At 39.0% G+C, this 72,089-nt stretch overlaps 4 long non-coding RNA genes and 1 pseudogene across 4 annotated transcripts; 4 read left to right on the top strand and 1 right to left on the bottom strand.

Annotated features, from left to right (window-relative positions):
- The first annotated feature begins 8,982 nt into the window (after positions 1-8,982).
- On the top strand, positions 8,983-10,566 carry LOC122677247. The gene is made up of 2 exons (XR_006335739.1): positions 8,983-9,112; positions 10,065-10,566. It is a non-coding gene; the product is annotated as an uncharacterized LOC122677247 (long non-coding RNA).
- An 18,021-nt stretch (positions 10,567-28,587) lies between these two features.
- On the top strand, positions 28,588-59,006 carry LOC122677944. Its single transcript, XR_006335959.1, has 3 exons — positions 28,588-28,680; positions 42,337-42,490; positions 58,939-59,006. It is a non-coding gene; the product is annotated as an uncharacterized LOC122677944 (long non-coding RNA).
- Positions 43,560-44,929, top strand: LOC122677942. The gene is made up of 2 exons (XR_006335958.1): positions 43,560-43,604; positions 44,334-44,929. It is a non-coding gene; the product is annotated as an uncharacterized LOC122677942 (long non-coding RNA).
- On the top strand, positions 48,988-50,416 carry LOC122677941. Its single transcript, XR_006335957.1, has 2 exons — positions 48,988-49,068; positions 49,792-50,416. It is a non-coding gene; the product is annotated as an uncharacterized LOC122677941 (long non-coding RNA).
- Positions 59,007-61,603: 2,597 nt separating the features above from the next.
- On the bottom strand, positions 61,604-61,873 carry LOC122676704 (annotated as a pseudogene).
- Between the last annotated feature and the right edge of the window lie 10,216 nt (positions 61,874-72,089).

A 72,089-nucleotide genomic window follows, 5' to 3' on the forward strand; every position in this document is an offset into this window, starting at 1 on the left:
AATGCATATATAGCGTGTCTAGAAAAATGGCACTGATGAACCTATCTGCATGGCAAAAATTGAGATGCAGACATAGACGACAGATTTGTGGACAGTGCAAGAAGGAGACAGCAGGACAAGTTGAGAAAGTAGCATAGAAACATATACATTGCCATATGTAAAACAGAAAGCCAGTTGGACTTCACTGTTTGATGGCAGGGAGCTCAATCCAATGCTCTGTGACCATCTAGGGTGTGAGATGGGGTGGGGATTGGGAGAGAGGCTCAAGAGGGAGGGAACGTATGTATACCTACATCTGATTCATGTTGATATATGGCAGAAAACAACACAACAATGTTAAGCAATTATCCTTCAATTAAAAATAAGTAAAATATTTAAAAGTGAAAGTGAAAGTCACTCAGTTGTGTCTGACTCTTTGTGACTCCCAAGGACTACATAGTCCATGGAATTCTCTAGGCCAGAATACTGGAGTAGGTAGCTGTCTCTTCTCCAGGGGATCTTCCCAACCCAGGAATCTAACCCAGGTCTCCCACATTGCAGGTGGATTCTTTACCAGTTGACCCACAAGGGAAGCCTAAGAATACTGGAGTGGGTAGCCTATCCCTTCTCCAGTGGATCTTCCTGACTCAGGAACTGAACCAGGGTCTTCTGCTTTGCAGGCAGATTCTTTACCAACTGAACTATCAGGGAAGTCCAAACAGGGCTAGGGTTCTCATTCTCTTATTTACTCTCAATTATTTCTTTAATCTTTTGCCATTTGGGTCTTTCTCATTTTGGGTTTTTACCTTTGTTTTGTGGTAGCAAAACCTTGAGAAGCTACATCAGAAAGATAAACTTAGAATTTTGTATTTGTGGGAACTATTCATATTTGATGTATAGTTTGTCTCCATGTAAAATTGTAGATTCAAAAAAATTATTTTCCCTTGGAATTTTAAAGGCATTGTTCTTTACTCTTCAAGCATGTATATTTGCTGATGATTTCTTCTTTGCCTCATGGCTTACTTAGTCTTTCTTCTACTCATCCCCCAGACAGTCAGTTTCTCTCCTAGTTAACCACTATTTCCAGTTTCTAATAAAATATAGCAAATTCTCAAGTAGATACTACATGATTATCATAGATTCAATTTGCTACAATGCTTCAGTTATCCATTATTTGAAAAATGTGAGGACCACCTATCCTTTAATCATTTTCTCTGTTTATCAGGAAGTAATTATCCCTCTTTCTACATCAGCAACCTCATTATAACTCTTAAGAAAGCCTGATGCTCCTTTAATTTATCAAATGTAAGTGACAACCCACAGCTGTCCTCATTTTGGTTCTCTGAGATACTGAGAAATAGATCAGGAACAGGGCTCGATCTACAGAATTTCCAACCGCTTTAAACCCCCAGGTTATGCCTCTGATTTTTTTCTGTACCACAACAAACCAATGAAGATAAAAAGACTATAGATGCCACACAGCACTCTTCCAAGAAAGAGCACAAGTCATGAATTCCTCCCTCAGGAAATGGGGAGGACTTTTCTTACTAGTAAAAAGGTGTGAACTCTGATGGTGCCTTCAGATGACACATTCTAATTAACAGTGATGTCAGCTAGAAGAAAGTGGAGCAGGACAAGGATCTTAGTGAAGGAGTCCTTACTCTATAGTTCTTACTCTAAGAATAATGATATTCTTTATCACATTTTAGGGGCACGTTTAACATTATTGGTTAGCTATTGTGAGTACATATTCATAATTCTTATTTCTTCACCTTTTAGAGCTCACATTTCTTTACTTTTTAAAAAATTTATTTATAATTGGAGGATAATTGCTTTACAACATTCTGTTGGTTTCTGCCCTAAGTGCACATTTGAGCCTTCTTCCTAGAGCCCCACCCTCGCCCCCATCTTCCATTGCACCACTCTAGGTCATCACAGAGCACCAGCCTGAGCTCCCTGTGCTATACAGGAACTCCTAATAGCCATATATTCTAGAAAAGGCATAGATGTTAATATGCCACTCTCAGTACAACCCAGCTTCTCCTTCCCTTTCTGGCTCACATATTTTTTTCTATGTCTGAATTTCTATTCTTGCCATGCAAATACTGTTCATTGGTACTATTTTTTTCTAGATTCCATTAATACTTGATACTTGTTTTCTTCTGTCTCACTTTACTCTGTGTAATAGGCTGTAGGGTTGTCCATTTCAGTTCAAGTGACTCAGATTTGCTTCTTTTTATGGCTGAGTAATATTCCACTTATAAGTTCCAGAAAAACATCTATTTCTGCTTTATTCACTATGCCAAAGCCTTTGACTGTGTGGATCACAATAAACTGTGGAAAATTCTGAAAGAGATGGGAATACCAGACCACCTGATCCACCTCTTGAGAAACCTGTATGCAGGTCAGAAAGCAACAGTTAGACCTGGACATGGAACAAGAGACTGGTTCCAAATAGGAAAAGGAGTACATCAAGGCTGTATATTGTCACCCTGCTTATTTAACTTCTATGCAGAGTACATCATGAGAAACGCTGGGCTGGAGGAAGCACAAGCTGGAATCAAGATTGCCAGGAGAAATATCAATAACCTCAGATATGCAGATGACATCACCCTTACGGCAGAGAGTGAAGAGGAACTGAAAAGCCTCTTGATGAAAGTGAAAGAGGAAAGTGAAAAAGTTGGCTTAAAGCTCAACATTCAGAAAGCTAAGATCATGGCATCTGGTCCCATCACTTCATGGGAAATAGATGGGGAAACAGTGGAAACAGTGTCAGACTTTACTTTTTTGGGCTCCAAAATCACTGCAGATGGTGATTGCAGCCATGAAATTAAAAGACACTTACTCCTTGGAAGGAAAGTTATGACCAACCTGGATAGCATATTAAAAAGCAGAGACATACTTTGCCAACAAAAGCCCATCTAGTCAAGGCTATGGTTTTCCCAGTGGTCATGTATGGATGTGAGAGTTGGACTGTGAAGAAAGCTGAGCGCCGAAAAGTTGATGATTTTGAACTGTGGTGTTGGAGAAGACTCTTGAGAGTCCCTTGGACTGCAAGGAGATCCAACCAGTCCATCCTAAAGGAGATCAGTCCTGGGTGTTCATTGGAAAGACTGATGTTGAAGCTGAAACTCCAATACTTTGGCCACCTGATGCGAACAACTGACTCACTGGAAAAGACCCTGATGCTGGGAAAGATTGAAGGCAGGAGGAGAAGAGGACGACAGAGGATGAGATGGTTGGATAGGATCATCAACTCGATGGACATTAGTTTGAGTAAACTCCGGGAGTTGGTGATGGACAGGGAGGCTTGGCATGCTGCGGTTCATGGGGTTGCAAAGAGTTGGACATGACTGAGCAACTGAACTGAACTGAAGCTGAGCCACGGTCAGCTCCGGTCTTGTTTTTTCTGACTGTATAGATTTCTCTATCTTTGACTGCATAGAATATAATCAATCTGATTTCAGTATTGACCGTCTGGTGATGTTCATGTGTAGAGTCATCTCTTGTGTTGTTTGAAGAGGGTATTTAGTATGACCAATGTGTTCTCTTGGCAAAACTCTGTTAGCCTTTGCCCTCCTCCATTTTGTATTCCAAGGCCAAGCTTGTCTCTTATTCCAGGTATCTCTTGACTTCCTACTTTTGCATTCCAATCCCCTATGATGAAAAGGACTTTTTTTTTTTTTTTTGGTGTTAGTTCTAGGAGATCTTGTAGGTCTTCATAGAATCTTCATTCTATCTTCATAGAATCAGCTTCATCTTCTTCAGCATTAGTAGTTGGGGCATAGATTTGGACTACTGTGATGTTGAATGATTTGCTAGAAAAGAGACAAGAGAAAACATGTGAATATGTTCACTAGCAGGCACGAAGAAAATGTCATATGTTCGTATATCTCCAAATAGGAAGTGACTTAAATGTCAACCAAGAGTACAACAAAGAGAAATAAAGTGTTATATAGCATAACAAAAAGATGGTATGCAGTATAATTCCCTTTATATGAAGAAATATCTAAAAATATTATAGCTAAATTACTAGTTTTTAGGCTTCATATAAAAGGAATTATACTGCATACCATCTTCTTGTCTCTCTTCTTTCAGTTGACACTATATAGTTTTAATTTATTCACTGGTGTATTTTGTATATCATTGCATGCTATGTAATACTTAATTTCTCTCTTTATTGTACTCTTGGTTGACCTTTAAGTTGTTTCCTATTGGAGATATAGGAACAGTATGACATTTTCTTCATGCCTGCTAGGGTATGTTCCCAGAAGCACATGCCTCTTCACATGCCACCCTAGGGTTTTCATTCTGTTGATTACCTTCAATTATTTCAAAAGTTTTTGCCTTTGGATCTTTCTCATCTTGGGTCATTACTTTTGTTGGAGCGAAACCTCAAGAAGCTACCTCAGGAAACATAAGCCTAGACTTTTGTATTTGTGGAAAATATATTATTTTATTCATATTTGATGAATAGTTTGGCTAGATGTAAAATTTTAGGTTCAAAAAGTATTCCCCCCTTGATATTTTAAAGGCTTTGCTTTTTAATCTTTGACCATGCATATTTGCTGATGATTTCTTCTTTCCCTCATGGCTTACTTAGTCTCTTTTCTACTCAATCCCAAGATAGTTAACTTCTCTCCTAGATAAACACTATTACTAGTTTCTAAGTAACATCCAGCAAATGATCATGCAGATATATAAGATTTTCCGAGATTCAATTTGCTACAAATGCTTCAATTATTCATCACTGAAAAAAGTTAGGATCACCAGTCCTTTAGTCATTTTTCCTGTGTATCAAGAAGTAATTATTCTTCTTTCTAAGTCAGTAACCTCATTAAGCACTCTTTCCTTAAGGAAACCCAGTTCTTCAATTTATCAAATGTAAGTGACAACCCATAAAATTTATTGGTAAAAAAATAACTTTGGAATCCATTAGTAATTCACCAGGCAAGAAAAGCAAGTTTAAAATTATGTTGGTAGAACTGTTCTAAGTCACATGTCCCTTAGATAATTCTCTTGCTGCAACAGGCACCACCTACTTCTTGGACTTCAACATGAAAAGAATGTCACGAAAGCACTTGTCCCATCCCAAAACATGCCTTTTCCTTCTGGAATCAGTGAAGAATGTCTGTTTCCTGATAGTCATCCTGGTTACTCCATTGTGGAATCTCAGAGGACTAGGCAGGAAGAGCTGTCTTCATTTTGGTTCTCTGAGATACTGAGAAAGAGATCAGGAACAAGGCTCAATCTACAGAATTTCCTACCTCTTTAAACACCCAGGTTATATCACTGATTTTTTTTCTGTACGACAGCAACCCAGTCAAGAGAGAAACATGCCACACAGATGCCACACAGTATTCTTCCAAGAAAGGGCACAAGGTGTGAACTCTTCCCTCAGGCAGTGGGAAGGACCTTTCTTACTAGTAAGAAGATGTGGACTCTGAAAATGCCTTCAGACTGATGCCTTCTAATTAACAGTGATGTCAGCTAGAAGCAGGGAGCAGGGCAAGGGTCTTAGCAAGGGAGCCCTTACTCTAATGCTATTCTTTACCACATTTTGGGACATGTTCGATGTTATGAGTAGCAATTCATAATGATTAGTTTTTCATTACATTTTTCTACCTTTTAGAGTTCACATATCTTTTTAAAAAATTAATTTTAATTGAAAGACAGTTGCTTTACCATATCCTGTTGAGTTCTACCATAGAATAATGTGGATCAACTTTAAGTACACATATATTTCCTCTCCCTTGTGTCTCCCTTTCACCCTACTCCTCCAACTCACCTCTCTAGGCCATCACAGAGCACCAAGCTGAGCTCCTTGTACTATATAGCAACTTTTCATCAGCCATCTATTCTACACATGGCAATGTAAATATTTCAGTGGAACTTTCTCAGTTCATCCCACCCTCTCCTTCCTCTGCTGTGTTCACAGATATGTTCTGTATGTTTTCATTTCTATTCTTACCTTGCAAATAGGTTCATCATTGTCATTTTTATAGATTCCATTTATATGTGTTAATATATGATCTTTATTTTACACTTGCTGACATACTTCATTATGTATAGCAGCTCTAAGTTTACCCAACTCAGTTCAACTGACTTAGATTCTTTTCTTTAAATGGGTGAGTGATATTCCATTGTATATATGTACCACAACTCCTTTATCCATTCATCTGTCAATGGATATCTAGGTTGCTTCCATGTCCTGCTATTGTAAATAGTGCTGCAATGAACATTGGGGTACATGTATCTTTTTGAATTATGGTTTTCTCAGGGCATATGCAGGCTTCCCCGGTAGCTCGGACAGTAAAGTGTCTGTCTGTAATGGAGGAGACCCAAGTACAATCTCTGGGTTCCGAAGATCCCCTGGAGAAGGAAATGACCGCCCACTCCAGTACTCTTGCCAGGAAAATCCCGTGGATGGAGGAGCCTGATAGGTTACAGTCCATGGGGTTGCAAAGAGTTGGACACGACTGAGCGACTTCACTTTTACTTTCAGGGCATATATATGCTCAGTAGTGAAATTACTGGGTCATATGGTAGCTTTATTCTTAGTTTTTAAAGGAATCTCCATATGGCTCTCCATAGTGGCAATTCACCTTTTTAAAAAAGTTTTATTGTGTTAAAAACACTTACCATGAGGTGTATTCTCTTAACAATATTTTAAGTATATAATACAGTGTTTTTATATACAGGCTTGAAAGTGAAAGTGAAGTCACTCAGTTGTGTCCCACTCTTTTGCGATCCCATGGACTGTAGCCCACCAGGTTCCCCCATCCATGGAATTTTCTAGGTAAGAGTACTGGAGTGGGTTGCCATTTCCTTCTCCAGGGGATCTTAACAACCCAGGGGTCAAATCTGGGTCTCCTGCATTGCAGGCAAACGCTTTACCTTCTGAGCCATCAGCGAATCCCTATATAGGCTTGATGTGGTAAGCAGATCTCTTGAACTGATTGACCTTGCAGGACTGAAATTTTGTGCCTATTGATTAGCAACACCTTGTTTTCTTTCCCTTCAGTTACTGGCAACTACTATTCTATTCTTCACTTCCACGAGTTTCCAATCTCCTTAATATAAGGAGATTCATGCAGTGTTTGTCCTTCTGTGTCTGGTTTATTTCCCTTGGCACAATGTCTTCCAGGTTGATCTATGTTGTCTCACATGGCAGGATTTCCTTCTTTTTAAGGAGGAATAATAATACATTGAGTGTATATGGTAGAGGATATTTATCCATTCATCTATTGATGGACGTTTAAGTTGTAACCACATTTTGGCTACAGTGAGTACTGATGCAGTGAACTTGGAAGTGCTAATATGTCTTTGAGATCCTTATTTAAATTATCCTATATAAATACACAGATTTGAAATGGGTGAATCATATGGCAGCAGTTTTTTCTCTTTTTAAATTTTTGATTAACCTTCATATTTTTCATAGTGGTCACACCAGTTTGCCATCCCACTAACAGGTTCAAGGATTATTTTTTCTCCACAATCACACCAATATTTATTATTTTTTTGTGTGTGTTTTTGATTATAGTCACTCTAACAGGTGTGAAGTGACATGTCATTGTGGTTTTGATTTCCATTTCCCTGTTGATCAGTAATGATATTAAGCTCCTTTTCATGTACCTATGGTTATTTATATGTCATCTTTAAAGAGAATTCAAGTCCATTGCCTATTTAAAATTAAAGTTGTTAAATTTTCTTTGTTATTATGTTGTAGAAGTTTCTTATGTAGCTTGGAAATTAACCCCTTATTAGATATATGGTAGCTCATATTTACTTAAGATTGACCATGCAATGTGCCTTATATTAGGCATTTTGTTGCATTCATAGGAAAATTTTGAGGCAGTTATAGTTTATCTCTAATTAACAGCTGTATAATATACTGATCTTCAAGCAGATTGGGAAATATTTAGTGTCACAAAGTACTGGTGTTTATGGATGTCTGCATAGCCAAGGCAATCAAGCTTTCCCCTGGAAGGCACAGTGAATAATATTAGCTGAAATGCTACTGTAGTTCTACAAATTATACTAATAAATTATCAATGGGTTCTATGTCACCCATATTTTACTTATTTAAGAAAAAATACCTATGGATTGAATGGCTGAATTGGTGATTCATTGAGGTTCATTCCCTGAGTGTACTAAGAATGTCTGAAAACACACTAAATGTTATTTAAAATAAAGGACCTGATAGAGTCAATTGAATTACTGTTGTAGGGGAAAGAAGCACAAGATATTTAGGAATCAATAATGGAAAAACTTCTAAAATGGATATAGCCCAGACACTGAGTCCATTTTGAAGGTAATGAGAGGAAAGGAATTTGGGTTCCTAGTAGACCATAAGTGACACGTATCATGGGCTGCAGAGGTCAGATCAGTGTATAAATCTGTAAAAGTAGAGCTTCACAAAGCGGCCAGAGCCTTATTTATGATTTATGGCCTAGAAAACTGAGGGATCATGTTGTCCTCTTCAACTTACATATGGAGCCATGTGAAAACACACCTGGCATGAGACTGTTTGCACTGGATAATCAAGATAGACTTTGTGGTTGGGTTTAAGTCACTTAATTGTCAAGTAAAGCCCAGAGACCACTAGGATATGGTACAAGGGGAAATTAGAAAAAAATGTGTGTATGGGTTAAGGTATGTCCTGTTAGCAAACCTTGGTTTCTACCATCAAAGGAAATGAAGGTGAGTGCTGGCAGGTGAAATGGAGTGGAGTGATGAATTTTACATACCAGATGCTTGGAGAGCTGGGGAGAGGGGGAAGTACCAATTCTGACAATGGATGAGGAGCACCATTGTCAAAGAATTCCTCATATTTCCTGACTGGTACACGACATTGGCCAAGGAAGTATGTGACAAAGTATTGAGTGAATCATTCTATACTTCCTCAGTGAAGGGTAAGGAAGTCCATGAACAAGGGAGCTTTGTGATATCAGCATGAGTGTGGCAAGTTACTTTTGAGATTGGAAGCATGTGGTATTTGGGGTGGGAAACAAGTGCATCATGAGAGTGCTAGGCTGTTCCCCTGGGTGGAGCTGTCTGATCCTGATAAAGGGAGTTTCCACACAGTATTAGCTTCGTGATACTCAGTCATAGGTCTTCTTTGGAGCCTCTGGTGAGTACAACTCTTAGAGGTCTTTTTGGCACTTGGCTGGCAGAGTTTCATCTGAGGGTAGAAGTGACTTTACTTTAACCATTTAGTTTAGTTTATCTCTAATTAACAGCTGTATAATATACTGATCTTCATAGTGCTCTCTATGGGGTGGCTCAGATGGTAAAGCATCTGTCTACAATGCGGGAGACCCAGGTTCGATCCCTGGGTGGGGAAGATCTCCTGGAGAAGGAAATGGCAACCCACTCCAGTATTCTTGCCTGGAAAATCCCATGGATGGAAGAGCCTGATAGGCTACTGTCCATGGGGGTTGAAAAGAGTCGGACACAGCTGAGCGACTCCACTCACTTCACTTATGGGAGAAAGAAGATAATGTGTTTTAGGAGCATATTTTGTTATTTGGTCTTGAATGTCATCTTGAATGTGATGAGAGAATTGGAATCAGAGGCACAATCTTCACCTGAGGGAGAATAAGTGAGATGAGATGCTATGCTATAGCATATCCTACATTAGTTCCAAGTGCATTATTCTCAGCATTCAATCCCACTGAATGCTAGATTTGGGCCTTTGCATTTCTCCTCAGAAACCAACAGTCAAGTCAGTCAGACCAGCAATCAAGACCTCATGGGAGATATAAGTAGAGATTTATTTTGGGATTGGCTGCAATTTTAACATCCAAATTCTTCTTCTTCAGACTGTATTTGTACTGACATAAGACCTGTGTAGGTAATTTTGTCTTTAGAAAGTGGTAGGATGAGAGATTAACCATAAAAGACTGAAGGTCTGAGGGCAAGAGGTGCTAAAAATGAAGGGTAAAGAAGCTACAAAAAACCACAAGGACTATATTGGGGATCACAAAGGGTTCTTGGAAATGGGAGGGTTGTTGGCTCAGCTAATTGTTCTACTTACTATTAGGACACTCTGTTATGAACGATGTTGTCTGTTTGTATTTCAGATTCCTTGAGACCCAGGAAGGATGTCTCACCACCATCACCCACATCCGCATCAGCATCAGCAGCATCACCATCAGGTCAAGGAGCCCTGCCATCCTCCTCCAAAAGTGTGCCCACAGAAGTCCCATGAGCCTTGCCCACCGCATCCATGCCCACCTCCAGTGAACCAGCAGAAATGCCCTCCTGGGCCACCATGCCCACCATGGGAGCAGAAGTGTCCACCCAAGTGGAAGTAACAGCACCAAGATCCAGGCTCTTCCCTTCCATGTCCTCCCTTTGGCCATGGTGATGATTGCATCTTCCTTAATCTCCCTCCTGCACTGACAGGCAACAGAGAAAAGGCTTGGTTCCTGAAGCTGACACCACGTGCTTGGAAGAAGAGCAGCAGGATCATTGCCTGATATCTCTTTGCTATGTGCTTGTCTGCCAGGTGTGATCTCTACCCTGTGAGCACCTGGTGTGTCTATTCCTTTGCTTCTCCAATAAAGCACATTCATACTTGAACCCATATTTCTTCTTTCTTGTGTGTGTATAATGTTTTTAATCTCTTCTGTCAACTACAAGTATTCTTCTGAGTGTTCCTTTCCATTCCCATTGTATTATCAGAATTAGACTTTTCCATCACTGAGGTCAGCTTTGCCTGCAATATTTGTCTTTTGGACTGGATACATCAAAGAATTTCTTTTATTGGTTTCAAGTCCATTTCTATCTCTTCCCACCTTGTAAGACCTTGAAAAGAATTGAATTTCTTCAGCCTCGGTTTCCTTATCTGTAAAAAATTAGGGAAGAATATATTCAACTTAGTGTATTCATAGAAATTAATTTATTTGCAAATGTTTCCCAATTATTAACACATGTCAGGCAGTCTCTCATGTGCTAGGAACATGAGGATGGTGACCAAAGTCCTTGTCTAAATTCTTGAGTGGATTTTACAAGCACACACACACACACCTAAGACAAAGAATAGTGATGCATGGCTATATGTTAGAGACAGTTGTTCAGAAAAGCTCTTCCAAAGTGGTTTTATGTGCAAAACATTGAGTGAAGAGAAGAGTGAGCTGTGAGTGTATCTGGGGTACATTGTACCGTGAGAGGAGATGGCAAGTGCTAAGGCAGAGGAAAGGAACCACAGACAGAACAGTGATCAAGGAGATACTGTCCCCAATGGGGTCAGACACATTGGATCTCAAAGATGTGGTAAAGGTTTTGAAAATTTGTTTACAGTTTGACAGCCATATTATGCTGATGGCCAAAGGAATCAAATTTTGTATTTATATGTGTGCATACTAAGTTGCTCCAGTCATATCTGACACTTTGCAATCCTACGGACTGTAGCCCACCAGGCTTTTCTGTCCATGGGATTCTCCAGGCAAGAATACAATCTGTAGTGGGTTGCCGTGCCCTGCTCCAGGGGATCAACCTGACTTAGGGATCGAACCTGCATCTCTCGTGTCTCCAGCACTAGCAGATGGGTTCTTTACAACCAGTGCCACCTGGGAAGCCCTTTTTATCTATAGACTCCTCAACTATCCCACATAATTTCTTTTAACTGAAAGTATATATGCTCTTAAAGACATTTTCAAAAAAGTCAGAAGTACTAAAGAATAAATTTAAAGGGCTTCCCATACATTGATATGAATCAGCCATAGATTTACACGTATGACAAAACCCACTGAAATGTTGTGAAGTAATTAGCCTCCAACTAATAAAAAAAAATTAAAAAAAAAAATAAATAAAGGGCTTCCCAGGTCGCGCTAGAGGTAAAGAACCTGCCAACCAATGCAGGAGACAGAAGAGATGTGGGTTTGATCCCTGGGGTTGGGGAGATCCCCTGGAGGAGAGCATTGTAACCCACTCCAGTATTCTTGCCTGGAGAACTCCTTGGACAGAGGAGCCTGGTGGGCTACAGTCCAGAGAGTTGAAAAGAGTCGGATGCTAAGTCACTTCAGTCATATCTGACTCTTTGTAACCCTATGGACTGTAGCCCACCAGGCTTTTCTGTCCATGGGATTCTCCAGGCAAGAATACAACTGGTAGTGGGTTGCCATGCCCTGCTCCAGGGGATCATCCTGACCTAGGGATTGAACCTGAATCTCTTACGGCTCTAGCACTAGCAGATGGGTTCCTTACCACTAGTGCCACCTGGGAAGCCTTTTTTATCTATATAATTATCAACTATCCCATATAATTTCTTTTAACTAAAAGTATATACGGTCTTAAAGACGTTTTCCAAAAGATCAAAACTATTGAATTTAAAACTCCTTTGCCAAATGAAATTTTATTTTGTGGGCATGACTATATGAGAAGTAAATCTATTATTAATAGTTTTCCCATCCTATAGGGAAATTGACTCCATTAATTTCTATTACCTTATAGGTAAAAGCAAAAATGTGTAGAGAATTTTACTCTTGTTGTGTCTCCAACACTAAAAAGAATTGATTCTCTATTTAAGAGGGTTGACTTTGCACTCTTGGAAAGGGCTCTGGACTAATATTATTGTTGACAGGTTCTCTCTCCACTTTTGTCTTAAAGTAAAACAAAAATATAAGCCCTTTGATTTTAGGAGAACGAGATCAACACACTCAGAAAGTTCATAAACTTTTGCTGTATAAAGTGGATAATTATAAATTGATCACTCTCTTACAGTCAAGAAACTCAAAATCAAGAAAAATAACATTATCAGCCCTTCAAAAGACCCAGGTTTCCTTATTAGATTACATCCCATATGTTCTCCACTAGAAATAACCACAATCCTAACTTCTAATTATCACTTTCTTGTTTTTCTTTGTGTTTTTTATCCATCAGTATAGAAGTATCTCTAAAAATTATAGTTAATTTACTAGCTTTTTAGTTTTATATAAGTGGGATTATACTGCATTCCATCTTTTTTTCTCTCTTCTTTCAACTGACAATATATAGTTTTAGTTCGTTCACTAGTTTGTTTTAGTATATTGTTGTATGGCTATATAACACTTCATTTCTCTCTTTGTTCTACTCCTATTGACCTTTAAGTTCCCTATTTGGAGCTGTTAGGAAACTGTGATGTCTTCTTCATGCCTGCTGCACATGCTCACACATTTCTCTAGGGTATGTTCCCCAAAGTACATGAATCTTCTGCTTTGATAGACAATTAATGCTCAACTATTTTCCAACATTGTTGCACCAATTCAAACTCTCTGACAGGAGTGTAATGTAATTCCTGATTATCCTATCTCTTTAAATTAGTTGATCATTTCCATACTTCTGAAAGTTTTGCCCATCTGTTGAACAGTAGTTGCAGTGATCTTTTTTTTTGCATTTTGTGTAAAGTCTTTACTAAATATTAATAACTTTCAGAAGCTCTAAAATACTTTTATTAGCTGTTTGGAAGCCTCCTTTTTTACGAAGTGACTGTTGCCCATTTTTCTATTGAGCTGTCTTTTTATGATTGAGTTTATGAGTTATTTATGTATTTTGGATGCTGATTTTTAATAACACTTTTCCTGACCCATGGTAACTAATTTTGTCCTATGTTTTCTCCCAGAAATTGTAGAGTCTTAATTCTTACATTTTAATTTGTGATATATCTGAGTTAATTTTTATATGATGTGAGTTGAAGGCCAAGCTTTGTTTATTTCTGTATCAATATCCACCATTTGTTGACAAGATTATTTTTGGTTTTCGTCCATTGAATTACTTTGACACCTTTATTGAGAATCAGTTGGCTATATGTTTTGGAGCCAAGTTTTCAGCTTCTCATAGCAAAATTTAGGCTTAAACTAAAGAAAGCAGGGAAAACTACTAGGCCAATCAGGTACGACTTAAATCAAATCCCCTGTGAATATTCAATGGAGGTGATGAATAGATTCAAGAGATTCGATCTAGTAAACAGTGTGCCTAAAGAACTGTTGACTGAAGCCCATAATATTGTACAGGAGGCAGAGAACAAAACCATCCCAAAGGAGAAAGAAAAAGCAAGAAGACAAAGTGGTTATCTGAGGAGGCTTTACAAATAGCTGAATAATGAAGAGAAGATAAAAACAAAGGAGAAAGGGAAAGGTATATCCAACTAAATGCAGAGTTCTAAAGAATAGCAAGGAGAGACAAGAAGACCTTCTTAATTGAACAGTGCATAAAAATAGAGGCAAACAGCAGAAAGGGAAAGACTATCTCTTTCCCCTTCTTCAAGATAATTGGAAATACAAGGGAATATTTCACCCAAATATGGGCACAATAAAAGACAAAAATGGTAGAGACCTAGTAGACACAGAAGAGATCAAGAAGAGATGGAAAGATTACACAGAACAACTATATAAAAATGATCTTAATGAACCGGATAACTACAACGGTGTGGTCAGTCACCCAGAGCCAGACATTCTGGAGTGTGAAGTCAAGTGGGCCTTAAGAAGCATTGCTGTCAATGCTAGTGGGTGTCATGGAATTCTAGTAGAGCTATTCAAAACCCTAAAAGATGATGCTATCAAAGTGTTTCACTCAATATTTCAGGAAAGCTGGAAGACCCAGCAGTGGCCACAGGACTGGAAAAGGTCAATCTTTATCCCAATTCCCAAGAAGGGTAGTACTAAAGAATGTTCAAAAACATCAGACAATTACACTCATTTCCCAAGCTAGAAAGGTAATGCTTAAAACCTTGCATGCTAGGCTTCATATTATGTGAACCAAGACCTTCCAGACATCCAAGTTGGGTTTAGAAAAGGCAGAGGAACCAGAGATTAAATTGTCAACATTCCCTGGATCATAAAGAAAGCAAGGGAATTCCAGAAAAACATTTACCTCCGACTCATCAACTATGCTAAAGCCTTTGACTGTGTATAATATAACTGTGGAAAGCTGTTAAAGAGAAGGGAATACTAGACAATTGGTCTTACCTATCTCCTGAGAAACCTGTATATGGGTCAAGAAGCAACAGTTAGAACCACGTATGGAACAACTGATTGGTTCAGGGTTGAGAAAGGAGTAGGACAATGCTGTCTGCACTCACCCTGTTTTTTTGGCCTATATGCTGAACACATCATGAGAAATGCTGGGCTGGATGAGTTACAAGCTGGAACCAAGACAGGTGCAAGAAACATCAACAACCTCAGATATGCAGATGATACCACTCTAATGGCAGAAATCAAAGAAGAACTAAAGAGCCTCTTGACGAGCATGAAGGAGGAGAGTGAAATAGCTGGCTTAAAACTAAATATTAAATATGCCCTATATTTTTTTTAGTTGGAATTTCATAAAGGTGTTTTTTAAAATAATTTTAAATGCCCCAAATTAGAGTGTTAACATTTTTATACAACAAATATGAAATACTCAGAAAACCTATAGACATACTAGGCCACAAAGCAAGTGTCAACAAATTTCAAGGAATAAAATCATACAAAGCATATTCACTAATCAAAACAGAGCTAATTTAGAAGTAAAATTAAAAAGTTAAACACAAAGTCATTTACTTAAAAGTTTAAATAATTTTTTATATGGAAAAGCACCTTAGAATTGAGTAATACTTAAAACATGGCATTATCAATTAGGAAAATACAGAGAAACCTGTGTTTCTAGGCAAATTTACAGAAATAAATGCTTTTATTATATTTATTTAATATATTTATTATAAAATAAAAAAATTAGAAAAAGTTATAAATGTGCAGAGTACATCATGTGAAATGTTGGACTGGATGAATCAAAAGCTAGAATCTAGACTGCTGGGAGAAAGATCAACAACTTCAGATATGCAGATAAAACCACTCTAATCGCAGAAAGTAAAGAGGAACTAAAGTGCCTCTTGATGAGGGTGAAAGAGTGAAAAGGCTGGATTGAAATTCAATATGAAAAAAAAACTAGGATCATGGCACTGGGTTCCATTACTTCATAGCAAATAGAAGGGGAAATAGTGGAAGCAATGGCAGATTTTGTTTCCTTGGGCTCAAAAATCACTGCAGATGGTGACTGCAGCCATGAAATTAAAAGATGCTTGCTCTTTAGAAGAAAAGCTATGACAAACCTAGACAGCATATTAAAGAGCAGAGCCATCAATTTGCTGACAAACTTCTGTATAGTTAAAGCTATGGTTTTTCTAGTAGTCATGTACATATATAACAGTTGGACCATAAAGAAGGCTAGCACCAAAGAACTGATGCTTATGAGTTATGGTGCAGAAGACTCACGAGAGTCCCTTCAATTGCAAGGAGATCAGACTAGACAATCCTAAAGGAAATTAACCCTGAATATTCACTGAAAAGACTGTTGCTGAAACTGAAGTTCCAATACTTTTGGCACCTAACGTGTAGAGTCAGTTACATTGGGAGAGACCTTGGTGCTGGGAAATATTGAAGGTAAAAGGAGAAAGGTAGCAGCTGAAGATGAAATGGCTAGATAGTATTGTGAGACTGTCACGACTAACGCCATGACAGGCAGCCTAGATTAGGAGTAGGCCTGGTTTCCCCGGGTAACATAATTATCAGGCCTCCTGGAGCCAGCCAATCAACATATGCCTAGCAAGAAAAAGGGAACCTATCAGGGGAAAGCTGAAAGCCCCATGTTGGGCCAACAAAAATTACCTTGCAACTGTGTAACCAATCCGCTTGCGCCAACTACCTACTGTGTAACCAATCCGTTTGCGCCAACTACCTGCTGCTTTTTTTGACCTAATAAATACCGGAGAGAACTGGGGCTCCCTCCGTCCTCACACCCTTGGTGAGGGCAGAAGGCCCTGGCTCGAGTCAGTAATAAATTCCCCTATTGCAAGTTGCATTGTTTCGGGGAGTCTTCTTTCCCTACCGGGGACTCGGACTATGGGCAGAACAGTATCACTGATTCAATGGACAATGAATTTGAGCAAACTCCCAGAGATGGGGGCTTCCCTTGTGGCTCAGCTGGTAAAGAATCCACATGCTATGTGGGAGACCTGGGTTCCATCCCTGGATTGGGAAGATCCCCTGGAGAAGGCAAAGGGTAGCCACTCCAGTAATCTGGCCTGGAGAATTACATGGACATATAGTCCCCGGAGTCACAAAGAGTTGGCCATGACTGAGTGACTTTCACTTTCACTTTTCACTTTCCAGAGACAGTGGAGAACAGAGGAGCCTGGTGTGCTACAGTCCATGGGGTTGCAAAAAGTTAGACATGACTTAGCAACTCAACAACAATAAATTAAGTATCTATCAAAGCATTTTTTTGAAAAGTACAACATAAAAAAGGAAGAAATGAAATAATTAAAATATGATCAGGAATTGATAATATGGAAAAGATACAATTTTGAGAAAAATCAAGACAATCAAAAACTAGATTTTTGAAAAAGTGATAAAAATGATGGAAATCTGTTAAGATAAAAAACAGAAAATAAATTGCATATATCATATATATGTGTGTGTGATATATATATACACAGGCATGTGTGTGTCTGTGCGAGACTCTTCAGTTGTGCCCAACTCTGTGTGATCCTATGGACTGTAGCTCACCAGGCTCCTCTGTCCTTGGGATTCTCCAGGCAAGAATACTGGACTGGGTTGCATGCCCTCCTCCAGGGGATCTCCCTGATCCAAGGATCCAACTTGCATCTATTATGTCTCTTGCTAGCAACACCTGGGAAGCCCCAGAGAGAATTTTATTCTAGCCAACCTGAGGATTGTAACCAGGGAGACAGTCTTTCAGAATACTCCGAGGACTCTTCTGCTTGTTAGAAACTGAAGACATAGTCATACGCGTTTTTCAGAAAAAGATTGTACATCAAAATGACACATTGAAATTTTATGTAAAGTTCACTAGTATACATAGCCCAGATCTACAAGAGGAAGACGTGCAGTATGTCACGATGACCACATGCAGAATTAGGAAAGAAAAATTAATCTTCTCAGGAGTTACAATGCTAGCATTAGAATAAGGAGAAACAACATTGATCTTTATGGTCAAGCAGGCTTTCCCACCTTTGAGGAGATCTGGTTAATATATAATGCTGATGCATACTGCACATTAGAGAGGGCTCAATAGGGGCAGGAAGTATGTTATGCTTAACTTTGCTTGTCTTGCCTTCAAACATAAATTTTATTCCATTAGATAATATTCTTTATAACAGAGTTAAACTTTCTGCAAAGAACTGGCTAGTAAATACTGTATGTTTTGAGTGCAATGTAATCTCTGTTGCAACTATTTAGGAAGACAGCAGCCACAGAGAATAGATAAATGAGTGGATGCAGCTGTGTCTCATTGGAACTTTGTTTACAAAAATGTTTTTTAGAAGTTTTGAAAAACAGGGTGGCAGGCTGGATTCAGCACAAGCTGTACAGTATCTTCTTTATATTACGAATACCTGTTTTAATTTCATTCCTACTATTGACAATGTGTGCTTTCTCCTGTTTTTACTCTTTAGCTTCCATAGAAGTCTATCAATTACGTTGGCCTTTTCAAAAAACCGATTTGTGTCTTTGTTAATTTTCTGTGTTCTTCTTCCTTGAGATTTAACTTGCTGTTCATTTACCAGCTTCAGGAGGTGCTAGGTTATTGCTTAGTTTGTCCAAGCTTAGGTTATTGATTTTGATGTCTGTCTGAAGTATGCACGTATTGCTATGCTGCTGCTGCTGCTGCTAAGTCACTTCAGTCATGTCCGACTCTGTGCGATCCCATAGACGGCTGCTCACCAGGCTCCCCGTCCCTGGGATTCTTCAGGAAAGAACACTGGAGTGGTTTGCCATTTCCTTCTCCAGTGCATAAAAGTGAAAAGTGAAAGTCAAGTCGCTCAGTCGTATCCTCCTCTTAGTGACCCCATGGACTGCAGCCCACCAGGCTGCTCCATCCATGGGATTTTCCAGGCAAGAGTACTGGAGTGGGTTGCCATTGCATTCTCCGACTTATTGCTATACATTCCCTCTAATCAGTTCTTAGCCATATTTAATAAATTGTGATAATTTAAATTTTATTATGATTCAACTAAAATTAAAACAAGCAATTCCATTGTTATTCCCTCTTTGACTCAAATGTTATTTAGAAGTGTAATGTTGCACTTTCAAGCACTTGAGGATTTTCTTGTTACATTTTATTTTTTAATTTATAGCTTTATTTTACATGATTTGTAATATTCTGAATGATTCAACTTTAACAGTTTTGAAAGTTGGTTTATGCCAGTTGTGGCCATTAAAAAATGACACATGCATTTTATAAGAATGTGCATTCTTCAGAGACTGTGTGTGATGTTTTTGACCTGTCAATTAGGTCAAGTGTACTAATCATGTTTTTCAAATCTTTTCTGTCCTTACTGATTTGTATCTATTTATCATATCACTCTTGCCTGGAAAATCCCATGGACGGAGGAGCCTGGTAGGCTGCAGTCCATGGGGTCGCGAAGAGTCGGACACGACTGAGCAACTTCATTTTCACTTTTCACTTTCATGCATTGGAGAGGGAAATGGCAACTCACACGACTTAGCAGCAGTAGCAGCATCATATCAATTATTGCAAAAGGTGTGTGAAACTTTCTCACTGTGATTATGGATTTATCTATTTCTTCATTTATTTCTGTCAGTTATTATTTACATATTTTAAGTTATATTATATGGGTCCGGAAAATTTAGAATTGCTATACTTACTGATTGATTGGCCTTTTCTTATTTTTGAAATGCCCTTTTTCATGCCTGAGGTGAATGATTTTGTCTAGATAATGGCAGGCCTCTCTTTCAAGGCTGTTAGTATGGGAATTGGGTCAACCTGCTAAAGAGTGGAGGTGAATCTGGGATTCTTCTGTTGCTATGGTTACGTCTGGGCAACTCAGATTTCAAATTCTTCTAGTAATAGCTCATGCTTAGGGTGGAGGCTGGGGTGATGGAGGGTTTTTCTCAGTTTTCCTACTTCACCCTCAGCTCTGAGTTTTCCTGGTACACTTATTCTACAGAACTGGTCTCTTTCTACACTCTTTCCTCGCTCCACTGGTAGACGGCTACTGCTTGCTTTGTTGTTGTTCAGTCCCTAAGTTGTGTCCAACTCTTTGCGACCCCATGGACCGCAGCACACCAGGCTCCTCTGTCCTCCACTATCTCCCAGGGTTTGCTCAAACTTATGTCCACTGAGTTGGTGATGCCATCCAACCATCTCATCTTCTGTTGCCCCCTTCTCCTTCTACCCTCAACCTTTCATTACTTGATGCTTATGAGCCTGGTAAGGGGACTAGGACATTATTTATCATCCTGGTCCATCATCAGTCTTAGGCAGGACCCCAGTGCTTGTGTCTTGAGTATGAGGCTTTCTCAGTGGTCTTGTGTCTGCTTCCTCTAGCAATCAAACTTCTTTGTCTTGTTGGAAGATCTATATGAGAGAGAGTTTCTGCCGTCTCCTAGTATAAAAAAAAAATCTCTAATGATATTTGTACACGAATTTGGGCCCAAGACGTTCCCTTCTATCACCCCTAGGAATATAAGAAGTTTCTTTGCTTCTACTTTTCCCCCAGTCAGTCATGATGGATCTTTATCTGTGCCATGGGGGCAACAGAGTTTGAAACTTCCCCTCCAAACAGACAGGAAAGGTCTTAGTGGGGCTTTGAGTCTTTCTTACAAACATCGTTCCTCCCTCCCCTATGTCAGCACCACTGAAGGGTCTTGCCTGTTCCCAGCATTTCTCATGAGCACCAAATGGGGAATCAAGCAGAATCTTCAAGTGGGTGCAAAGTCCCCTGTTTCTGTGATACCTGGGCATGCTAGCCCATACTCAGGTTTTGGCAATTTGTTAGACACCTTATCTGTGTTCACCTTGTTTGATTTACAGCACTTAATCTCTCTTTCTCCAGTGTCTGACATAGGTAGTCAGTGCTCACCTTCTGCCTCCTTGTGAGTCTCAAGACCTTTGATTATTTTGAAACTTCTGCCCTGGTGGCTTTGAGAAAGTTTAGCTCTTGTAGTTTACGTGATGTTTGCCTTTTGTTGAGGTGAACGTGAAGCTCTCTCCAACTTTTTTCATCCTCCCTGGAACTGGAACTCTTCTCCCAGCGCTTTAACATCCATTTATGTCCCCTTTCTTGCTTCCTTTTATTGTTTTACTTCTCTTTTTTATGCTTTGGTTTTAGCCACGAGGCATGTGGGATCTTAGCTCCCTGACCAGGGATCAAACCCACACCCCCTGCACTGGGAGGTAAAGTCTTAATCACTGGACCACCATGGAAGTCCCTTACCTCCTTTTAGATTGATTAAATGTTCTGGATTATGCCTCCCTCCCCCTACATTTTTCAGGTTTTTTTTTTTTTTTTAAATTCTTTTAGAGGGTGCTCCAGAGATTATCAGGTTTGATCCCTGGGTTGGGAAGATCCCCTGAAGGAAGGCGCAACACACTCCAGTATTCTCACCTGAAGAATCCCATGGATAGAGAAGCCTGGTGGGCAATGGTCAGTAGGATTGCAAACAGTTGGACACAACTGAAGCAACTTAGCACACACACACACACACACACACACACACACACACCAGAGATTATAACATACATCTTTGATTTATAATCTAATAAATATGAGTGCTTACACTCTTTCTCAGAAAAATCTAGGAAACTTAGAATGTTTTAAATTTGCTAACTTACTTCCAGGATCATGTATTATTGTTGTCAGGCAATTTAATTATACATAAACTTTAAACCTCAGACATCATTATTATTAACACATTGTATTTATTTACATTGAGAGACATCTAGATTTCCTTTGCTCTATATTTTTCCCACTCCATGTGTTGAGTTTTATGTCACTCTTGTGTTTTAGGTCAAACTTGGACTGAGGCTGAAGTGATGAAGTGGTTCATTTTTGGCTTTTGCCTACTTATGAGCTAATTATTCATGAATCAAATCTGGGCTTTTTCTCCCTGTCAGCTGGTTTCAGTGACTCAATATTAGTTAAGGAGGAGGTGTTGGTGGCCAGCTGACCTAACAGGCCAACACTGACTGAGTGACTCGAGGAGCTGTCATGGCACTCTTCACTTAATGGCAGCTGCAGTAATTGCAGCCATGAAATTAAAAGATGCTTGCTCCTTGGAAGAAAAGGTATGACAAACCTAGACAGTGTATTAAAAAACAGAAATATCACTTCGCAGTCAAACCATATAGTCAAAGCTATGGTTTTTCCAGAAGTTATGTATGGATGTGAGGTGGAAAATAAAAAGTCTGAGGGCCAAAGAATTGGTGCTGGAGAAGACTCTTGAGAGTCCCTTGGACAGAATGAAGCTCAAACCAGTCAATCCTAAAGGAAATCAGCCCTGAATATTGATTGGAAGGACTGATGCTGAGGCTGAAGCTCCAACACTTTGGCCAACTAATGCAAAGAAGCAACTCATTGGAAAAGACCCTGATGCTAGGAAAAATCAAGGGCAGGAGGAGAAGGGGATGTCAGAGGGTGAGATGGTTGGATGGCATCATCAATTAAATGGACATAAATTTGAGGGAACTCTTGGAGATAGTGAAGGACAGGGAAGCCTGGCACCCTGCAGTTCACAGGGTTTCAAAGAGTTGAACTTGACTCAGTGACTGAACAACAACCTGTGGCTGACTCAGTGCCTGAGGAGAAGTTTGTAGATCCAAGGGACCAAGCTTGCAATAGACTTTTTCTTTGAGTGGTCTGGGGACACTAAAGCTGAAGAAACATCAGTGCCTTCACCATCATGGACCGCAGCCACCTTTTGCCAGGTGTGCCCTCAGAGACTCATGTTCCTGTCATTGTGACCCAGATTTAAGCAAATGATTCACAAATTCTGGATGGTAGAAGTCAGGCATTACTTTAAGGAATTATGTTTTGGGTGTGTTTCTAGGATACAAGGAGTCACTTTCTGTTAGGGAAAGTCCCTTGGCATATCCAAGACTGTGTCCCAGTAATCCCAAGATTATTGACAGTGGCAATGACTCGGTTTGTAGATAACCTGTTCTTAAGCAATTGAGGGTGGAGTCTTTATGCCTGGTGGTTATGACCAATACTCACCTCACACAAAACTCCCTGTTTCCTATGAGGTCAGCTTCCCTGAGTGGGAGCTTAGATGGTTCAGTGTTTCTGCCCTGTCCTGAAATCATCTGGAGAGCAATGTCCTGCCCATACATCTCCATTTGGAAAAACCACATCATAGGAAAGATTTTTGATGATCTCACTAGATAAAGTAAATTCAAATAAGGTCACTCTGAGATTGAGGAGAGAAAAAAAAAGGGGATAATAGAATCAATTCATTAAACCTTTCTTCATGGTCTACTATTTGCTAGACTCTATTCTGGATCACATGGATATATTTATAAGAGGTCTCAGCTCTGTCCTTCCGAATCTGACACTTGGGAATGGTATAAGGGGGTCTGTGTATATGATTAGTGGAGTGTATAAAGATAAGACCAGTATTAAACAAGTAGATAATACCAAACATGAAATTCTTTGCTTTGAAGGACTTAGAGCCTAGGTTTGGAAAGAGAAAGCACATATACTAGTCCTACAGACCTTAAGCCTCTTGTATTTTTCTGTACTCACTCCTCTTTTAAATATACAGTCAGTCATGTATGTGTTTGTGTGCAAACTTAAAACACTATCTTACACTTTTTTTAGGTTTGTGTATGTTGAACCTTGTTTTATCTCTGGAGTTTAGGATGTATAGGGCATGGAGTATGCAGAAGTTGTCCTGAGATTCAGAGACAGAAGTGACCCTCTTTCTGTACCTTCATAAATGAGCAAAGGGTCCTCAAGCATTCAGGTCAAAAATGAACAGCCTCGATGAAGGACACATAGAAGAAAAGCAACAGTGGTGAGTTCTGAGTAGGTTAAGGAAAAGGAAATTACCAGGGTTTTTTGTGGCAAGTAAATCTCTGCCTAGGCAGAAATAAGGTTATTCTGAAAGGACCTGAAGATATTTTAGGAAGGTATTTTCCAAACTTCAATAAATTCCATGCTGCTTTTCTTATTTCTGCATATTGCCAACATTATTACATACATATTTTACTGAAATTCCCTTCAAATCAACAGACCTTAAAAACTTACACCAATTTGAGGTAGTACGATATATTACATAAATCTGAAATTCAACTTATAAACTTTTCAATACAGATTAAGCCTGATAATACTTAAGGTATAAAACAGTGTTTGCCATGTGGGATTGTCTTCTAACAAGTCACACCATGGCAAACATTGGAAAATGCTGCAACAGGGATTCCTGTTCACAAATGGGTGGATATAAAATGAACAAAATAAAATTAAAACAAAGCACTACTTTCCTAGGTGACCCTTCCCTTTCTAAAAAACTTTCATTCAGTTCTTTGATCCTTTCTCATGAGGGTAGAATTGAAAGGCAGGGGAAAGCACATTTCAAGTGGGCACCAGGAGAGGGGTGGGTTGAGCCTTGTTCTTCCCTGATTAAATTTCAGGCTGAAGATATATGAGGAGGGCAGGAAACAGGAAGGGACAGTAGGAGTTATTGGAGGCTAAGGGAATACCAGACCACCTTACCTACCTCCTGAGAAATCTGTATGCAAGTCAAGAAGCAAGAGCTAGAACTGGACAGGGAACAACAGACTGGTTCCAAATCAGGAAAGGAGTATGTCAAGGCTGTATATTGTCACCCTGCTTATTTAACTTATATACAGAGTACATCATGTGAAATGCTGAGCTGGATGAAGCACAAGCTGGAATCAAGATTGCCGGGAGAAATATCAATAACCTCAGATATGCAGATGACATCACCCTTATGGCAGAAAGCATAGAAGAACTAAAGAGCCTCTTGATGAAAGTGAAAGAGAAGAGTGAAAAAGTTGGCTTTAAAAAACATTCAAAAAACTAAGATCATGTCATCTGGTCCCATCACTTCATGGCAAATAGACAGGGAAACTGCAAACAGTGGCTGAGTTTATTTTTCTGGGCTTCAGAATCACTGCAGATGGTGATTGCAGCCATTAAATTGAAAGAAACTTTGCTCCTTGGAAGAAAAGCTATGACCAACCTAGACGGCATATTAAAAAGCAGAGACATTTTTTTGTCAACAAAGGTCCATCTAGCTAAAGCTATGTTTTTTCCAGTAGTCATGTATAGATATGAGAGTTGGATTATAAAGAAAGCTGAGCGCCGAAGAATTCATGCTTCTGACCTGTGGTGTTGGAGAATTCTTGAGAGTCCCTTGGACTGCAAGGAGATCAAACCAGTCCATCTTAAAGGAAATCAGTCCTGAATATTCACTGGAAGGACTGATGCTGAAGCTGAAGCGCCAATACTTTGGCCACCTAATGTGAAGAACTAACTCACTGGAAAAGACCCTGATGCTGGGAAAGATTGAAGGTGGGAGGTGAAGGGGATGACAGCAGATGAGATGGTTGGATGGCATCACCACCTCAATGGACCTGAGTTTGAGTAAACTCTAGAAGTCAGTGATGGACAGGAAGGCCTGGTGTGCTGCAGTCCATGGGGTCGCAAAGAGTCGGACATGACTGAAAGACTGAACTGAACTGAAGCAAAGGGAGGCTGGGAGAAGGGCTCCTGACTACTGTCTTGGTCTCACAGGGCACACCAGGAATACTGTACCAGACAGCCTAGCTTGTTGTCTGCCACTCCACTAGCCTATAATTGTTGGAAGGCAGGTTCTGTTCCTAATAAGGTATGCATTCACACATCTATAAATGATTATTATTAAATAAATATTTAAAATAGTCCTTATGCTAAATATAAACAGTAAAGTTACTAGAAGGAATAGACCTAAGTAATCTTTCTGGAGGAAAGTAGAGATGGAGCAAGCTGAGGAGATGGAGTACCATACACAGGCAGTTCTAGAGAGACGCAAACCTCCAGGGGTGAGATTGGAAACAGCATCCCTAAAGGAGCATCCAGTATCTGTCAGCAGGCAAGCAGACCCAGGAGGCAGTTAGGATTGAGCTGTGTCAAAGGAAAACTCAATGTAATCTCACCCCAGGGGTCTTGTCTCCTCAGCCACACTGCCAGAGAATATGAAAAAGTGAAACTAGAAACTCATGGTGGTAACTCTCTTTGAGGAATATGATCACTAGGAACAGTGTTGAAAGCCACAGTCATTAATAACAATAATTTAGCAATAATTCATAGCTAAGATGTTCTTTAATAAAATAACAGTTAATAATAATGACCAACATTTTAATAACCTGACATGAACATTTTCATGAATTTATGCCTGTTTCCCTGACAATCACATTGTCGTTTAAATACGTAGATCAATTAAAATAACAAACATATTTGTCCTTTGAGAGGCTGACTTATGAGGATATTTAGAGATACAGTTTTTCAGAAATGGAACAGGGGGTCAAAATGTATGTTTGCCCTTCAAATATTAAAGAAGTGAAAGGAGATAATCCGGGAGTAATTCTGTAGGAAATAAAAAGGAATTAAAGGAATTAAAAAAAGGAACACGATGGGCGAACTATGAGGAGAATTTATTCTTGGTGCCAGTCCAGAGGCTGTGACTTGGAGACCTGAAATGCAAAAGGTCTTGTAGTTATTGGCGAATTTCAAATGTCCACAGTGGTGTAGGCTTTATTAAATCTTCAAAGGTAAGCTCAGAGCATGTCTATGTTCTATTAAGGGTAACGTAATATGTGAAAATATGGCCCCAGTAATCACTGTTGGGGGCTTCCCTGGTAGCTCAGTGTAAAGAATCTGCCTGCTAATGCAGGAGACATGGGAGATGTGGGTTTGATATCTGGGTCAAGAAGATCCTTTGGAGAAGGAGATGGCAACCCACTCCAGTATTCTTGCCTGGAAAACCCCATGGACAGAAAGCCTGGCAGGCTACAGTCCATGGAATCACAAAGAATTGGACAAGATTTATCAACTGAACAACAACAAAGAAATACTCTTGAGGAATATTCATTCATATGTCCCTAATTGTAAAAAAAAAAAAATGGAGAATATCTTCCACATCACATAAATTCTCTAGCGATCATTAAATAAGCATTAAGACTAAAGGGGAGTAGACTGGAGAGGAATATGTTACAATTGTGACTTGAGGAAATGTCTAGGGTGGGGCCAGGTGTTCAATTACATGGGCAAGGAAAGCTAAGAAGAGTGGCCAGGCTTATGATGCGGAAAATCTGAGATGATGTGACATGGGTACTAACCCCATCATTCAGATACTCCATTAGTTGTCAGTGAAAATTTGCCCTCAAACTGGGACAAGGTCCTGAAAATGCCAGGTTAGGCAGGGTTCCAGTTTAAAAAAACTTCTCACCAAGCATATGCCCCAGGAAACAGAATCTTGGTGCAGAATGTTCCCAGTAATAGGGTACATGTCAGGTCATTTTTAGAGTTCCAGGTAAATTGAACTGAGTTGAGCTGTATTTAGGGCTTCCCCAGTGGCTCGGCAGTAAAGAATCCACTTGTGGTGCAGGAGACACAGGTTCAGTCCCTGGGTGGGGAAGAGCCCCTGGAGAAGAGCATGCCAACCCACTCCAGTATTCTTGCCTAGAAAATCCCATGGAACCTGGGTGACCTACAGTTCATGGGGTCGCAGAGGGTCGGACAGGACTGAAACAACTGAGCGTGATGACAGGGCAGTATTTAGAGCTGCTCAGGCTTGGGCTGTTCTGTTTTTAGTTAGGGTTCTCTGCAATATAGTCTGCATCTCAGGTCCCCACCAGCTTTGGGGAATCTATAGAGTCTGATTGGTAGGGTATGGTGGAGGGATCATATGTGCTCCAGGTGCACCAAAATGTTTTATTTAATATGGAAGCCCTAATTGTGTTTAATATCATTCATTTAGTCACTGGAAGTTTCAGATGATGATATGGGTTTTTCTGCCTTCCTTCCACTCCCCTGCCCCTCTGCCAGGTCATTTATGAGAATTGTATTAAAAATCACAGGAGAAAATAAAAGTATGGGAAATAAAAATGAATGACAGGCAGAGGACTCTCCCCTTTCCCTGATTCTTTTAAAAGTATCTAGAGATATGATTTTAAAAATCAAGTTGGGGTGGCTCTTGCACTCAAGGAGTCACATGAAGCTGACATTGTCCTCTCCTAAAACAACTTCCCTCAAATCAGTAGAACTTTTCTTCTCATATATGCCCAATAGAAACTCTTAAACAAAAACTGATTGCATCAGTTGCAGAGGAAGAGGCAATAGTCCCAAATAATAAGATGACTTAAAGGGACACTCCCAGAAGTATACAAGCCAAAGCTCCTGTAAAGAACTGTACAATTATCCATTTAGTTTTCAAGTATCTGCTTTGATTTCTTAATACTTTCTTGATGACTGTCTGGATTCCACACCCTTTCCCGGAGACACAGCAACCATGAGAACCACCTCCTGTTTTCTCCTCAAGAGTCCTGAACCATGCCCACTTCCAAATGTCCACTGGTGCAGTACCAGCAGAAGGGCCCTTCTGGACAATGACTCATCCTGCTAGAAGAAAGGTGACCCAAGATCATTTTCAACTGTCAAACTTTCAGGACTATGAAACAAAAGCAAATGCGGCATTATAAAGCATGGCTTCTAAGTCCACCTATGGTGCCTTTTTTTTTTTTTTTGTATCCTTACTCACCTTTGCCTCTGCTCTGCCTGAAATAAATAATATGTGACAAACAACTGGCTTTTCTGAAGTGGATGTTCTCTCTGAACAAGGACTGCCCTTGATTTAAAAAACTTCAGAAAGAAGAGCAAGATCAAACCCTCTTGTGTGCCTTCTGCCTATGATAAAGGTGGGATTCCACTCCTCCAACAATGCACATTCATTTCAGCATGAACGATGAATAAAGGATACTGTTCATAGTCAAATGCAGATTTAGTCTGTTTCTCTATTTTTTGGTCATTTTTAAAACTTGTTTTTGGTAACTATAGTTGATAAGTATTTTAGTTGTGATGGTAGGAAAGATGGTAGTGGTCTGTATGTGTGTAAATCTTTTGTCTTTTTCCATTGATCCAGAATTTTAGCCTCTTGCAATAAAAGTTTCATGAATCCTGTTTAAACTGAATCTAATACAATGGATTAAAAGAATATATCTTCATTGCTTCAGATTCATATCCTACTACTTACATCCCATTATGATTCTTATTGGCAATTTTAAAACTACTGCTTTGATTTCTTTAATAATTATAAAGATAATAAAGATCTTATTGCTTCTAGAATAGGTTTTTTTTTTTTTTTTTTACAATATAGTCTAATTTTATTTAAAAATTCTAGCTTAAGTAAAATCTATAAAAACAGAGTAAGCTTCTGGAATAAAAATAATTAGCAAAGAAATTATTAATGTTCTAGATGTCTTCTTTCCCTTCTATTTAGTTTTTAACATAACTTTTACTCATTGTATTTTCAATTAAATTATTTGAGTTCTTGAAATATATTTTGGATATTAACCCCTTATCAGACATATCATTTGCAAATATCTTACCCCACTCAGTAGGTTTTTCTTTTCCTTTTGTTGATGGTTTCCTTCACTATGCAGAATCTTTTAAGTTTGACTAGGTCACATTTGTTTATTTTTTGGCTTTTGTTTCTCTTGCCTGAACAGACAGATCCCCCAGAATGTAAGACTATGCCAAAGAGTGCACTACTTTTTGTATGCTTTCTTCTAGGAGTTTTATGGTTTTTGGTCTTACGTTTAGGTCTTTAATTCATTTGAGTGAATTTTTGTGTATGGTGTGAGATGTTCTAATTTCATTCTTTTGCATGTAGTTGTCCAGTTTCCCCAATACCACTTGTTGAAGGGACTGTCTTTTACCCATTGTATATTTCTCATTTTTTTGTTGTAGATTAATAGACTGTTATGTGCATGGGCTTGGGGCTTCCCAGGTGGCACTAGTGGTAAAAAAAACTCATCTGCCAATGCAGGAAACCTAAGGGGCTCAGGTTCAATCCCTGTTTTGGGAAGATCCCTTGGAGGAGGGCGCCGCTCCAGTATTCTTGCCTTAAGAATCCCACGGACAGAGGAGCCTGGTGAGCTACTATCTACAGGATTACAAAGAGCTGGACACAACTGAGTAACTTAGCATGCATGCATAGGCTTATTTCTGGGCCTCTATTCTGGTCCATTGATCTATGTGTATGTTTTTGTCCCAGTATCAAGCTGTAGATTTTTAGTATAGTCTACAATCAGGGGGTATGATACTCCTAGGGTTTTCCCCCCTTCTTTTCTCCAGATTTCTTTGGCTATTTGATGTCTTTTATGGTTTGATACAAAAATTCAACATTCAAAAATTAAGATCATGGCAGCCAGTCCCATCACTTCATAGAAGTGGGAAAATAGAAGGGAACAAAGTAGAAGCAGGGACAGGTTTTATTTTCTTGGGCTCCAAAATAACTTCAGATGGTAATGGCAGTCATGAAATTAAAAGACACTTGCTCCTTGGAAGGAAAACTGTGACAAATGTAGACAGTGTATAAAGCAGCAAAGCCATCACTTTGCTGACAAAGGTCCATACAGTCAAAGCTATGGTTTTGCCATTAGTTGCTTATGAATGTAAATGCTGGACCATAAAGAAGATTGAGCACCAAAGAATTGATGATTTTGAAATATGATGCTGGAGAAGGCTCTTGAGAGTCCCTTGGACTACCAGAAGATCAAATCAGTCAATCCTAAAGGAAATTAACCCCGAATATTCATTGGAAGGACTGGTGCTGAAACTGAAACTCCAATACTTTGGCTACCTGAGGTGAAGAGCCAACTTATTGCAAAAGACCCTGATCCTGGGAAAGACTGAAGGCAAAAGGAAAAGAGTGCAGGAGAGGATGAGATGGTTAGACAATATCACCAACTCAGTGGGCATGAATTTGTGCAAACTCTGGGATATAGTGAAGGACTGGGAAGTCTGGCATGAGGCAATCCAAGGGGTTGCAAAAAGTTGGACAGGACTTAGTGACTGAACAACAACAAATGGTTTGATATGAATTTTAAGGTTATTTGTTCTAGTTCTGTGAAAAATGTCAATGGTATTTTGATAGGGGTATCATTAAATCTGAAGATTGCTTTGGGTAGTATGGACATTTTAAGGCAATGAATTCTTTTAATCCATGAACATCTTTTCATTTCTTTGTATCAACTTAAATTTCCTTCATCAACATATTATAGCTTTCAGAGTATGTATATATGCTTTCCACCACCTTGGTTAATTTTATCCTGAGGCATTTTATTCTTTTTGATGTGATTTTAAACAGCATTGTTTTCTTGCTTTATCTTTATAGCCCATTATTAGTGTATAGAAAAGTGCAGATTTCTATACATTAATCTTGAATCTTTTAACTTTGTGTGTATGTGTGCTTAGTTGCTTAGATGTGTCCAACTCTTTGTGACCCTATGGATTATAGCCTCCCAGGCTCCTCTATCTGTGGGATTATCCCAGCAAGAATACTGGAGTGGCTTGCCATTTTATTGTGCAAGGGATCTTCCTGACTCAGGGGTCAAACATGCATCTCCTGCATTGGCAGGTGTATTCTTTACCACTGTGCAGCCTGGGAAGCCCTACTGAGTTCATTTATTATTTTCAATAGTTTTTGGTGGAGATACTAGATTTTTAAATTTGTTTTCATATAATTTTATACTGTCATGAAATCTGTAGGTAGTAACAGTTTTACTACTACCTTTCCAATTGTTATGGCTAACACTTCAAATACTCTAATTAGAAATGGTAAGAGTGGGTATCCTTGCCTTGTTCCTAATTTTAGAGGAAAAGCTTTTAGTTTTAATGGTGATTTTGTTGTTATATTGAGACAGTTCTCCATATCTAATTTGTTGAATATCTTTATTATGAATGAGTTTTGAATTTTGTCAAATGATTTCTCTGCATCTTTTTCAGCCTGTAGTTTTCATTTCCTGTAGTGTCTTTGTCTGGCTTTTAAGAGTAATGCTGGCCTCATAAAACAAGCTAGGAAGTGTTCCCCACTTTTCAATTTTTCGAAAATTTTGAGGATTGGTGCATATTCCATATATGTATTTGTTTTATGGTTACAATGGTGATTACATCCTAAAGTTAAAACAACCTAGTTTGGACTGATGCCAACTTAACTCCAATTGCATTTTATTTATTTTTTCTTTCAATTTATTTTTATTAGTTGGAGGCTAATTACTTTACAATATTGTAGTGGTTTTTGTCATACATTGACATGAATCAGCCATGGATTTACATATATTCCCCATCCCAATCCCCCCTCCCACCTCCCTCTCTACCCGATTCCTCTGGGTCTTCCCAGTGCACCAGGCCCGAGCACTTGTCTCATGCATCCAACCTGGGCTGGTGATCTGTTTCACCCTAGATAATATACATGTTTTGATGCTGTTCTCTCGAAACATCTCACCCTCACCTTCTCCCACAGAGTCCAAAAGTCTGTTCTGTACATCTGTGTCTCTTTTTCTGTTTTGCATATAGGGTTATCGTTACCATCTTTCTAAATTTCATATATATGCATTAGTATACTGTATTGGTCTTTATCTTTCTGGCTTACTTCACTCTGTATGATGGGCTCCAGTTTCATCCATCTCATTAGAACTGATTCAAATGAATTCTTTTTAATGGCTGAGTAATATTCCATGGTGTATATGTACCACAGCTTCCTTATCCATTCTTCTGCTGATGGGCATCTAGGTTGCTTCCATGTCCTGGCTGTTATAAACAGTGCTGCGATGAATATTGGGGTGCACGTGTCTCTTTCAGATCTGGTTTCCTTGGTGTGTATGCCCAGAAGTGGGATTGCTGGGTCATATGGCAGTTCTATTTCCAGTTTTTTAAGGAATCTCCACACTGTTCTCCATAGTGGCTGTACTAGTTTGCATTCCCACCAACAGTGTAAGAGGGTTCCCTTTTCTCCACACCCTCTCCAGCATTTATTGCTTGTAGACTTCTGGATAGCAGCCATCCTGACTGGTATGAAATGGTATCTCATTGTGGTTTTGATTTGCATTTCTCCGATAATGAGTGATGTTGAGCATCTTTTCATGTTTTTTTGTTAGCCATCTGTATGTCTTCTTTGGAGAAAAGTCTGTTTAGTTCTTTGGCCCATTTTTTGATTGGGTCATTTATTTTTCTGGAATTGAGCTGCAGGAGTTGCTTGTATATTTCTGAGATTAATCCTTTGTCTGTTGCATCATTTGGTATTATTTTCTCCCATTCTGAGTGTTGTCTTTTCACCTTGCTTATAGTTTCCTTTGTTGTGCAAAAGCTTTTAAGTTTCATTAGGTCCCATTTGTTTATTTTTGCTTTTATTTCCAATATTCTGGGAGGTGGGTCATAGAGGATCCTGCTGTGATTTATGTCAGAGAGTGTTTTGCCTATGTTCTCCTCTAGGAGTTTTATAGTTTCTGGTCTTACATTTAGATCTTCAATCCATTTTGAGTTTATTTTTGTGTATGGTGTTAGAAAGTGGTCTAGTTTCATTCTTTTACAAGTGGTTGACCAGTTTTCCCAGCACCACTTGTTAAAGAGGTTGTCTTTTTTCCATTGTATATTCTTGCCTCCTTTGTCGAAGATAAGGTGTCCATAGGTATGTAGATTTATCTCTGGGCTTTCTATTCTGTTCCACTGATCTATATTTCTGTCTTTGTGCCAGTACCATACTGTCTTGATGACTGTGGCTTTGTAGTAGAGCCTGAAGTCAGGCAGGTTGATTCCTCCAGTTCCATTCTTCTTTCTCAAGATTACTTTGGCTATTCGAGGTTTTTTGTATTTCCATACAAATTGTGAAATTATTTGTTCTAGATTTGTGAAAAATACTGTTGGTAGCTTGATAGGGATTGCATTGAATCTATAGATTGCTTTGGGTAGTATAACCATTTTGACAATATTGATTCTTCCAATCCATGAACACGGTATGTTTCTCCATCTGTTTGTGTCCTCTTTTTATAGTTTTCTATGTATAAGTCTTTTGTTTCTTTAGGTAGATATACTCCTAAGTATTTTATTCTTTTTGTTGCAGTGGTGAATGGTATTGTTTCTTTAATTTCTCTTTCTGTTTTCTCATTGTCAGTGTATAGGAATGCAAGGGATTTCTGTGTGTTGATTTTATATCTGCAACTTTACTATATTCATTGATTAGCTCTAGTAATTTTCTGGTAGAGTCTTTAGGGTTGTCTATGTAGAGGATCATGTCATCTGCAAGCAGCAACAGTTTCACTTCTTCTTTTCCTATCTGGATTCCTTTTATTTCTTTTTCTGCTCTGATTGATGTGGCCAAAACTTCCAAAACTATGTTGAATAGTAGTGGTGAGAGTGGGCACCCTTGTCTTGTTCCTGATTTCAGGGGAAATGCTTTCAATTTTTCACCATGGGTAATGCTTGCTGTGGTTTTGTCATATATAGCTTTTATTATGTTGAGGCATGTTCCTTCTATTCCTGCTTTCTGGAGAGTTTTAATCATAAAAGGATGTTGAATTTTGTCAAAGGCTTTTTCTGCATCTATTGAGATAATCATGTGGTTTTTATCTTTCAATTTGTTAATGTGGTGTATTACATTGATTGATTTGTGGATATTAAAGAATCCTTGCATTCCTGGGATAAAGCCCACTTGGTCCTCCAACTGCATTTTAAAAGATTACTACTATAAAGCTCTATACCATTTTTATGCTACTGATATCACAAATTATGTATTTATATTTTTGTTGTCACAAATATGGCTTGGCAGTTATTTTTAAATAAATTTGTATTTTAAATATAGTAGTAATTATAAAGTGAAGTTACAAAATAAAATTACCAAAATACTGGCTGTTCTAGACATTCGTAACATTGTACAAGAGGCAGTGACCAAAACCATCCCAAAGGAAAAGAAATGCAAGAAGGCAAAGTGGTTGTCTGAGGAGGTTTTACAAATAGTTATGGAAAGTAGAGAAACAAAAGGCAAGGGAGAAAGGGAAAGATATACCTGACTGAATGCACAGTTCCAGAGAATAGCAAGGACTGATTAAAAAAAAAAAGCCTTCTTAAATGAACAATGCAAAGAAAAAGAGGGAAACAATAGGATGGGAAAGACTAGAGACGTCGTCACGAAAATTGGAGATATCAAGGGAAAATTTCATGTAAGGATGGGCATGATAAAGGAAAAAAATGGTAAGGATCTAACAAATGCATAAGAGATTAAGAAGAGATGGCAAGAATAGACAGAAGAACTGTACCAAAAATGTCTTGATGCAGATAATCACAATGGCCACTCGCCTAGAGATAGACATACTGGAGGGTGAAGTCAAGTGGGTCTTAGGAAGCATTACTACAAATAAAGTCAGTGGAGGTCATCAAATTCCAGCTGAGCTATTTAAAATCCTAAAACGCAGTGCTGTTCAAGTGCTGCACTCAATATATCAGCAAATTTGGAACACTCAGCAGAGGCCACAGGACTGGAAAATGTCAGTTTCCATTCCAATCCCAAAGAAGGACAATGCCAAAGAATGTTCCGACTACTGTACAATTGAACTCATTTCATATGCTAGCAAAGTAATGCTCAAAATCCTTCAAGCTAGGCTTCAGTACACGAACCAAGAACTTCCAGACGTATATCTATGTTTAGAAAAGGCAGAGTAACCAGAGATAAAAATGCCAACATTCATTGGATTATAGAGAAAGCAAGGGAATTCCAGAATAACATCTACTTTTGCTTCATTGAGTATGATAAAGCCTTTGACACTGTGGATCACAACAAACTATGGAAAAATTCTTAAAGAGTTGGGAATACCAAACCAGTTTATCAGTCTCCTAAGAAACCTGTATGCAGGTAAAGAAGCAATAGTTAGAATCAGAGAAGGAATAACAAACTGGTTCAGAATTGGGGAAGAAGTGTGTCAAGGCTGTATATTGTCACACTGATTATTTAACTTATATGCAGAGCACATTATGTGAAATGCCAGGCTGGATGACTCACAAGCTGGAATTAAGATTGCCGAGAGAAATATCAGCAACCTCAGATATACAGAAGATACCACTCTAATGGTAGAAAGTGAGGAGGAACTAAAGAACCTCTTAATGAGGATGAAAGAGGAGAGTGAGAAAGCTGGCTTAAAACTCAACATTCAAAAAACTAAGATCATGGCATCCAATCCCATCACTTTGTGGCAAATAGAAGGGGAAAAGGTTAAAGTAGTGACACATTTTATTTTCTTGGCCTCCAAAATCACTGTGGATGGTGACTACAAATATGAAATTAAAAGACGCTTGTTCCTTAGAAGGGAAGCTATGACAAACCTAGATAGCATAAGAAAAATCAGAGACATCTTTGCTGACAAAGGTTCCTATAGTCAAAGCTTTGGTTTTTCCAGTAGTTCTGAACATTGGACAACAAAGAAGGCTGAGTGCCAAAGAACTGATGCTTTCGAACTGTGGTGTTGGAGAACACTCTTGAGAGTCCCTTGGACAGCAAGGAGATCAATTAATCCTAAAGGAAATCAACCCTGAATATTCATTGCAAAGACTGATGCTGAAGCTCCAATACTTTGGCCACCTGATGCAAAGAACCTGGAAAAGACCCTGATACTGGGAAAGACTGAAGGCAGGAGCAGAAGGAGTGGACAGAGGATGAGATGGTTGGATAGCATCACCAACTCAATGGACATGAATTTGAGCAAACTCGGGGATATAGTGAAGGACAGGGAAGCCTGGCATGCTATAGTCCATGGGGTTGCAAAGAGCTGGACATGGCTTAGAGACTGAACAACAACAAATATTTTCCCACCTTTACTGGAAATTTTTACATATCCAAATGATTTCAAGTTTCTTTTTAACATCCAATCATTATCAATCTGAAAGGCTCCCTATAACATTTCTTGTAGGATAAATCAGGTGGTAATGAATTACCTCAGGTTTTGTTTAGCTAGAATATTATAATTTTCCCTTCATTTTTAAAGGACAAATTTGTCAGATTTAGAATTCTAGGTTGAGAGAGTTTTTCTTTTAGCATTTTAAATATATTATGCCCCACTTCCTCCTAGCCTCTAAACTTCTGATGAGAAATCTGTTGACAGTATTACTGAGGATCCTTTATACATTAGAGTCTTCATTTCTTGCTTTCAAGTTTCTATATTTTTACTGTTTAATTATAATGTGGTTTTCTTTGGAGTGAACCTACTTGGATTTTTTGAGCTTCTTGGGTGTGTAATTTTGCTTTTTTCCAGAAGTCATATAAATAGAATCATACAGGATGTAGCCTTCAGACTGACTTCTTTTATTTAGCAATTTGCATTTAGTAATCAATGATATCTTTGTGTGGATTGATAGTTCCTTCCTTTTTGTCACTGAATAGTATTCTATTCTTTAGGTTTGCTCCAGTTTATTTATCTGTAAATCTATTGTGGTGCAACTTGGTTTTTGCCAACTCTTGGCAAAATAAAGCTGTTATAAACATTACCTTGTCAATTTTTGTGTGGACACATTTTGAAAGTAGGTAAATTTCTAAGAGGGCTATTACTAATCATATGGTAAAATTATATTTAGCTCTGTAAGTTCTTGAGTCACTGTTTTATAACTTATCCTTTCACAGTTCTTTCAGCTCTGTCAGTCTTCTGTCTAGGCAACAGTTATCTACTCCCCCATGCTAAAGTTTAAAGAGTTTTTCTCCCCAGAATTTTCCATAGCTTAACCTAAGTTTCTTTATTTTCCTTTATGACTTTTTGTGGAGAGATCTAATAGTCTATGTAATTTCACTGTCTTGGAAGACTGTTATAAGAAGTGTCTGATTCATTCAATTTTCTACCTCATTGTTCTTAATCTCACTAGCACACACCATACAGGATCAGTTCACATTTTTATTAGCTCTTGAAATCTCTCCCTTAAATATTCTGATCCCACGTTTAGAGAATACAAAATTAGAATTTATAAAGTCTGTTTGCGATTGAAAAGTTAGTGCTGATGGCTAGCCTGACATTTGGATAAAATGCCACCAGGAACAATGTGATATTTAAACGACAGATTTTCTTATTGTCTTAAACAGCTAACCATAGTGTTAGCAAAATGAACTAGAGATTAAATTATATTTTAATACAGTATAATTCTTTATAAATGTTATTTTTTAGCCAACAAAATTAACATACTAGATTTTACTAGTTTTAGATTTTTTTTTTATTTAACAATATTCAGAGGAAGGCCTAAATGAGTCCAAATACCTAGGAGCAATTAAATTGCCCTGGTTTTACATTATGCTCCAAGTTTCTGCTTAGATTAATTCTCATTTCACCACGTAAGAATAAGTTAGTCCCTTTTATTATTTCTACATACCTCATTCATGCTGAATGTTCTTATTAGCTTTCTCCTAAAAAAACTTTTGGAACTGACTTAAAATTGAGATAATATAAAAACTCTTAAAATGAGGCAAATAACTTCCTCAATCATCAAACACAACTTTAACTTGATGTTTTGCCTCTATTTATTTACCAATTTATTATTTAACTACTTGTATACTTTCTACAGCCTGTGTTAAATGCTTTATATAATTTATTATTTTTCATAACAGTTAAAAGTAGGTACTGTTATTATTGCTATGTTATTATCATTACTACCTCTTTTACTAACATCTGCTTTTACCTAATTTATCATAGTCTGACCAATTTTAGGATTTCTGTCTGTCTGACATTTGCAGTCTGGACAAGTTCTTTCCTCATTATATATTTTTTCTTTTTTTTTTAATTGGAATATCATCGTTTTATAATATTGTGCTGGTTTCTGTCATACATCAACATGAATCAGCCACAGGTATACATATGTCCCCTCCCTCTTGAACCTCCTCTGAATCTCCCACCCCATCCCACCCCTCTGGGTTATCACAGACCACTGGGATGAGCCCCCTGTGTCACACAGCAAATGTCCACTGGCTATCTGTTTTACATATGGTAATGTATGTTTTCATGCTACTCTCAAATCACCCCACCTACTCCCTCCTCATTATATTTTAAGCTAAGTACAATCTCCCATTTTTATTTGAACAGTTTCATAGGTACATATGACTGTTGGGAGCTTGCGGCTTTTTTGTGTATATGTCAATGCTAGGAAGATGGTGAATTATCATTGTGATTTTTCTTCAAGAAAGATTATATTGAGATGTGATCAAATATAGACAGAATAACAATAAAATATCTACCATCTCCAGTCCCAGCTTTGATGACTGGCCAGAAATGCTGGTGTAGAACCTCAGATCTGGAAAGGAGAAAGAATATTTTACCTCTAATTGGGGAATAGAGAAACTTGACTCTTGTAATCTTTTCAAGTAACATTTTAAGATCCTTTACTTGTTAACAAATATTCTTTGGAGAATCTTTTGAAAATAAAAACACAAAAGGGAAAATTATCTGTAACTACATCAGCTAAAGGTAAACACTCTTAGCAAATGATTTTTTTTTCATTTATTTTTATTAGTTGGAGGCTAATTACTTTACAATATTGTAGTGGTTTTTGTCATACATTGACATGAATCAGCCATGGATTTACATATATTCCCCATCCCGATTCCCCCTCCCACCTCCCTCTCTACCCGATCCCTCTGGGTCTTCCCAGTGCACCAGGCCCGAGCACTTGTCTCATGCATCCAACCTGGGCTGGTGATCTGTTTCACCCTAGATAATATACATGTTTTGATGCTGTTCTCTCGAAACATCCCACCCTCACCTTCTCCCACAGAGTCCAAAAGTCTGTTCTGTACATCTGTGTCTCTTTTTCTCTTTTGCATATAGGGTTATCGTTACCATCTTTCTAAATTCCATATATATGCATTAGTATACTGTATTGGTCTTTATCTTTCTGGCTTACTTCACTCTGTATGATGGGCTCCAGTTTCATCCATCTCATTAGAACTGATTCAGATGAATTCTTTTTAATGGCTGAGTAATATTCCATGGTGTATATGTACCACAGCTTCCTTATCCATTCGTCTGCTGATGGGCTTCTAGGTTGCTTCCATGTCCTGGCTATTATAAACAGTGCGGCGATGAACATTGGGGTGCACGTGTCTCTTTCAGATCTGGTTTCCTTGGTGTGTATGCCCAGAAGTGGGATTGCTGGGTCATATGGCAGTTCCATTTCCAGTTTTTTTAAGAAATCTCCACACTGTTCTCCATAGCGGCTGTACTAGTTTGCATTCCCACCAACAGTGTAAGAGGGTTCCCTTTTCTCCACACCCTCTCCAGCATTTATTGCTTGTAGACTTTTGGATAGCAGCCATCCTGACTGGCATGTAATGATACCTCATTGTGGTTTTGATTTGTATTTCTCTGATAATGAGTGATGTTGAGCATTTTTTCATGTGTTTGTTAGCCATCTGTATTCCAGAAAAATAAATGACCCAAGCAAATTATTATATGTACTTCCTGTCTTTTCTTAAATATATGTTAATCAAAATCTCATCATGCTTTACAAATTATTTTTAAATTATAATTTGAATATTTCTGATAGTATTAACTTTAATGATCTTAACAATACATATATGCATGTATTGTAACTTATCCAATTCAGCAAGATTATGGAAGGATGGTGAAGAGTGAGCCTTACACTCAGAAATAAAAGCAAAAAGGAACAAGTAATTTGTATTTACTTCTCTACAAGTATTTGGAACATTTCACCATAATTCTCATTTACTTATTTTTACTTCTCTATTTTATTGCAGAATCTTAATTTTCAGAAATTATTTTGTTCAATAGTAAATAACATAAAGTAGTAAAATGTGGGATAAAATGTTAAAGCAAAAATTGGACAAAAAGTTTCAAAAGTGTTCTTTCCTTTCATTTTTCTTATAATAATAATTCACAGTAAAACCCTCAGAAAGCTAGAGAATGGAGACAGCAGTCTTGTGGCAGCTCTTTATGTGGTTGATCTTGAGGAACTCTTGACTATTCAAGTTTACCACTGTAACCTATAACATGACTGTGGCTGACATGGGGGCACCATGTCTGTTGTAACTTTGGTGCTTTGTAATGATTTGTTCTCTTTTCAAAAGAGGTGTCCTCAATGGAATGTCTCCAGATGTGACCAAAGCTGGAGCACCTGGCACTGAAATCCCATTTGCGCAGTTAATTCTCAAAATTTTTGATGACAGAAATTAGACATTTCTATAAGGATTTATGTCTTCGATGTGATGTGAAACTATGGGAAGTAGTAACTGATCTGTTGAGTAAAGTTCCTTCTCTTTGTTCTCTGAAATACTCTATACGATCCATTCATTGATGGCATTGCTCGTAGAGATCTGTTCTAAAGGTGCTGTAGTTGATGCCTCTGTCCCTGCATTGTCATGGTCAATGGTTAGAAGCTCTTCCTTGCTGATAGGAGGAAAACAGTTCAGGAGCCCCAACCTGTTCAACAGATGGGATGTGATGCTGTGTTGATTCAGTGATCCTTTACTTTCTGGAGCTTAGGTAGTGACTGTTTCAGAGATTTTGAGTGCTTCCTCTTTCTCTTCCTCTTCTCCTCATTCTCACCTTCTTCCTCCTTTCCCATTTATGAAACCACATTCTTGAAAAGCTTCTTGATTATTTGATCAAAAGGAGGAAAGAGATTTAAGCAACATCACTTTAAATGTTTAATTTGCAATCAGGCAGCTCACTGACTGCAGGCAGAATTTTTTTTTAAATATTAAAGGACTAATCAGTAAATGTATTGCCAACATGTCAAGGTACCAAATTGGAGAGCAAAAGGTAATATGGCAAATTGAGGGGACTGGAGGGCTGAAGGAGAAGGCAGAATGACCATGAAAATACATTTTAAAAATTACTGTCTTTTAAAGACCTAAAACAAAAAAAAAACACACACACACACACAAAAAAAAATAAAGACCTAAAACATATCTGGAAAGAGCAGAATAAAGCAAATATATCAGATCAGCCCTAAGTTCATGGTTTACCTAGATTTCAGACTTCTGGTGCTCTGACGCTCTCTCCCCTCCCCAGACCTACTCTCAGTCACTTATTTGTGATGACATATGTCTTAAATGATATTGGACTTTGACTTTTGGTTTCATTCAATTTTAACTTGCTATTTGCTAATAGAATATAAAGGACTTATTTCCTGAGAAAGGAATTTTCAGCACATGACAGCAGTCGAGGGGAGTGTTGGGGTCAGTGAGATGGAGCATCCTAATTCTATTAAAAATACGCTCCCACATTCTACAGTAACATAGCCAGCATTGTAACTTTTTTTTGTAAACCAGACAGGGCCCCTCAGCAGCCAAGGCCCATAACAAAAAACTTCAAGCCCAAGGGGACAGAGGATAGTTTATATCCAAGACAAAAAAGGCAGAAATGAAATCTTTTGATAGAATTGAAGATCATAATAAGGCATTGCTTCCCAAATATTAGTCACTTTCTAAAGACTCTTTATATTTCTCATAATTACACATCACATGTACCATAATATTAAAACTTTATTTTAAATTCACTTTAAACTAACTTTTAAATTTTTTAATTTACTAGGTCATAGGCAATACTGTGCATGAAATGGCAGATTCAGCTTATATATATATATACCCACACGTGCATGCTGGCTAAGTCGCTTCCATCTGGTCTGATTCTTTGTGACCCTATGGACTGTAGCCCGCCAGGCTCCTCTGTCCATGGGATTCTCCAGGTAAGGATACTAGACTGGAGTGATAACCATTTCCTTCTCCAAGGGATCTTCCCAACTCAGGGGTTGAACCCGTGTCTCTTGTGTCTCCTGCATTAGCAGATGGGTTCTTTACCACTAGCACTACCTGGGAAGCCCATACTTCCCAGAGAGAGAGAGAGAGAGTGAAAAAGAGAGAGATATGATGAGATGATGAAGACTGGCAACTTCAAAATCTGCAGATCCAAAAACCCTGGTGGAAGTCCATCAGGCAGGGGAATTGTCTCTTACCTGCAGGAGGGTCAGATTTTGTTCTATTCAGGCTTTCGATGGATTGTTTGAGGCTGATCCACCTTACAGAGGCAACTTCCTTTACTCAGTCCACTGATGAATATTAATCTCATTCAAAAACATCCTTAGAGTAACACCCAGAATAATATTTGACCAAATATTTGGGCATAGGAATTTGCTCGGCTGGTATTCATTATTTGAAGGAGCAAAGTAGTGAAAGGAGGACCCTAGATGTCACCACTTTACTGAATGTGTCTACGTATCAGGATGGGAAAGTTGGTGAGATGATCTGCAACCTGCAGTCAGTCAATTTAGAATAAAGGAAAGTTAGATTAGTAGGTCATGGATCAAGGGGAAAAGCACTATAAGAACTTGAAGTAAAGAGAAAGTCTTCACCAGGTAGCTAGGTTCTTTGCAACCCACTATGTACTGCAAAATGGCAACCAGTTCAAGCAGAACAAGGCAAGCAGTTTTGTAATTCACAGAACATGAAAGATATCAAAGGGTCTTCATCCCCAAACAAGAAAGAGAGGCTTTGATTACAAGTTAGAGAACTCCGCAAATCCTTCCACTACCCTAAACCGCTGAAACTGAAAGCTAAGGTAGGGATTCTATGAGTCATGAGAACATAATCCAGTGATAAGATCCTGGAGCAGGACATTTCCTGATTTTGTAGTCCCTACCAAGCCAGTTATGGATGGATTTGCATTTTGGCTGGGAAATGATTGGATCAGCAAGTTTTGGCAGCTCCACTTCCCCCTGGGAGGGGCAGTGAGCCCCAATAAAGAGGCCCTCTGCTGCACCACCACCATTCTGCTACTCAAATCCATAGACTGTGGAGAACCTGGTGAGTCTGATTCTTCAGTTCTACTTTGTTCTTGGGCTCCTGAATGTTGAACTTATGCTGGAGACAGCAAGTTTCATGGGTTCAAAGTTACAATCATGGGTTTAATAGTACTTACTGGATGGGAACTTGGAATTTGGGCAAAATCGTATGCTGTGTTTATTAGGTTTCTGGTACAGAGATTGAGTTCTTCTATTGAAAAAGACATTAATAAGAAATCTTTGACATTACAAGGTAAAGAAGAAAGTATTTTTTTCTTTTTTGATATCTTTTTGGTGTCCCTCTCTTGTGATTTCACAGGCATTTATCTTAGAAAGTATGAGGCCCTTGTATCCTCCTGGTGGCCCTTTGCTCTGTACATGTCATATTGCTGGGACCTCATGAGAGATAATGAAGATAGGAATTGCTTGTGAGCTTGCCCAGGGTTTTAGAACTTGTGATGCCCTCTTTTGAAGATGTTTTCATAAAACAAACCCAAAAGCCATTGCTTGGTTCTTTAAAACCAAGATATTTCCTTTGGAAAAATTATATGAGAAAAGGGAAGGTTTTCTCTGGGCTGATGATACAATTTCCTAAAAGGGGGAGAGAAGCCAGAAACTCATTAAAAGGGATTAAAGAGATTAAAGCACATTCTTAGAGTCTGGATACTCTCAGACGGTATTACGCAATTTTTTTGCCACGTCCTTCTGTAGCAGTTCTTTCTTGTGAACACTGTCATGTAATTTCTTTCAGATTGTAAGATTCCAGAAAGATGTCTCAGCAGCAGCAGCAGCAGTGCAAGCAGCCCTGCCAGCCACCTCCAGTGGTGTGTCCACCCAAGTGCCCTGAGCCTTGCCCACCCAAGTGCCCTGAGCCTTGCCCACCTCCAAAATGCCAGCAGAAATGCCCTCCTGTGCCACCTCCCCAACAATGCCAAGAGAAGTGCCCACCCAAGTGCAAGTAAAAGCTTCAGCTTGTATCTGGATCAGGAAAGGATAAGGACAGTTGACTCACCTAGCTCCACAGGTCCACCTTCATCTCTTCAAATCCTGTCATGAATACAGAAGAAGCTTCTGCATCCTTCAGCCCTCAATACGTCTGTGGCGATTTCTGAGAGCCAGAGGTTTCCTTCCTGAGGTTGCTACACCACTTCCCTCTGGGAGGACAGCTGAGAAAGCATCACAGCTCTTCAGAGGGAAAAGCAACAGCTCTCCTCTTGGGTCTCATCAGGGAATTCACTCACTGTCTTCTGTGTCTGTCACCTGGGCAGGGGTTTCTACCAGCTGGGCAATTGTTACTTATCCTCCACTCCTGAATAAACTACAGTTCCTTTGTGTGATGTTAAAAAATGTTTTCTTTCTTTTAAAACCTGCTTTTAGTAATGCCATATCATCATCTTGGTTTGTTCCTATCTTTCTTTGATGCCAGGGTTCAGGCTGTCATAAACAGAGTTGTCTAAATTTTGAGTCATATAAAAGATTATTTCTATATAGTTTAAAATCCCATCCTATTTTCTTAATTATCACTTCTTGATTGATTTGAGGAACAATTTATACAATTCCTCAGGATTTCAGTCCCTTTGCTAAAATGTTGTATGGTTGTTCTTCCTTCACCTCTTCTGCCCCCAGTTTTATTAAGGCATAACTAAGATATTACACTGTATATCTTCACCATGTATGGAGACCGGCATGGCAACCCACTCCAGTATTCTTGCCTGGAGAATTCCAAGGACAGAGGAGCCTGGTGAGCCACAGTCCTTGGGTCGCAAAGAGTCGGACACAACTGAGTGACTTTCACTTCACTTCACCATGTATAATGTGATGATTTGACATATGTACATTTTGTGCGTTTACCACCATTGGGTTACTTAACACATTAATCACCTCCATAATAACCATTAAGCATGTGTGTATGTGGGTGTGTGGCGAAAATGATTAAGGTTTACTGTTTCAGCAAATTGCAAGTACAAAACACAGTATTATTAACTTGAGTCACCATGCTGTACATTAGACTTCCAGAGCTTATTCATCTTGTGACTGAAGGTTTGTTGCCTTTCCCTAAAATCTCCACTTTTGCCCCACCCCTCAGTCCCTCCTAACTACCATTTTGCCCTCTGTTTCTGTGAGTTCTTTGAGTTTGGCAACACATTTCTAAATAATCAATGGGTTGAACAAGAAATAATGAATAAAATTAGAACATACCTTAGGAGAAATGAAAACAGCATACAATAACTTTAATGATACATGTAATGCAAAATAAAAGCAGAGAAATTTATGGCTGGAAACATCCATATTACAAAAGAGGAAAGATCTCAAATCAATAACCTTTATAGACATATATACATGTGTGTGGGTTTATGAAAAATAAAAAATTCTAACACTAAATACAGCAAAAATATAAGCAGTTATTATTTCTGGCAGTTTAATGATGGTACTCTTTTTTAAAACAGCTTTATGCTTTCCTGATTATATATATTGTGATGTAATTTCATTTTTACAATGGTTCATCATTATATTTAAAAAATATACAGCAGTCAGTGAAGATGTTGCTGAGCTAGAGGAATATGCTATGTCCCAGCTTCTGGAACATAATTGCTGGTGACTGTTTCAGATGTTTCAAATGTCTTTCCTCTTCTTCCTTATTCTCCACTTCTTCTTCCTTTCACATTACAAAGTCACGTTCTTGAAAAGATTCCTGATTATTTGACCAAGACAAGTTAGTTGACAAATTCTTCCTACTGACTGCAGGAAGAATTTAAAAGTTTTTTAAAAAGAATTAAAAAAGTTATTTTTAAAAGCATTGACAACCCATCAATATACCATGTTGGACAGTTAAGAGGGTATACATTGGGAGTGAAGTGTAATATAGCCAGATAAGGGGTCTAGAGGGTTGAAGGAGAAGACAGAGAATAAACAAATTGAAACAGAATTTTAAAATTACTGTCTTTTAAAGATCAAAAGCATGTTTGGAAGCAGTTGAAGAAAGCAAATATATAAGATCAGTCCTAAGTTCATATTTCACCTAGATTTCAGAGCTTTAGTGCCCTGACCCTCTTATCTCTCCCAAACCTAACTCTCTATTACTTATATCTTAAATGGTATTTAATATTTATTTTTCCTCTCACAGAATTTAAACCTGATACTTATGGAATAAAAGAGTTTTAAATCCTGACAAAAGAATTTTAAGACCATGGTAGCAGTCTAGGGAAGTGTTTGGGTCAGATGAGATGGGACATCCTGATTCATTAAAAAAAAAAAAAAAAAGAAAGAATATATTTCCACATTCTACAGTAACATAAACCTAGCATTGTAAATTTTTTCCTAAATCTGACAGGGCCCCTCACCAACCATGGCCCATAAGAGACAGCTTCAGTGCCCAAGGGGACAGCACAGAAAAGAGTATAACTCACATCCAGGATAGAAGATAGGCGCTAAAGAAGAACTGTTGACTGCTAAATCTGTGAAAAGGCACAAATAAAAGCTTTGCCAGGGTTGGGCATTGTTTTCTGAACTTCAGTTATTTCCTAAAAGTTCATTATATTTGTGTTAATTACACATCACAAGTATCATATAATATTAATATCTTTAATTTTAACTTTTTTATGCTAACTGTTGGAATTTTTAATTTCATTGGCCATAGTCAGTCATGTACATAAAATGGCAGATGAAATATTGAAATTATATATATATATATATATATATATAGAGAGAGAGAGAGAGAGAGAGAGAGAGAGGTAGAGAGAGATTACGAATTCTGGAAAATTTGAAGTTTGTAGAGGTGAAAACTTTCTGGAAGTCCATTAGACAGGGGAATTATCTCTTACCTGGAGGAGGGTCAGCCTTGTTCTATTCAGGCTTTCAGTGAGGACTACCCACCTTTTAGAAGGCAAGCCCCTTTACTCAGGCCACTGATAAATATTAACCCTAACCAAAAGCATCCTTTGAAAAAAAAATCCAGAATAATGTTTGACCAAATATCTGGGTATCCTGTGTCAGTCAAGTTGATCTATAAATTAACCATCAAACTTTCTTCCCAGCAAACTGGCAAATTGTACAGAAAAAGTAGAGAAGATCAATGTTATGTGGCAGCCTGGATGGGTGAGTTTGGGGGAGAATGGGTACATGCAAATATATGGCTGGGTCTCTTTGCTGTCCACCTGAAACTGTCACCACACTGTTAATTGGTTATACTCTAGTATAAAATGAAAATTGAAAAAAAAAAATAGAAAAAATTAAAAAATAAACAGGCAAAAAAACGAAGAGTGAAAAATAGGTTTATTTCACATATACACCACTGTGGCCAATATGGAAAATGTAAAGGTTAAAATTATCATAAAATTATTATTAATAATGAAAAGTTTTATATGAATGACAATTAACTTCAATCACTGAATTATTAATAAAGTGATTCCAACTTTCTCTTAAATCTACCACTAGATTTGATGTCAAGAAACATGTGTTTCAATAATTAACAAATAGTAAATATATAAAAAAGTAGCCATTTGAATAGTATTACATTTTAGATTGGGTTTTTCAATAATTTCAAAGAGGCAGGAAAATTTGAACAATCTTTGAAAATTTCTCAAAAGTTGAAGAAATAAAAAGAGATCAGTTGGAGAAATTATGTAGGAGCAGGTGGTAGGTCATGTTGGGGAGTTATGAGTAAAAAGCCTGCTTTCTATCATAGGTCTAAGATCTGAGCTGCCACAATATCTGATTATAGTAGGTGATGCTAAACTTGTAGTGAATTTCCTGTGATTCAAGGTGAGACAGGTTTATAAAGGTCACAAGAATCTTCTTGATGTCCTATATTCCGTGGAGCAAAGCAGTGAAAGAAGGACCCTAGAGGGTTCCCACTTTACTGAAGGTGTCTGTCTAGTATGATGGGAAGGCTGGTGAGATGAACTGCAACCTGATGATGATCTGCCCTCAGTTTATTTTAGAAGCAAGGATACTTTAGATTACCAGGCCAGGGATCAAGGGGAAATGCATTGTAAGAAGAGTCTGAGGTAGAGAGAAAGGTCCCAGATAGCCAGGCTCTTTGCAACCCAGAACGTAGACTAGAATGGCAACCAGTTCAAGTGGACAAAGCAAACAGTTTTATATTTCAAGGAAGGTGAAAGACAGAAAAGATCATATCCTCTGATCAAGAAAAGGAGCCTTGATGACAAGTTAGAGAACACCCCCCCCCCAACCCCCGCAAATCCTTCTGTCCTAAATTCCTGAAACTAAGAGCTAGGCAGAGACTCTGTGAGTCATGAGAACATAATCCAGTGAGGAGATCCTGGAGCAGGGCATTCCTCTTTTTGAAGTCCCTGTCAAGCCAGTTATGGATGGATTTGCATTTTGGTTGGGAAATAACTGAACCAGGCCCATTTTGGCAGCTCCACTTCCCCCTGGGTGGGGCAGAAAGCCCCAATAAAAAGGCCCTCTGCTGCATCACTGCCATCCTCCTGCTACTCAAGTCCTGATAGACTTTGGAGAACCTGGTGAGTCTGATTCTTCCATTCTGTTTTGTTCTTGGGATCTCGAATATTGAATTTATGCTGGAGGCATCAAATTTAGTGGGTCCAAAGTTATGATCAAGTGTTTAATGCTCCTTAGTGGATGGGAACTTGGAATTTGTACGCTGTATTTATTAGGTTTCTGGTAGAGAGTTTGAATTTCCTTACTGAAAAAGAAGTTAATAGGAAATCTTTGACATTAAGAGATAAAGAAGAAAGTATTTTTCCTTCTTTGATATCATTTTGGTGTCCTTCTGTTGTGATTAAAGAGGCATTTATCCTAGAAAGTATGAGGCCCTTGTATCCTTTCTGGTGGCCCTTTGCTCTGTACACGTCATACTGCTGGGATCTCATGAGAGATAATGAAGATAGGAATTGCTTGTGAGCTTGCCCCAGATTTTAGAATTTGTGATGGACTTTTTTTGAATGTGTTGTTTTAATTAAAAAAAAACAACCAAATTACTGCTTTGTTCTTTCAAACAAAAATATTTTCTTTAGAAAATTTGTATGAGCAAAGAGAAGGTTTTCTCTGGACTGATGAAACAATTTCCTAAGAGAGCGAGAGAAGCCAGAAATTCATTAAAAGGGATTAAAGAAATTAAAGCACATTCTTAGAGATTGTTTACTAGCTGATGGCATTACATAATTTTTGCCGTGTCCTTCTGTAGGAATTCCTTCTTGTGAACACTGTCATGTAATTTCTTTCAGATTCTAAGACTCCAGAAAGATGTCTCAGCAGCAGCAGCAGTGCAAGCAGCCCTGCCAGCCACCTCCAGTGGTGTGTCCACCCAAGTGCCCTGAGCCTTGCCCACCTCCAAAGTGCCCTGAGCCCTGCCCACCTCCAAAGTGCCCTGAGCCATGCCCACCTCCTCAGTGCCAGCAGAAATGCCCTCCTGTGCCACCTCCCCAACAATGCCAAGAGAAGTGCCCACCCAAGTGCAAGTAAAAGCTTCAGCTTTTATCTGGATCAGGAAAGGATAAGGACAGTTGACTCACCTGGCTCCACAGCTCTACCTTCGCCTTCTCTTCAAATCCTATCATGGATACAGAAGGAGTTTCTCCACGCTTCAGCCAACAATACGCCTGTGGTGATTTCAGACAGCTAGAGGTTTCCTTTCTGAAGTTGCTATACTGCTTTGCTCTTGGAAGTGCCCAAGAAAGCATCACAAAGTTTCAGAAGGAAGAACAGCAGCTCTTCTCCTGGGTCCCATCAGAGGATTCACTCACTGTCTTCTGTGTCTGTCACCTGGGCAGGGGTTTCTACAGGCTGGGAAATTGTTACTTATCCTCTACCTCCTGAATAAAGTAGAATTCCTTTGTGTGATGTTAAAAATGCTTTCTTTCATTTAAAAGTTGCTTTTAGTAATACAATATAATTGTTTTGGTTTATTTGTATTCTTCTTTGATACCAAGGTTCAGGATCTCACCATCATTGTTGCCTGAATTTTGAGTGACATAACAGGCTATTTTTATATAATTTCTAATCCATATTACTTATTTAATTGAAGATTGATTTGAGAAATTTTAAACTCCTCAGGGTTTTTGCTTCTTTACTAAAAAGTGGGGAAAAATCTTAGACATATTGCTCACTCGTCTGGGGCATGCAAATTAAATGAATGTGTTTAATTTAGTTGGCACATTGCTAGATGCAGAGTTAGCCCTTAGCGAGGCAGTAAATCGCCATTGTCTTAGTCATCACCAGCATCACTACTGTCATCAGCATCACCACCATACTTGTTCCAGCAGGAAAGTGGCTCAGACATAACTAGTATAGCAAACAGAAAGATTCTTAAACTTTATTACTCTTTCCTAATTTGTTGTTCTTTTTCTTCTTCATTAACCTTATTTTTAATGTGATACTGCAAATATAGAATTTGGGGGAAATACTGGAGTATTTTTGCATAAAATTATAGTGGTTTTTAAAACATAGGTAGTGGAGAAGAAAGAGAAATTAAAAAAAAAAAAATGATCCTTACCAGGCAAAGTGCTGTCTCCTCTCCTTGCGTACCACCTGCTCTTCTTTCTCTAACAACTCATCCGGGTCCGTCTATATGTTTTCACTTCTGAGATTATTTTTTTATTGAAGAACACATTGGTTTTGGCAATGTTTAGATTTGTAAAATTACAGTTGCTAAGTACCTTTTTTTTTTTCTGGGTGCTTAGCCTACTATCAAGTAAGCTGGGAAATGAGGGATATTTTGCTTAAGTATATCTTTTTTTGTGGTTCTAAGTTTCCATTTAGAGAATAGTCAACTCAGACCATACACTCACACACACACTGATAAATAGGATATTATTTTTAAAAATGATAAAGTCTTTGTATTAAATCATACTATGCCTAAATATACTTAAGATTAAAAGGACTTTTCTTTATCTACATTCTTGACTCACAAAGCTAGAATTAAAGGATTCTGTGATAATAGAACTGAAGATGGAGAAAGATTCCAGATTACAGCTCAATCCTCCTCAGACTATGACGTGTGTCGGGGGCGGAAAAGTACCAATAACTGGGAGTTGTCTTTTCTGTAGCTAGTGTTATTTGACCTGACACAGAAATTAGTTCCTAGAGGTAAGGTGTTGTTGTAACAAATCTTAAATATGTGGCCATGGCTTAAGAGTCTGGAGTAGGTTGGCAAGAAAACTGACACTCAAAAACATAAATGTGGTGGTACACGATATTCAATGGCAAAATCGTTGCTATAGAGGTAACTTGGAAGGCAAACTGAATGTTGGTAGCTTGTTGTGTTCACCATGGTATTTCAGTGGACTTATGTTCAGAAAATAATTGTTTAGTTTACAGGTCAGAAATGAAAAGAAAAGAGTGTAGCCCAGAAATTAAAAACTTTGTTGAGTTAGAAAAATGCACCACTTGTAAGCTCCAAAGACGAAGAGATGAGATTAGAAGTGGTTATGAACTTTAGATCCACTTTCAGTTGACTATAACAAGAGAGAAAAGAGAAATAAGTTGTAGTCTTTCTATCTGTGTGCCAGGGTGCCTCGTGGTAGCTCTATTATGTTCAGAAGGAAAGAATGCAAAATAAATCAAGCCACAAAACTACTTCTAGGAAAGGACCTAAGTGTGGTCCCTAAAACATAGAAATGATTAAAGGAGTGAAACCTATTGGGTGTCTAATAAGTTTTTAAGGGAATTGATAGCTAAATATACTATGTACCAAAACTAAAAAGACTTTGACTTTTCAAGAATAGAAATAATTTTCCAGGCCTCCTTTCCCTACCTTCCACACTACCCATTTCAGATGTCAGTACAGATAAATAAAAGGATACAACTGCTATGAGATGGACACCAGACCCACAGAGAATAATGGATGGGGGAACCTCTCTCAGAGAATAGTATCAGAGTCTAACAGAGGTAAGGAAGAGAAGGAACACAGAAATTTTCAAACTTTGTTACTCTATGGTATGGTGGTTATTCTTTCATTTCCCCCCCCCCAGCTTAATTGAGATATAACTGACAGTTTAAATTGTATATATTTACTATCTTCAGGCTCTACTACAAAGCAACAGTCATCAAGACAGTATGGTACTGGCACAAAGACAAAAACATAGATCAATGGAACAAAATAGAAAGCCCAGAGGTAAATCCACACACCTATGGACACCTTATCTTTAACAAAGGAGGCAAGAATATACAATGGAGAAAAGACACTCTCTTTAACAAGTGGTGCTGGAAAAACTGGTCAACCACTTGTAAAAGAATGAAACTAGAACACTTTCTAACACCATACACAAAAATAAACTCAAAATGGATTAAAGATCTAAAGGTAAAACCAGAAACTATAAAACTCCTAGAGGAAAACGTAGGCAAAACACTCTCTGACATAAACCACAGCAAGATCCTCTATGACCCACCTCCCAGAATAATGGAAGTAAAAGCAAAAATAAACAAATGGGACATAATTAACTTAAAGGCTTTTGCATAATGAAGGAAACTATAATCGAGGTGAAAAGACAGCCTTCAGAATGGGAGAAAATAATAGCAAATGAAGCAACGGACAAAGAATTAATCTCAAAAATAAACAAACAACCCCTGCAGCTCAATTCTAGAAAAATAACCCAATCAAAAAATGCCTAAGAACTAAACAGATGTTTCTCCAAAGAAGACATACAGATGGCTAACAAACACATGAAAAAATGTTCAACATCACTCATGATCAGAGAAATGCAAATCAAAACCACAATGAGGTACCATCTCACACCAATCAGAATGGCTGCTATCCAAAAATCTACAAACAATAAATGCTGGAGAGGGTGCGGAGTAAAGGGGACTCTCTTACACTGTTGGTGGGAATGCAAACTAGTACAGCCACTATGGAGAACAGTGTGGAGATTCCTTAAAAAACTGGAAATAGAATTGCCATATGACCCAGCAATCCCACTGCTGGCCACACACACCAAGGAAACCAGAATTGAAAGAAACACGTGTACCCCAGTGTTCATCACAACACTGTTTACAATAGCCTGGACATGGAAGCAACCTAGATGTCCATTGGTATACGAATGGATAAGAAAGGTGTGGTACTTATACATGATGGAATATTACTCAGTCATAAAAAAGAATGCATTTGAATCAGTTCTAATGAGGTGGATGAAACTAGAGCCTATTATGCAGAGTGAAGTAAGTCAGAAAGAAAAACACCAGTACAGTATACTAACACATACATATGGAATTTAGAAAAGTGGTAATGATGACCCTATGGAGAGACAGAAAAAGAGACACAGATGTAAAGAACAGACTGTTGGACTCTGTGGGAGAAGGCGAGGGTGGGATGATTTAGAGAACAGCATTGAAGCATGTATATTATCATATGTGAAATAGATCGCCAGTCCAGGTTCAACACATGAGGCAGGGTGCTCAGGGCTGGTGTACTGGGATAATCTTGAGGGATGGGATAGGGAGGGAGGTGGAGGGAGGGTCAGGATGGGGAACTCGTGTACACCCATGGCTGATTCATGGGAATGTATGGCAAAAACCACCATAATATTGTAAAGTAATTAGACTCCAATTAAAATAAAAAATAAAAATGGGAAAAAACTGTATATATTTACAGTGTATAATGTGATGATTTGACCTATGCATACTTTGTGCAATGATTACCACTATGAGTTTACTTATAAATTACCTCAATAATAACCATTTAAGAGTGTGTGAGTGTGTGTGTGTGTGTGTGTGTGCGCGCACACACGCTTATGTGTGTGGTCAGAATGCTTAAGGTCTTCTTTATCAGCAAGTTTCAAGTGCACAACACTGTATGTTAGACTCCCAGGGCTTCTTCATGTTATAACTGAAGACTTATTCCCTTTGCCAAGCATCTCCACTTTTGCCGCATCCCTCAGTCCCTGTTAACCACAGTTCTACTCTGTTTCTGTGAGTTCCATGGGTTCAGCAACACATTCCAAACAATCAATTGCTCAAAGAATAAATTACAAGTAAAATTAGAAAATGCTTTGTCAGGAATGAAAATGAAAAGACAGCATACAAAATCTTGTGCGATACACATAATGTTGTGCATAAAGAGATATTTACGGCTGGAAATATTTATATTAAAAGTGATGAAAAATCTCAAATCAATGACCTTATAGAACTTTAAGGCAAAGAACAGCAAAGAGAAAAGTCAAAATAATATACACTAGAACAGAAATAAATGAATTTAAAAATAGAAAAACAAAAGAAGAAATAAAAATAACATGTTGGTTCTTTGAAAGAATCAACAAAATTGACAACCCATGGGGATACTGATCAAGACAAAAAGATAGAAGGATCAGGTTTCTGAAATCAGCAAAGAAGAGGAGACAACACTGCTGATCTTAAAGAAATAAAAGGACTTAAGAGAATACTCTGAGCACTGACCATGAACACTAACAAATTAGAAAACATAGATGAAATGGATATATTCCAAGTAAGATGCAAAGTATGGAAATGCGTTCACGAAAGTGTAGAAAATCTGAATATCTGTAGCAAATAAAGAGATAACATTAATAATGCAAAAAAATGTCCACAGAGGATGACCTTGGCCCAGATGGTTGCATTGTCAAAGTCTACCTAATATTTATATTACAAATAGCATAACCCTTTTATGAACTTTTGCAAAAAATAGAATAGAAGGACTTAATGCCATAGAACTGCACCTTTAAAAATGGTTTAAGATGAAATATTTAATATTATGTGTATTTACTATAATTAAAAATAATTTTAAAATGTAGAAAACAAGGGGCCATTTACCAGCTCATTATATGAGGCTTATTACCAGAAATGACATCACAAGGGAAGAAATAAATATTCTTTAAGGATATAGGTTAAAAAATCCTCCATAAAATACTAGCAAACTAAATCCATTACCACGTATGAAAGATTATACACCATGAGCAAGAGGAGTTTATTCCTGGAATGCAAGGTTGTTTGAACATACAGTATCAATCAATGCAATGCAGCATATTCATAAAATAAAAACAAAAAACACAACCATTTCAGTAGGCATTTGACAAAATATAATGTCCTTTCATGATAAAAAGAAAAAAAAATCAAGTTGAAATAGAAAGAAAATTTGTTAACTTCATAAAGATCATCTATGAAAGACCCACAGGCAACATCATACTTAATGGTGAACGACTAGATGCATTCTCACCAATGTCAGGAATAGTACAAAGTTGTGTATTCTTGCCATGTCTACTAAACTATTAAATATTGTACAGAAAGTTCTTGCTAGGGCAAATAGGTAAGAAAAAAAGATATCCAGATTGGAGAGGAAGATATAAAATGTTTTCTATTTGTAGACTGCATGATCTGTATGTAGATAACCTTAAGGAATTCACACATGAAATAGTATTAGAATGAATAAGCAAGTTCAGTGAGATTGCTGATACAATACAATTGTACAGGATACAATATCAGTATGCATAAATCAGTTATATGTCTTTACACAAGTAATGAATAATCTGAATGTGAAAGTAGAGTGATTTCTTTCACAATAGCATTAAAAAACAACTGGAATAAAATAAACACATGCAACACTTATACACTGAAAGCTACAAAAGATGACTGAAAGAAATTCAAGAAGATAAATGAAAAGATGCTTTGCATTCATGAATTGGAAGGTTTAATATTGTTAAGATGGTAACACTCCCTAAATTGATCTACAAATTCACAAAGTTTCTACAAGAATCCTTGCTCCCTCTTTTGCAGAAATTGACAAGCAGATCCTAAAACTCAAATAGAAATGCAAGGGGCCCAAAATAGCCAAAATAATCTCAGAAACCCCCCACAAAGTTAAAGGATTCGCACATCCTAATTTCAAAACTTTCCACAAAGATACAGTAGTGCAGGCTTGTGACACTAGCATAAGAAGTTCAGAAACAAATTGTTACATTTATGATCAATTGAGTTTGACAAGAGTGGCAAGACAATTTAATTGGGGAAAGAGTAGTCTTTTTAACAAATGGTACTGGGACAACTCAATATCTATAGGTGAAAGAATGAAGTTGGACCATTACCTCATAATATATATATAAAAATTAATTCAAAATGGATCATAGAACTAAGTGTAAGTAGGAAAAATAAAATTTAGCAAAAATGTAAAAGTAAATCTTCATGGCCATTAATTAGGCAATGGTTTCTTAGCTCTGATACCAAAAGTTCAATATTAGAAAGAAAAAAAAATAGATTGAGCTTATCAAAATTTAAAAACTCTTTTGCATTTTCAAGTACACCTGCTCAGTTGGTAAAGAATCTGCCTGCAATGTAGGAGACCCCAGCTTGATTTCTGGGTTGGGAAGATCCACTGCAGAAGGGATAGGCTACCCACTCCAGTGTTCTAGGGTTTCCCTTGTGGCTCAGCTGTAAAGAATCTGCCTGTAATGTGGAAGACCTGGGTTTGATCCCTGGGTTGGGAAGATCCCCTGGAGAAGGGAAAATATTCACTGCACTATTCTGGCCTGGAGAATTCCATGGATTATATAGTCCATGAGGTAGCAAAGAGTTGGACATGACTGAATCACTTTCACTTTCACTTACACTTGAGAGAATGAGTAGATAACCCAAAGAATGAAAGAATATTTATTTGTAAGCCATAAATTTGATTAAGGACTTTTATCCAGAGTATATAAGAATACTTAAAACAACAATAAAATGAAAAAAAAAATAACTGTTAAAAATGGACAAACAATTTGAATAAATCAACAATAAAGCACACAAGATAATAGACAGAAACCAGAAAGTTATGTACTTCTGTGAAAGTCGCTTGGTCGTGTCTGACCAAGGAGAAGTTATCCCCTTCTCCTCCTGCCTTCAATCTTTCCGAGGATCAAGGTCTTTTCCAATGAGTCAGTTCTTCGCATCAGGTGGTCAAATGATTGGAATTTCAGCTTCAGCATCAGTCCTTCCAATGAGCATTCAGGACTGATTTCCTTTCTAATTGATTGGTTTGATCTCCTTGTAGTCTGAGGGACTCTCAAGAGTCTTCTCCAACACCACAGTTCAAAAGCATCAATTCTTTGGTGCTCAGCTTTCTATATAGTCTAACTCTCACATCCATACATGACTACTGGAAAAACCATAGCTTTGACTAGATGGACCTTTGTTGGCAAAGTGATGTCTCTGCTTTTTAATATGCTGTCAAGGTTGGTCATAGTTTTCTTCCAAGGAGCAAGCATCTTTCAATTTCATGGCTGCAGTCACCATCTGCAGTGATTTTGGAGCACCCCCAAAATAAAGTCTCTTGCTATTTCCATTGTTTCCCCATCTATTTGCCTTGAAGTGATGGGACAGCATGCCATGATCTTTGTTTTCTGATTGTTAAGTTTTAAGCCAACTTTTTCACTCTTCTCTTTCACTTTCATTAAGAGGCTCTTTAGTTCTTCTTCGCTTTTTGCCACAAGGGTGGTGTCATATGGCTTCACAATATTCACAGAACTGAATTCAGGAAACTAAGGCCTGACTGCTATGAGTCTTCCCATTATTTCCTCTTGCATATAGTAGTTTCTATTTAGTTTTCCTGTATCTGTTTCACCCTTGGTTCCTGGGTAACAGAAAGAAATGGTTCATCTGCTTACCTCATAGTCTGATGAACCAATAGAAACCATAGGAAGATATGGTAGAGATAATTACAAGCCATCCAGAGGCTTTATATTTTGAGTGAGATGAAACTATGATGTTTCTTCCTTGGGGACTGTGCTCTGCATAGGAACCAAAAGGAGTAAACAGATCTTTGAATACCACAAGCATAGCCTGTGACAGTAGCTTGAAGAGCTCTCCAGTTTCTACTTTCCTCTTTTTTTTTGGGCACACTGATAAACTAAATTTCTTGACTTTCTGAGGTAGATAGGGCCTTGTGACTAATTTTGAGTCAAGCCAATGAATAAAAACAAGGCTATCTTTTCTCTTACTCAATCTATTGCCCTTTTCTTATATCTGGAATTCAGAAGAGAACAAGGCCCTCGGTGATGGTAAGACCATACAATGGAAGGAACCTGGCTCCCTTTGACTGAATGGAGCAAAGACCTTGCAAATTCACACTGGAATTGGAAATGAGTAAGAAATAACTTCTGGGAATTCCCTGGCTGCCCATTGTTTAGTACTTCATGCCTTCACTGCTGTGGCCCAGGTTTAAATCTTGGTCAGGGAACTACAGTCCTGCAACCCTCATAGTATGGCCAGAAAAAAGAAAAAAAAAAAAAAAAGGAAGAAAGATAAGGAAAAAAAAAGAAAAGGAAAAGAAATAATTTCTACTGGATAGTGCCGCAACAACAACTTGAAAATGTTAGTCGCTTCAGTCATGTTCAACTCTTTGTGACCCCACAGACTGTAGTCCACCAGGCTCCTCTGTCTATGGAATTCTCCAGGCCAGAATACTGGAGTGGGTAGCAATTCCCTTCTCCAGGAGATCTTTCTGACTCAGGGATTGAACCCAGGTCTCCAGCATTGGAGGCAGATTCTTTACCATCTGAGCCACCAGGGAAGCCAACAGCTTAGAGGGTGTTCATTGTAGTGGCTTACCCATGCTGCCATGAAGACTAATAAAGATAGTTACATGGCAGCCTGGATGGAAGAAGGGTTTGGAGAGAATGGATACATGTACATATATGGTGGAGTCCCTTTGCTGTCTACCTGAAACTATCACAACACTGTTAATTAGTTATACTCCAAAATAAAACTAAAAGTTTATAAATTTTCTTTTAAAAAGGTAGCACATTTTTTCCCTGTTTGGCTAGTTGATTTTTGTTCTAGGTGGCACTGTTTACTTGGTAGACCTTACCTACCAATTAAACAAAAAGGTATTTAGGATAATAAGATGTTGAGGGTAAATATTTTTTAAGTAGATTTAATAAATTTAAAGAATGCAATCAGATAAAAATGTTATGATCAAGAGAATCACTATAGCTTGAATTATCCCTTTTAATATTGTTTTTTTATATTATTTTATTTCACAGTTGAAAATATGTCCCTTTTTTGGACTTCTCTGGTGGTCTACTGGTTAAGAATCTGCCTTGCAGTGCAGAACATAAGTTCTGTTCCTGATCTGGGAAGATTCCACATGCCATGGGGAAACTAAGCCTATGTGCCACAACCCCGGAAGCCCACGCAACCTAGAGCCCGTGCCCCTCAACAAGAGAAGCCACCACAAATAGAAGCCTGTGAACAGTGACTAGAATAGACCTGCTCGCCACAACTAGAGAAAGCCCACATGCAGCAACGGAGACTCAGTGCAGCCAAAAATAAAATAAATAAATAAAAACTTTAAAAATTTTGAAAAAGAAAGGAAGTCTCTTTCTATATGGCCAAAGGAAAATTTCCTTTGTTTCTCAGTAATATAAAAAAGAAACATACTTTTTATGTAAGTATAAACATACACACGTGTATATGAATGCACGATTGGTAATTCTTTTTTTTTTTGAGTTTATTTTTTTTCCCATTTATTTTTATTAGTTGGAGGCTAATTACTTTACAATATTGTAGTGGTTTTTGCCATACATTGACATGAATCAGCCATGGATTTACATGTGTTCCCCTTCCCGATCCCCCCTCCCACCTCCCTCTCCTCCCATCCCTCTGGGTCTTCCCAGTGCACCAGCCCTGAACACTTGTCTCATGCATCCAACCTGGGCTGGTGATCTGTTTCACCCTTGATAGTACACTTGTTTCAATGCTATTCTCTCAGAACATCCCACCCTCGCCTTCTTCCACAGAGTCCAAAAGCCTGTTCTGTACATCTGTGTCTCTTTTTCTGTTTTGCATATAGGGTTATCATTATCATCTTTTAAAATTCCATATATATGCATTAGTATACTGTATTGGTCTTTATCTTTCTGGCTTACTTCACTCTGTATAATGGGCTCCAGTTTAACCCGATTGGTAATTCTATTGCATTTCTTTTCACTGTAAACATTTTTATACTCTAGGGAGATGGGGGTGGACTTTCCAGTCCTCACTTTCTGTGGCTCCTGCTGTACTATGTGTGAAGTAAACCGTTTCATACATGGGGATACAGGGGGTGAGCTTTTGTGTGTCACTCTGGGAGATTTCAAGATTCCAGATCTAGTATGCATGAGTGTGTATGTGTGTTTGCACGAAGGATGGGGTAGGGAGTGAAGTACGTCCTTCTCAAAGACTAAATGCCCAAGGCAAGCATTTTGAGTCCTCCTCATCTGGCTTTCTGGCACAGAGTGGACACTCAGTGAATGGAAGAGGATTGATGGAGATGACAAACGTGGAGGCATCTTGGGGTATGTTTGGGAATCTGAATTATGGGTATCAGAAAGAAAGGTGTGAGGAGGAGCAGATTCACATAGATTGGAATAGCACCCCCCTTAAATAAATAAGAAATTGATGGATAAGTCAGCAATCTGAAAGCCAGATTTGGGGAATGCGGTAGAGAGGAGGAGTTCACAATTAGTTCAGACAGGCACAGACTAGACCCCAGTGTGACTCACTGGGTTCTAAGAGGAGAGCCCTGCTCCAGCCCTGGATGCCCAAAGCAACAGCCTCTGCGCAGCACTGTACAACCTCCAATTTCCAGCCCTTAATACTCACTAATACTTAATACCAGGAATACTCATCGAGGGCAACACCCCACCTAACTCTTACCAGGACCAGATGTTTCTGAATGAACCACTTCCTCACCAACCTGTCTAGATATAGGCCTTACTTTACAAAGGAAAGGAATGAAGGAGTTGAGTCAGACCACACACACAGTCAGGAGTGGAACTGAAAATGCATTTAACGGTGGAAGAACGAAGCTGATCCACTTGTTTTCACCTTGAGCCCCTCTTTCAGGTGAATCCTGAGCATCTGATAGCTAAGGTTCTAAGGTACCCGGACCTTCAGCCTAATTCAGAGGTTAGAGGCCCAGTGTGTTTGGGAAGGAAAGCTTCATGGCACACATTTTTAGGGTGTAAATTAAGAAGGTCTATGACTCAGGGTGACAGAAAGGCAAATGGGACCCCTAATCAGAGTGGGGGAGGTCAACATCTGATGGTTGGTTCCTCTAGGGCTAGGCTGTAGCCTACCTCAGTTCTGCTGAGCTTTCTGTTGAGCTGGTGCTGGAGTGACTGTTGAGGAGCAGGGCTCTGGAAACTTGGGGTGACAGGGCTCTGGAACCTTGTGTTGGCATGGGTCAGAAATCTTAGGGTGGCAGGGCTCTGGCACTTTGGTGTGGCATGGCTCCTTGGTTTGGGGGATGCATGGTTCCTGGGGAGGAGGCTAGCAGGGATGTTTCACCTGCTGCTGCTGAGGCTGGGGAAGTGGGATTCAGGGCTGCTTTTGCTCATGGGAACTCATGCCTCAAAGGAGGCTGGATCTAGAGAGAGAACAGATGGTTTAAACAGGGATTAACTAGAGAAGAAGCCACATTCAATGCCAATTTACATCTCTTCAAAAGCAAGAGATGTTCTTGCTTCTTCTCCCTCTTGACCACAAAGAACATTTTAATGACTTCTGAACCTTTGAAAAGGAGGAATGTAAAGGTGATCGTTCTGCTTCACTTGAACATAGCTTCTCCCAGTGCTCTTCTTCTTCCTGGCACATCTTAAAACCCAATAAGCAACACAATACATTTGCAGGCTCCTGGAAGTCATGTGAGATCACAGTATTGGGTCATATGGAAATGTGATATTATTTAGAAAAACAGAAAATGAAACCCAGTAACTTCAGCCCGTGCACACACAGAATGACTGTTGTTCAGTTGCTAAGCCATGTCTGACTCTTTGTGACCCGAGTCAAGACTGCAGTGTTCTAGGCTTCCTTGTCCTTCACTATCTCTTGTAGTTTTCCCAGACTCATGTCTATTGAGTCGGTGGTGCTATTCAACCATCTCATACTCTGTCACCCCCTTCTCCTGCCTTTGATCTTTCCCAGCATCAGGGTCTTTTCCAATGAGTCAACTCTTCGCATCAGGTGGCCAAAGTATCGGAGTTTCAGCTTCAGCATCAGTCGTTTCAACGCATATTCAGGGTTGATTTCCTTTAGGAATGACTGGTTTGATCTCCTTGCAGTCCAAGGGACTCTCAAGAATCTTCTCCAGCACCACAGTTTGAAAGCATATAAATAACTACTGACTTCTAAAGAACCTATGCAAATCCACTTCTGGCTTCACTCACACCCTTAAATGTTTTCCTTATTCCTGCTTGTTCAAGTAGTATCCAGCCACCATGGATCACAGATGGCTTGAAATGGTGTTTTGGGTTTACTACAGCAAAACTTCCAGAAATTACCTGTCTTCCTGAACCACCTTAGCACTTTACTTGTCCTCATCGCCTCTTGAAGGTGACTTTTATATATATATATTTTTTAGCACTAAAGGGCCAAACACAGTGAATATTCACAAAACAATTTGTTGAAGAATAAAATTCTCTGTATTGAAATTATGAATAAAGAAATAGTTAAAAGGTTATTAAGAGTGCTGTGGCTCTCTCTATTATTCCTTATCCTGCCAACTGTGGGTCCTTGCACATGCCAGTCCCCTTCTCACTGACACAAGAAGAAGTGATGGAGCAGAACTGGTAAAGTCTTAAGTCCCTTCAAGCCTGAGCTATGATTGCTTTTAAAATAAAGATATTCCTGGAGGTTAACATTATAATGGCTGGACTTCATAGTGGGGGAAAAGACACCAAGAATACCAAGGAGATTCCAACAGAAGTCAAATACATTGAGGGAATGATAAAAGGTTGCAAGAAAAAAGACTCACCTGCTATATGGAGAAGGGCAAGCTGTGTGGTTACTCAGATCTGATGTGGTGTCCCCAATCAACTGGCTTTTTTATAGGGAATGAGACCTGTCTTGAGGAACAGAATATTTCTGGGTTGCTGTGTTTTCATTTTTTGCCTGCCAAACATGATTCATCCTACACCCCCTCATATAACTGTTGGCTCAGCTTTTGTGATATATTTTTGCATTTGCTGTCTGACAACAATGTCACGTAGGACTTACCTCCACTGAGCACACTTTGCACCCTGGTCTGGAGTTTATAAAAAGGGTGATATGGGCTGAAAGGAGAGAGAAGGAAGAAGCTCTAGGACTGCTGACTAAAAATAAGCCTTCTTTCTAGACGTTCCTAATCCTTAGTATAGACTGGGTTTGGACTGCTTAACATTTGAAGTGGATGTGGAGAGGAACAACAGGTGTTTCTGGTTCTGCTGGGAGGCCAAAGTTATGGTGGTATGAATTTCCCCAGGTTGGAAAAAAGTATTAATTTTGTTTATCCATCATTCAGTGTAGCCTGGAAGAGGGAAGGCAATGCTAAAATGATTCTTTGGGTCCTAAAAAGCCTTTACTCCAAGAAAGGCTTTAGAGTCAATAGCAGAAGGGCATAGGGACTGTGATGAGTGAAAACGCTGGTGAAGACAATTTCTGCAGCCCCAGAACAACCTGGCACTTTTAGTGCATCCACTTGTTCTGTCTTATGTGACAGCAGGCTGTGAAGACCCTGCTTTTCATGGTTACCACTTCCTAGAGACCACATAGGGAGGAGAGATTCAGGATTCCTTACCCTTTATACTCCAGTTCATTCTGCTCAAGATGAAATGAAGCTGAGGTCACTAACCCAGATTGACCTCAAACATACAATCTGTGTCAAGCTGCTGTCTTTGGAAAATCCAGATTATTCTTTAAACCCTAGTGTCTGGGTGGTCCCTTCCTTCTTACACTGCTTACCTACATGTTTGTGGAGTAGCTGCTGGCTCCACAGCTGTGTCACGTCCCCTGAACTTGAGCCGACCAGACAGGCAGCACCGAACCTCCTCCCACTGGGTCCCCTTAGCCATTCCCCTATGTCCATCTCCACCTGGCACTCTGTGTAGTAGCTGCTTAGTGGACTGATGATCATAGGATGGATGCATGAATGCATGACACTATTTGCTATGAGACACGCAGAGGCTGCTTGGGGAATGGCTAGGGCCTTTCTTATAAAAGGAACTTCACGCTTGTGACAAACCTCACAATGTGGGCTGAGAGGCAGGGTAAGGGCTCATCAAGACAAAGATGTTTCTGCTATTATGCCAAACCACATATTTCTCTAGAGTTTATGCAGTTACTTCCCTGTGGGCAAGGGCCAATGCCACCACCATGCCTGAGTTCCAGGCCTCTTCTACTAATTTAGTTCTTCTTTAGACTTGGGTACACGCATTTTCTCACCCAAACCATATCTCTAAAGGACCCTATGGAAGGAGTTCCAAGCACACCTTGCTGCTGATCTGGTGGGATTCTCAGACCTAGAGTGAACTACTTCCTGCTCATTGGTCCTCCATGACACTGCTCATGGACCTGGCTGACCTGAACCTCAGCTCAGAGGCTGAACCGCTGCCTCTCATGTCTCTCCTGGACCCACATCCAACTGTCATTCAATATTCTCTAAGCTTTGACCTGATGAACCTGACTGACTCATGCCTCCTTTCCCTCAGCAAAACTTTCCCCTTTCTGGTTCCTGGAATTTCCTCTTTATTCTCCTGCTTTTGTCAAAAATGTACTGAATAGTTGAGTGTTAAGGTCATTTCTGCTGTATATGGAAACTCATTTTATTCACTAGCAATGCTAGATTAGGCAGTGTATTTTCTGGGAAACCATATGGCTTCTGAGTGCAACTAGCCTCTCCCCACATGTCCTTGATTCTTACACTGATGCACTTCTCAGGATAATAGGATGCTGCTAATTTTCTTATGTCTTGGTTTTGCTGGTTAACTGTGCTAGATATCTCTTGGGCATACCTATAAATTCTCTCTGCTTTACCGGTTATCCGTACACTGCCATATGGTCCTTTCTGTATAGATTTGGATGGGCTTTGTATAGAAACCTCATCTCCCTTCCTGAGCCAGGGCTTCTATTATACTACCATTCAGGGAACCCGTGGAACACAATGCACCCTTGTGTGCTCAGTCCAGAGTGTGGGGGAAGTTAATGCACATGAAACCAAATTGGACAAATGGTGGTAGTGAAGGCTATGGATAAATACTCCTTGCCTTCATCCCCAGGTGAGATCATCAAAGAGTTAGTTCTGGGATCATTTCCTAAAGATCCTCAAAGGGTCCCATGGACTTGAACACCAGTTATTCCTGTTGATATGCAAAGAGATAATAAGAAACAAAAGTGTTAGTGGCTCAGTTGTGTCTGATTCTTTGTGATCTAATGGACTGTAGCACACCAGGCTCCTCTATTCATGATGTCTCCTTGAATTTCTTCTTTCTCAGTTATCCCTGTATCCATCATTCCTTTCCTCTGAGATCATATTTCCAAATAAACCCTTGCCCATGAGGCTTAGTATCAGGTACAGGTTTCTGGAGAAGCCAGGTTAGGACAATTATGGAACAGGCTTGTAGTTCACAAAGCAGATATAGATATACAGTCATTCAGAAAATGGAAGTCAATGCTCAGAGCACATAAAGACAGATAGATCATTGTAATAAAGTTGGGTTTGATCCAGGTGCCTTTTGAGACTTTGGAAATGTTGGTGTGGCTGAGGACAGTACTTCTGAGAGAGTTGATTCTTAGGTAGGTTGACAAGAAGTTCTGGGTCGTCGAGGAAGAAAGAGAGGTCTGGGTTCTCAAGGAGGAAAAAAGGACATTTTCTTTTCTTTAAGCCCAGAGCTGATGATTGCACAACAAAACAAGTCAGCTTAAACTCTGTACCAATGATAATATAACAGCAATGTATCCTGCTTGAGGACCTGTTTCTCCTTCTTGAGAACCTTCTGACTAATCCTGTTATCTTAAAGTGTATATTATGGGAGTGGGTCTGGTAAGATCTTTCTACTATCAGTTCTAATCTTGTCATCTTAAAATGTAAATTGGGGGAGTGGGTCTAGTAAGACCTTTTCAAACTTGAGACATTCTTTTGATTTACTGTAATAACCAATTGAAAACTTTTATAACTCCCTTGCTAAGACTAGCAAGGGGGGCACTCTCCATCCCCCTTCTGATGTCTATGTCAGAAGCTTTCGCTGTCTCTTTTTCACTTTAATAAAACTCTGCTACACAAAAGCTCTTGAGTGATCAACCCTGGTTCCTGGTTCCAAAGCTAAATCTTCTTCAGAGATCAGGAATCTGGCATCGTTCACCATAGGCTATCATCTTGGGGGCTTGTCCGGGATCTTCAGGACAAGGTAAGAACACTTAGAGTTCTGGCCTCTCTGCTTTCTCAGTATGCACATTTTCTGCTTTACTTTACTAACTCTGCGGTGTGCCTGTGTGTGTGTGTGTGTGTGTGTGTGTGTGTGTGTGTGAGTGATTAACAGCCTCTGGGTGAAGCAAGTGGACTGAACTTTCCTTTCTCTGTCACCTTTTGCTGGTCTCTTTGACCATTTTGTAATCATGTGGGGAATTAGAACTACTAACCTAATCTCTCAGATCATAGACTTTCAAGGTACTTGTGATTCAAGCCATTACTGTGTTCTTTTACTTAGAGCCCAAACTTGGAATAGTCATGAGAAACCTAGACTTTCTAGGAGCACATTTGGGAACTAGGTGGAACTCTAGCTCTAGCAGTGTCTCTTTATTGACTGCTTCCATACAGAACCAGAGTCCTAAAAGCTAGTCCTTGTCATAGCCATGCCTCCAAACTATATGGATGGAAGTGCTGCTAGCAAACAAGAGGTTTCTAAGAACATAGGTTATGAATGCCAGTTTGGAAGTGCAATGGTGTTCTTGCTTTGGTAATGCTAGCTGTTAGCAGACCAGAAAAAGCTCTCTAATGGCTTCTGTCTCAACTCCTTAGATATTCTTTCTGGGAAATCTGTGGGAATGAACTGGAAGGATTGGCCCTAGTAACTTGAGGACAAAAATCATTTTTCCCTCGCTGGCCAACCCTTTTGCTATCACATATACTGGTGTGGTGAGACTCAGGGAAGGGGCGTCTTGGGTTTTCAGCTCATCCCTTTATAACTCAATGTGTCTATTGTGGTCAGGACAGCACTCAGGAATGTGGATAGGCACAGGGGAGATAGATGCTTCCTCTAGTAGCCCTAGCTTGGGAAACATTCCAGGAAAGCTACTCTGCTCCACCCTGGGTGGCATTGGAGGAAAGGGGCAAATCAAACAAAGGTCTTGGTGGCAAGGAACTAAATCAATCTGGGATGCCATCAGGTTTACCCCTGGTGCATCTCCACCCTGCATTGGTGATGGAACCAGGAGGGAAGAGTAAGGCACCTGCATTGGTAAGGGACAGATGAAGTCCAACCAGGGAAGGAAAGCGTCCCTGGAAAGCCTGTCTATACCCCCACCTAGAGCAGGGAGGGATGCCTCCAGTGAAAACAAGCCATGGCTGTGGATGCCGCTTTTTTCGCTCTCACAGGTGGGAGCTAACAGTTCTAGAACCACTCCTTTAAAAAGTATTCTTTAAGAAACTGGGAAAAGTTCAATCCCCAGAATTTAAAAAGACATGCCTGATCTTCTTTTGTGATACTGAATGGCCACAGCATCCTTTGGAAGATGGGGAACATTGACCAGTTGAAGGGTCTCAATTATAATACTGTTTTACAATTAGACTGGCTCTGTAGAAGACAAGAGAAATGGGTAGAAGTGCCATATATGTTGCTCTTTATCTCTCTGAGAGACTTGCTAGACTTATGTCCTAAGGGTGCAGATTTAGGTGTGAAACCTTCAGCTGCTTCCTGTCCTCTTACTTTGCCCTTGTATCTGGGGCTCTCAACTAAACAGGCTGAGAATCAGGGCACCCTTCCAGGAGGGGTTACCTCACTCTAGGTAGAAATGAAAATAGTTCCAATTGTTGATGAGACTATTTAGAAGATCCAAAAATCACATAGAAGCCTTTATGGGACTAACTTTAGTTTATGACCTTACTTGGAGAGATGTAATGTATGTCTTGGGACAGACACTGACTCCTGACTCAAGAGCTCGGGTTTTGGGGGGAAGCTACTACTTTTGGAGACAAATGGCTTGAAGGCAAGTGGAAAGAGGGAACATGAAATAGCCCTCCTCCCTACTGGGAGCCAAGCAGTTCCCATAACAGTGCCAGATTGAGACTATAACATGGCTAAAGGAAGGTGGGATCAGAGCCACTTTGCAAAATGTATTCTTAAAAGACTCAAGTGAGCATACACTAAGACTTTAGACTATGCTAAGTTGGCTGACATAGAATAGGGAGAGAAGGAAACTCCTGGTAAATTCTTTGATAGACTATGGGAGGCTGTCCACAAGTTTACTGACATTGATCCCAAAAATGCAGAGGGAGGAATGATCTTAAAAGATAGATTTCTCACTCAGTCAGCTCCAGATATCTGCCTCAAGCTACTAAAACAGGCATTTGGACCAAATCAGTCTTAAAAAAAAAAAAAAACTGTTGCAGCTGGCTCAGATGGTATATTATGGGGTAAAGAATATGAGGAGGAAAATAGGAGGAAAAAAGAACCCAAAAGACTGAAGCCCCAACAAAGGCTGTTAGAAATGTTCTGAAACAGCCTGAGGAAAAATGCCCAGAGGAACCCAGGTGGAAAAGGATGGACTTGTTATTACTGTGGGAAAGCAAGGCATCTCAAGTGGGATGCCCTCAGGCATCTAAGCTGCCCCTCACCCCCCCAGCTCCCTGTCTGATCTACAAAGAACCACACTGGAGAAGAGACTGTCCTCTGAGGTATAGGTCCCAGGGGTCAGACTCTCAGGACAATTGGGACTGAAGGTGCCCTGGGGTCCCCACAAACACCTGACTACCAATAACTGTGGGGGGCCAATCAATCAATTTCCTTCTGGACACTGGGGCACATTTCTCTGTGCTCACTGAAGCCCCTAGTCCGCTTTCCTAACAATCCACTACCATAATGGGATTGTCAGGATGAGCCAAATGCTATTATTTCATTCATCCTTTAAGCTGCAACTAAGACTCTGTGCTATTTTCTCTAGTTTCTAATTGTGCCAGAGTCTCCCTCACCCTTTCTGAGGAGGGATATACTGAACAGGGTCCAGGTATCTGTTTTCCTGAATATGGAACCTGTTCTTTTTTAATTCAACAAAATGTAAATCTTGGAGTGTGAGCTGATGGAAAAACTGTGGATTGAGCACAAAATGCTGTTCCTGTTGTTTTCAACCCTCACCTATTTCCACATCAAAACAGTACACACTAAAGCCCAAGGTTAAGGAAGGGTTAAAGCCTATCATTAAAAATTTAAAGGAACAAGGACTATTAATTTCCTGTAACAGTCCATGCAACACTCTTATTTTGGGTGTAAAAAAAGTCAAATGATAAATGGAGACTTGTTTGAGATATACGAATAATAAGTGCCTAATCCTTATACTTTATTGTCGGAAATTCCTGAACGAGCCAAATATTTTTCAGTCATTGATTTGAAGGATGCTTTCTAGGGTTAAATTATCCCCTACCTATGACTTTAATACAATTGAGAGGATTTGGGGGCATCACAGGCTACTGCCTGATCTTTATATAAACTTATAACCGAGACTCAGCAGGCCCAAACCAGCAAGCTGATTTGGTCCCCTGAGACTCAAAAGGCTTTTAAGATTCTTCAAACTGCTCTCTTGCAGTCTCCTACTTTGAGCTTGCCCACAGGATCAGAATTTAGCTTGTTTGCTACTGAAAAAAAAGGCAATGGCCACATTCCTTAAGGATACTTGCTACTATTGTTTTGCTAATGCCTAAAGCTCATAAGTTTACTAATGGGCAAAATCTCACTGTACTGACTTCTCATGATGTAAGTGGGACCTTAAACTCTAAAGTTCAGAGCAACAATGCTCTGCCTTTAAAGCTGCTGTAACTCAAGGGATGTCAATAGACATCCACTTACACTGTTCCTGGAGACCCCAATCTTCAGAAAAAGTTAAAAAAGCTAATGATATTATTAAGAGGCATCTGTGTAAACTAACTCAGGAAACACAAGACAGTTGGTTTAAAGTTTTACTCATAGCTTTAATGAGGTCTCAAACTGCCCATAAGAAGTGACTGTCTCTGACAGACTGTTTTTGCACACAGATATTGTCATGGATCCTAAAGCCTTAGCATTAACCATGTGACTCTGCTTTCAGCTTTTCAACAAACATTATGAGAACTCTGGGAGGTGACTCCTGACCCAGCCTCCACAATCAGTCTGCTTGCTGGGTCTGCAGAGTACTCCCCCTCCTCATCAACTGAAGCCTTCCCATGGTGGGTTTCTCCATTTCAAGGAAAAGACTTTCTTCAACTCTATGATGACATCTAACAATCCTAAGATGGACTGGTATAACATATTGTATCTTAACTATGGACATAATGTGACTTTTAATTTTGATTATGTTTTAACTTGGTTTAATGACTATTTTGCCTTATATATGTAACTGTGTAACTGGATCATTTCTGTCTGAAAGATTTTAAGTTACAAATGGCTGTCCAGGCTCCTATAAGAGCCACAGCCTTCTCCAACTGTTAGCTGGGGCCCCTGGGTCAGAGACCCTCAGTATGAGGGTTTGGAGAATATGTTGCCTCAACAATTTAGGGACAGTACCCCTCAACAGCAGAAAGTAGTTATGGAATGAAAATGATGCCCCTTTCCCTTGGCAACATAATTCTCCTAAAAGAAAAAGGGGGTGGGGTGGGGAGGTGAATGAGAGTCAATTCTTAGGTAGGTTGTTAAGAAGTCTGGGGTCCTCAAAGAAGAGAGAGAGATCTGGGGTTCTTGAGGAGGAGATTGGGGCCTGGAGTTCTCAAGGAGGAGAAAAGGGCAAACATTTTTTTCCTTAAGCCCAGACAGAGCTGATGATTGCACAACAAAACAAGTCAGCTTAAACTCTGCACCAATGATAATATAACAGCAATGTATCCTGCTTGAGGACCTGTTTCTCCTTGAGAACCTTCTGATTAATCCTGTTATCTTAAAATGTATAGGAAGTGGGTCTGGTAAGATCTTTCTATTGTCAGTTCTAATCCTGTCATCTTAAAATGTAAATTGTGGGAGTGGGTCTAGTAAGACCTTTACAACCTTGAGACATTCTTTTGATTTACTGTAATAACTAATTTAAAAAGTATATAGCTCCCTTGTTTAGGCGAGTGAGGGGGGCACTCTCCATCCCCCTTCTGATGTCTATGTCAGAAGCTTTCTCTGTCCCTTTTTCACTTTAATAAAACTGTGCTACACAAAAGCTCTTGAGTGATTAAGGTTGGTTCCTGGTCCATAAGCTAAATTTTCTTCTTTGGAGATCAGCAATCCAATATCATTCACTGAAAGCTATCACTTCCTCAGCTTACCTCTAGAATATTGCATGGTAGTAAGTTCGGGCTTCCCTGGTGGCTCAGAGGTTAAAGCGTCTGCCTCCAATGTGGGAGACCTGGGTTTGATCCCTGGGTTGGGAAGATACCCTGGAGAAGGAAATGGTAACCCACTCCAGTATTCTTGCCTGGAGAATTCTATGGATGGAGGAGCCTGGTAGGCTATAGAGTCGGGGTCGCAAAGAGTCAGACACGACTAAGTGACTTCACTTTTTTTTTTTTTTAAGTTCAGGAGAGAAGCCTTTTTCTGTTAAGTATAATCCCAAGGAGAACCCCTCCAATTCATTCATTCAACTGATT

This window comes from Cervus elaphus, chromosome 20, assembly GCF_910594005.1.
Source record: "Cervus elaphus chromosome 20, mCerEla1.1, whole genome shotgun sequence".
NCBI lineage: Eukaryota > Metazoa > Chordata > Mammalia > Artiodactyla > Cervidae > Cervus > Cervus elaphus.